Here is a 54,750-nt window from a genome sequence, read left to right on the forward strand (position 1 = left end):
AGTGTCTTTATCGCCTATATATCAATTTTTCTTTCTTTTAACAATTTATATTTTTTAATATCCTTTTGTTGTAACAATATTATTGAAAATACATGTTGTCATGAATCATGAAAAATAAAATTAAAAAATTGAATATCGCTTCTGATTATCAAAACATTAATAATATTCATACTTGTATTTTATCTAATAGTTTTATCACTGTACCATAGTATTTATTTAAATATAACCTAAAAAAAGATAAAAAAAAATAAAAGTAACTATTTAAAAAATAAAAATAAAAAATAATAATATGAAACTAGGTGTTCAATTGAATGTTTTTATTACTTATATTCTAATTTACATATATCTTTTTATAATTATTAAATTTTGAATTATTTTTTATTTTAAATTATCATTTATCATTAACTATTATAAAATTTAATTGATTGTTATATGCTACTATACAAAATTTTAAACTTCTTAATCAATTAAATTTAATTCATATTATTATTCAACTAAAATGGTATATTTTTTTTGTATTTTTTTGAATAATAATATTATTAAATCATATATACACTGTCAAATTAAATAAATATCTTGTAGAATATTTTTTACAAATTAACTTTTTAATTTAATATTAATATACATATTATCTAATATTTTTTTTGGTGACTATACATATTATCTAATATATATCTAAGCAATATATTAGTATTTTAAATTTACACTATATAATATAATTAATTTAACTATCTGCGCATCGCATGAGTCTTAATCTAATATTATTAAATTAAGGTACATAAGTGGTATTTATAAAAGACATGATATGACCCCAGTTCATCAAAAAAATAAAATAAAATAAAATAAACTTCCAATTGATTGAATAAGAAAAACTCATATTTTATAGCGCAATTCAATGGATTGTGTAACACTTTGAATCGATTGCATTATAAAAAAAATCCATATTATTATACTAAATTTAATTGATTGTGTTGTACTTCCAATCGATTGAATTACCAACAAACACCATTTTATTAACTCTTACGGATGTAAGGATCAATAATGAAAAACTTGTTAATTCACATTACCAAAATATTTATAAAAATCACTATTAATAGAAGATTTATTTCGTTGTTATTTTTGTTTCTAATTGTTAATAATCATTATAGATAAATAATAAAATGATAATTTATAAAATAGAAGATAAATTTTATAATTGAATAATATATAAAGGATTAAGTTATAATTAAAATTAAATAAAAAATTATTTAAAAATTATTAAAAAATTTAAAAAAATATATTTTATTATTAAACCATTTAATAGTCCAAACGTATTGAGACTATCCAATCCTATCCCTAATTTCTTTATCATAAAATTGACTGAAAATTAACTTTTTAGTTGAACTGTTAAAATATTGGAACTCTGTCCATTGGAAAGATTTTACATACCGCTTTGATGAACATTAGCTATTGTTTTTAGGAAATTTCCTTATCCATCTTTTATTGTCATAGTGTCACATATAAATAATATATTAGATTAAAGCAATAATTTTTTATAGAATAAAAGTGATTTTATAACACATAAACTTACTAAGCTCTAGAAATGAAAGAGTATTGCCAATTTGAGAAGGAATCCTTCCATATAAATTGTTGTGGCACAAAACTAGAGTGTATAAGAATATCAGATGGGAGAAAACCACTAACTTGATTCCTCTGAAGTCTTATGTCAGTTAATTGTGTTAATGCAGAGATCTCTTCTGGTATATTACCAAAATTCTATAAAAGAAAGATCTAAGAATTTAAGATTAACCAAATGAACTATTTCAAGGGGGATGCTACCTTCTATTTGGTTGGCTTGGATAGTGATCTATGTATACAGAGATGTTACTACCAAATTTTATTATGACTAAATGGGATCTGTTTTAACTGAATTAACTATCTTTGAAATACAAACCGCCCTTTTAAAGTATATTTTCTATGATTATATATCCATCACAAGGATCGAAAAAGGGTGAGCAGGAACTGAATTTTCATGCAAAACTACCTGCACCTAAATTCATCTCAATTTAGAGAATACAATAATAGCTTGTCCTAATTTTTATCTATGACATATACTTCTTGATTCATCAATTGGTACATTGAGACATCAGAGAAAGAGACATGTATTGGTGCCTTAGAAGCCAAAAACTCATTGGCCACAACTTGCATTGATGGTCTGGATTTTGGATCAGAGGAGAGGCATGCTAATGCTAGCTTTACAACATGCACAACATCTTGCATATCTTTCCGAGATTTCGGAAGTGGAATCCGTGGATCCAACACATCTTTCACCAATAATTGTTGAGTAGATGGCTTTGTCAGAGTGGAAATGAATTCTCCTGGATGATGTCCCATCATTGTTTCTAAAGCCACCACTCCAAAACTGTAAACATCACACTTTGTAGTCACACTCATGGTGTATGCCAATTCTACAACAATGCAACCAAACAAGTACATAGGTTAATGCAATAAATTTTGTGACAAAATAGTGTGTATAAAACTAAAAAAAAATACCTGGAGCAACATATCCATAGGTGCCAACTAGAAGAGTTTGATTAGATGAATCAGGATCAAGAAGTCTTGCAGTGCCAAAATCTGATACACAAACTTCTAACTCTGAATTGAGCAAAATATTGTTGCTGCTGACATCTCGATGAACAATAGGAGGAGTACAATGATGATGCATGTGAGCAAGAGCATATGCTGTCCCTTTAATGATGTTCACCCTCTTGCTCCAATTCAACTCTTGAGCTTCTATCTCATCGGCCAAGATACAGAACAAGCTTCCTCTTTCCAAGTATTCATACACCAAAAACATGCATCTGTTATGCAAACAATAGCCATAAAGCCTAATGATGTTCCGGTGGCGAATCTCTGTCAAGACCTCAACTTCATTGCAGAAGCTCTTGTAATAGGATGGATTTTCTGATTCTGTTTTGTGAAGCTTCTTCAATGCAACAGTTTTGCCACTTGGAAGTTTCGCTTTGTAGACACTACCATAAGCACCGGTTCCAATGCAGTATCTGATATCAAAGTCCTGTGTGGCTTCAATGATGTCCTCAAATGCAATTTTACCATTATAGTTCCAAATGGAGAATAAATCTCCATGCTTTGCTGCCTTATTTTTGTGTTTGCGACGATACCTGGCACGGAGAACACAAATTCCAATCCCTGTGGAGCCAAAAGAAATGAGAACGCTGCCCACAATTATCAAAACCAAAAGCATAGATAATGGACTGAAATGGTTATTATGATGGTCAGAATCTCTTTGATCTTGTGAATCGCTGCAGTCATAATATCCATCATCAAGAAAGGGATTGCAATATAGATAGTAGAATCGAATAGACTCAAGCTCCTTGGGTTTCTTGCCACTCAAGTTATTGTGATTAAGGTCTAGATATGAAAGATTATAGCCAATTTGAGAAGGAATGCTTCCATTTAAATGGTTGCGGCTAAGATCCACATGAATACTATGAATAAGGATACCATATGGGATAACACCACAAAGCTGGTTCCCCTGAAGCCTTATATCTGTTAATTGTGTTAATGCAGATATCCATTTTGGTATACTACCAAAAATTGCATTGTTTGAAATATCCAAAACTTTCAGATGGACCAAATGCTCTAATTCTGCAGGAATCAACCCATCTATATGGTTGAATCCAAGTGTCAACTTTTTCAAATGGGTTAAAAGTCCTATACTTGAAGGTATAGAACCATTAATCAAATTTGAATCAAGGTGGAGACTTGTCAAATTTTTTAGACACCCTATTTGCTCAGGAATTGGACCTGCTAGCTGATTCAAACTCAGGTCTAAAACCACCAGATTATCTAACTTCCCTATTTCACATGGGATGAAACCGCCTATTCGATTGTCAGAAAGGTTTAGATTCCTTAACTGGGAATTATTTACAAATGTTGTAGGGAGCTTACCAAGAAAACGATTGCGAGAAAGGTCAACAGTCTTCAACTGAGAAAGACCTAGAATCGTTGTTGGAAGCTCACCATCTAGTTGGTTATTGGATATCCTCAAGTGGTTGAGACTAGTCACATGACTCAAACTCAATGGAATGGATCCACTGAACTTGTTGAAACTCAAGTCCAATGTGACAAGATTCTCCAGCATGCCAATTTCATGTGGAATCTGACCAGTAAAACTGTTATTAGAGACATCAAACACCATAAGTTGAGGGAAATTTGCTAATGAGAAAGGGATTTCATCTTGAAGATTGTTGGAGGATATGTTGAGTAATATTAGCTTCTTGAGACTATTTAGTCCCAAAGGGAGTTCATATAGATCCATTTGACTGAGATCAAGGTGGACAAGATTTGAAAAGACTGAGAAATCAATGTCCCTAATATACAGGCCTCTTTTAAAGGTATAGGTGGAATCTTTTGGAGGTGAAAGCTTTGTAATGCTTCCATTGTCATTGCACTCAACACCAGGCCAATTGTTGCAGCGGTTTGAGATATTGTATTGGATACTCCACCAGTGAAGAGAAAACAAAGCATAGGCTTCTTTATCTAAGGGTGACACTTTGGATGTTGCATTTCTTTGAGTTCCAGGTGGTAAAATGGTATAGGAATTGCTGGAGGCACACAAGAGAAGTTGGATTGATACCATCAAAATTGAAGTGTATATAGCCATGGAAACTAGTTCAGTTCCACAGCAACTAAGTCTCAATATCAAAAAGCATATATATGTTCAAGCTTAGTTATTTTTGGTGAAAGATAAAAATGAATGTTACAAACTAGAAATTGGTTTCACGTTTCAACTAACTCAGACTTTATTTGCTATTTCACTTGGACATTATTAATTTCTTCTTAAATCTTAATGGAGCTAAAGTTCAGGACCACCAACTTATTAATAGCTTGATGTAGTGAGAACTTGAATCAACTCTTGGTTTCATTGACCCGTAACTTGTAAGTCGTCAACGAAGAACATGAAAAACAGGGCATTGTGAGAGTCATAATCTTAAGTAATTCATGAAAGAATTTAGCAAACTGCTCTACTAATATTTTTATTGATTTTAATCCACAAATTAATAATACTAGAACGAGACCCACGTACTCAAATAAATAATAGCAGCGATTAATAAATATTATAAAATAATTTTAAATACATAATTATAAATATGAAAAGAAAATTATTTTGTGAAATAATGAAAGTTTAATCGCATAAAAATATATATTGTAAATTTCTAAAAATTTTAAGACTCGTAGTTATTTATATAATGTCAAAGATTATTATGCAACGGTTTTAAGTATCTCTGTTAAAAAATTTATATAACATTTTTTTCATTCTCTTATTTTTAAGTATTACCATGCAATGTTTTACATTGTTGATTTTATAACTCATCCTTTTTACCATTATTCCCTTGAGAGACTCTAAATATTTTATAACATTTATCAAGTCTTGTTAAAGAATGAGAAGATCAATCACTAGGAAGTTCTGTGATGAATTTATTTTAATTCTTTCTAATTTTATTTTTCATGATAGTAGAATTTTATTCAAGAATAAGAAATGATTTTATTGATAGAGATAACTTCATTCTACCTATGATTTCCGTGGCCTATAAGTCATAGGTCATCTCCAAAAGAAAGACTTTGAACTTGTAGAAAATGACATTAATTACTAGTAAGTCTCTTAATTATTGATCGCTGAAGAAAACTTAAAGCCTTGTTCCACTTTCCCTGAGGCTTTAAGTTGTGGAACAAGTGAAAAATTCGTACTCTGATCATTATTTCATCACACACGATAGCTTCACTTGCATTATTTTGATATTCGTATCATTTGTGTTTTTAGTTGGCATCACCACTACTGCTGGAACTCACAAATTGTCAGCCTTAGATAAAGAAGCCAATGCTATACTTTCAATTAGTAAAGAGTTGTGGAGTAACCAACATAATAATGTCTCAAACCGTTGCAACTGGCCCGGAGTCAACTGCAACAAAGCTGGAAGTATAACATTGCTTTCACCTCCAATTCCAAGTAATTTCACCAACGTGTTCAGGACACAAATCTGCTTATTGAAACTAAACTTTTCAGTGTTTCAAAATCTAGTCCATCTAGATCTCAGTGAAATGAGGTTATGTGAGTTTCCTAAACTAAGTGGTCTCATGAAGCTACAACATCTCAACCTATCATACAACTATTTTGAAGGTGAGGTTCCTTTTACATTGTTGGAAAATCTAACTCAACTTGTTGTGTTGGATTTGAGTGCCAACAGCTTTCGTGGAAGCATTCCATTGATCTTGGGTCAAATGAGCAGTCTCACACACATGAACCTTTCCAACAATCTACTAATTGGTAAGGTTCCTTTCACATTGGCAAATCTAACTCAACTTGTGGTGTTGGACATTTCTAATAACAATTATATTAATGGTACAATTCCACAAGAACTAAGCAAACCGGAGAGACTTGTCACGTTGGACTTGAGTGCCAACACTTGTCACGTTGGACTTGAGTGCCAACGCGTTCAGCAAAGGCATTCCATTGATATTTGGTCAAATGAGCAGTCTCACACACATGAACCTTTCCAACAATCTACTATTTGGCGAGGTTCCTTTCACATTAGCAAATCTAACTCAACTTCTTGTGTTGGACCTTTCCCAAAACGAACTTAGTGGCTTCATTCCTCATTAAATAGGGAAAATAACAAATTTATTGTCACGACCCAATCTGACCGTGACTGGCGCTTAGAAAAATCTTCCCAAGCAAGCCTCAGAAATCGATATTACAGAAAACAGAACAAATAGAATTTCCATTTAGACAAAAAGGCAACACATTCTCAACCTCATGTTTAAAACATACTCAGCATATTTATATAAAATTCGACTTAAATATTTACAGCAAAGCATAGTCTATTAGCTTCATCTACTAGAATATTTACAAAGCAACATACTTAAGTCACTAAAGTCGGATCCTGCCTATGTCACATGGAGCAGTTTAACAAGTCTAAAGAGCTTTAAAACTATTTACACAAAATACCAAGCCTTAAACAGTAAAGGGCTCACCAACACAAACAAAACTAGAGCGGAAATGATGAAGTTGGATTAGGATCAATGCCCATATCTGAAAAAATGAAAGAACAACAGAGTGAGTTTTGTAACTCAGTGAGTAAGCAGAGCATCTATATCCCCACAAGAGACAGTTGTATAATTAGTAAACTCTTAATTAAAATAATTCCACTTTAATAACAGAGAAAATTATTCTCAAACACAATGATAATTAATTATAAATATCAAACATTCAAACTTCTTTATTTATAACAATATACGCGGAAGGTTATCTAATCCAGAAAAGTCAAAATAACAGACAGAAATTACACTTGGGTTGTTTTCCTTCGTGTGAGTTCTGAAACAGACATATTCCACTAATTTTGTGGACATGAAACAGACAGGAACCATTTCATCCCATATGGTCCTGAAAACGCAAATATATACTTGACAAGGTGCACCAAGTCTAGCGCTTACTGCCGTTAGCTGCAGTTTCTGTCATAGAGCCTTCCAAAATATTTAGACATACAATTTATGATCAAGCTAAGGTTGTCAACAAATCAATAAATACATCATCAATTCAATAGTAATAATTCATGTAATAACTTTATTCAAATTCAATACTGAATTTACCTTCAAAGTGTATATGCAAGATAATATTTACATTATAGGTTAATTGCTCAAATAACCACTTCATTCATTTCAACGGAAAATTTCATGTCTCAAGTGGGATTTTCTTTGTAAAAATATTTAACATAAACATCATATTAACAACTAAGTTAGTAAATAATTAAATAATAAATTATAAAATTATTTTCAATAGTTGTAAAAATGATGCGAATGCTAAAATTTAACTATAGATACAAAGTTTACTCACAGACTAAAATCCAAGAGAGGAATTTCTACTCCACAGATTCCAACAAGCAAGGAGAGCGATTCCTTTGAGTATCTAATACCACAAACATAACAATAATAACTCTAATAAGTTAATCTTAACATCAATTGATATAATAGAACCTATATACCAAATAATCTCAAATTCTATCTTATCCTAACCCTAAATTTTCGGATTTATCAATGCCCATAATTATAACAAGACAAAAATTAAAGATATAGGCAATTATCAAGCTAAAAAAATCACCTTAATAGCTTAATAATTGGTAATACTTGAATTAAAGGTTATTTCTCCCTTTTTCAAGCTTAGGCTACTTCAATGAAGTTTTGGAATAATACCAACAAAAAGAGAGCATTCTTGATAGGGTGTAATAGAATTGGAGTAGAAGAAGATAGTGAAATTAATTAAAATACAGGTGTATGAAATTATTGTTAAAGAAGTGATATAGTGATATGAAGGAGGAAGGAATTATTGGTAAAGTGACATGAGAGAGGGACGAAGCATTGGCGGTGAAGATTCTGCTCTGAAGTGATGCCACAAAAAAATAAGTGTGTGTTTTGCTTTCATATATGCCGTTGGAGCAGAAGGGAAAGAGTGAAAAGTGATGGGCTTGGCCCATCTTTTCTACTTCTTTTTTTTTTGTAGGCCCTACATTTATTAACCTTAGACCTGAGTTCAAATTCCCCGTCTGGTCCAATTCCTGAGCAAATTGGGTACTTGAAGCGTTTGACAAGTCTCCACCTTCATTCAAATTGGCTTAGTGGCTCTATACCTTCAAATATAGGACTTTTGACCCGTTTGGAAGTGCTCAGCATCGGATCCAACAGGATAGATGGTTGTATCCCCAAAGAAATAGAGCTTTTGTTGCATCTAGAAGTTTTAAATCTTTCTTATAATGCTATTTCTGGTGTTATCCCATCTTCTATCTTTATTCACTCTAGTTATGTGGATCTCAGCCATAACAATTTAAGTGGAAGCATTCCTTCTCAAATTGGAAACCTTTCATATTTAGACATTCGTTACAATAATCTTTGTATAAAAAATATACCGGAACTTGAGTTTGTTATTCCATTCTGTTATCTGGATTACAATCCCTTTCTTCCTGATGGATAATATGACTGCGAAGATCCACAAGATCAATTAGAAGACCATCATAATAAGCATTCTGGTCGATCATTAGTTTTGGTCATACTCGTGGTCTGCGTTACCATTTCATTGGGTTCTGTTGGGATTGGAATATGTATTTTCCGTGCCAGGCATCATGGCAAGCTTGAAAATAAGGCCACAAAAAATGGAGACTTGTTCTCAATTTGGAACTATGATGGTCAAATTGCATTTGAGGACATCATTGAAGCCACAGAGGACTTTGATATCAGATATTGCATTGGAACCGGCGCTTATGGTAGCGTCTACGAAGCACGACTTCCAAGTGGCAAAACTGTTGCATTGAAGAAGCTTCACAAAACAGAATCAGAAAATCCATCCTATTACAAGAGCTTCTGCAATGAAGTTGAGGTCTTGACAGAGATTCGCCACTGCAACATCATTAGGCTTTATGGCTACTGTTTGCATAACAGATGCATGTTTTTGGTGTATGAATACTTGGAAAGAGGAAGCTTGTTCTGTAACTTGGCTGATGAGATGGAAGCACAAGAGTTGAAGTGGAGCAAGAGGGTGAATATCATCAAAGGGACCGCTTATGCTCTTGCTCACATGCATCATCACTGTCCTTCTCCTATTGTTCATCGAGATGTCAGCAGCAACAATGTTCTGCTGAATTCAGAGTTAGAAGTTTGTGTCTCAGATTTCGGCACAGCAAGACTTCTTGATCCTGATTCATCTAACCAAACTCTTTTAGTTGGCACTTATGGATATGTTGCTCCAGGTAATTTCTAATTCTAATTATCCAAATAAATCACTGTCCTCATCATCATTTATATAACTCTCTATGGTTGTTTTTGATGTAGAATTGGCATACACCATGAGTGTGACAACAAAATGTGATGTTTATAGCTTCTGAGTGGTGGCATTAGAAACAATGATGGATTATCACCCAGGAGAATTCATTTCCACCATGTCAAAGCCATCTACTCAACAATTATTGGTGAAAGATGTGTTGGATCCGCGGATTCCACTTCTGAAATCTCGGAAAGATATGCAAGATGTTGTGCATGTTGTAAAGCTAGCATTAGCATGCCTCTCCTCTGACCCAAAATCCAGACCATCAATGCAGGATGTGGCTAATGAGCTTTCAGCTTCCAAGGCTTCAATGAATTTTTCTTTTTACGATGTCTCAATCTACCAATTGATGCAATAGCATGTACATATGATTGTATTTTAGTAACATATGTTTTAAGATTGAAAATTTTAAGTTTTAGTGGGTGACAAAATAATGCAACATCGAAAATTTTAAGCCTATAACTATGACATCCCTCATTGTTCTTATCACAAAGAAAGTAAAAATATGAATTTAATTTGATATGTTGCAGTTTAAACTTTAAAGTAGTTTTATACGTGTCAATAAACATATAAATTCTTTTAATCTGCAAGTTGAAGGGTATGGTTTCAATGTAAATTTATTTAAATTGATCAAATTGTCTGATTTACGTTATTCTTAAAGGTAACCAAATTTCTTTTTACTTCTTTTACTATCAAATCTTATCTTACTTTTCATTTAACTAACTGATCAATCTCCCTAAATAAGTCATATAATTTAATAACCGAGAGGGTCTTAACATTTCTCCCAACTTTGATTTCCTAAGTTTTACAAAACAAAAGTATTTTTCCATTTTGAAAACAATGGGTGACTATTTCGTTCGCTAAGTTTGATTTGGTGTAGATGTGATTAGACAATGCCCGACTTACACGTTCATTCTATGTTACTATGTTGATTCAACATTTGATTTCCTTGATCTATAAGTCATAAGTCATCTCCAAAAGAGAGACTTGGAATTCACAGAAAATGACATTACTTATTTAGTCATGTCATTCTCGTAAGTGATTGCTGAAGGAACCTAGCAACTTCTCTACCCATAAACCATATAATGAAGTGGCACACACGTCATTGACTTTTGTCTTTTCGCCAAATATATAGAACAGACAATATCAGTACATCAAAATTAAATTCTTATAAATATATGTGCGACAACAATCGAGTGTACAGCATACAGCACAACTCAGTGAAAATTAGATACACACATGGAAGACTCAGGTTGCAATTTACTAACACTAATGAGGCATATCTTTGTTGCCACTTTGTTTCTATTAGTCCTCCTAACTGTTATGAGTGCCAACACCATGGTGGCAGCATAGAATTCGTCGTCCTTGAACGAGGAACAAAAGGCCTTGCTCCATATCGGGTGGACGGAAGGTCGCAACATCTCAAAACATTGTAACTGGACTGGTATTGTGTGCAATGAAGCTGCAAGTGTCATAGAGATTTCAACAAGGCGTTATTTTGTTATCCCTCCATCTGAATTGAGGAACTTCAATTTTACTGCATTCCCCAATTTGATCCGTCTAGAACTGAGTGGCATGAGACTCAAGGGAATTATTCCTGCTGAAATTAGCACTCTTACAAAGCTTATGTACCTTGATCTTTCCTGTAACTATCTTGAAAGTGGGTTACCTACCTCAATCTCAAATCTCACTCAACTTATAACACTTAATGTTTCTAACAACTTTCTCACTGGTGTTATTCCATCTACTTTTGGGCACCTCAAGTATTTGGTTGAACTCTCCCTAGACTCAAACCAACTTCAACATCCCATTCCTAAAGACTTAGGGAACTTGAAGCATTTAGAGCATTTGTCTCTTTCAAATAACTCATTCAATTGTTCAATCCCTCCCCCTATGGGGCAATTGGATAAATTGAAATTTCTCTCCCTTGGTTCGAACCATATCGAAGGTCCCATCCCCATAGAACTAGAGCACTTGGTCAATCTGGAAGTTTTAGACCTTTCTCACAACAGAATTTCTGGTGTTATACCATCTTGGATTGGACAACTCTCTAGACTTTCAATACTAGATCTTTCCAACAATAGACTTGAGGGACCATTTCCATTTGGTATTCTAAACCATTGCAATTATGTGCAACTAAGTAATAATTCTATAAGTGGATCCCTTCCTTCTCAAATTGGCAATCTTTCTTATCTTGACCTTAGTTACAATAACCTCTCCGGAAACATACCTGTGGGAATCTATTCTGTATCCTACGTCAACATCTCTTACAATTCCTTTGATTCGGATCACCAACTTTGTGATTTTCTGAAAGACTCATTGATTGGTAATAATCCCCCTTGCTATTCTGCAACTCATGATCACTCAAGTCCTATTCTTGCAGTAATCATAGTGTCCATCATATATGGCATATGCATTTCAATAGTATTTGTATGCCTAGATTTCTGGTGTCCATTCCAAAAAGAGTCCAAAGATGATAATCAAAGGAACAATGGAGATTTCGTTTCAATTTGGAACTATGATGGTAAAATTGCATTTAAAGACATAATTAAAGCCACAGAAGACTTTGATATAAGGTATTGCATTGGAACAGGTGCTTATGGAAGTGTCTACAAAGCACAGCTTCCTAGTGGCAGAAATGTTGCACTAAAGAAGCTTCGCAATACAGAGTCTGAAAATCCATCATTTTACAAGAGTTTTAGCAATGAGGTCAAGGTCTTGACAGAAATCCGCCACCGCAACATCATTAGGCTTTATGGTTTCTGTTTGCACAACGGCTGTATGTTTTTGGTGTATGAGTATATGGAGAAGGGAAGCTTGTTCTATAACCTAGCCATTGATGAAGAAGCTCAAGAGCTGAACTGGAGTAAGAGAGTAAACATTATCAAAGGGACTGCACTTGCTCTCACTCATATGCACCATCATTGCACTCCACCCATTGTCCATCGAGATGTAACTATTACCAATGTTTTGTTGACTTCAAATTTAGAGGCTTGTCTATCAGATTTTGGGACAGCTAAACTACTTTCTTCTGATTCATCTAATCAAACTCTATTAGCTGGCACTCCTAAACTACTTTCTTCTGATTCATCTAATCAAACTCTATTAGCTGGCACTCCTGGATACATTGCTCCAGGTAAAACTGTAGTTTTATTCCCTTATTTATTATTGAAATATCATTAGTAACCTATTTAATGTTTGGACATATTGTAGAGATGGCTTATAACATCAATGTGACAACAAAATGTGATGTTTATGGTTTTGGTGTGGTGACTTTGGAAACAATAATGGGGGAACACCCTAAGGAACTAATTTCCAATGTGTCAAAACCATCTGCTCCAAAGATGATGCTCAAAGATATACTGGATTCACGTATTCGATTGCCTTTTCTTCAAAAAGACATGCAGGATATTGTACTTGTTGTAACATTAGCACGACCTTCAATGCAGGACATAGCTAATGAGCTTTTGTTTTCAAACTCGCCATTGCTTTGGCATTTTGATGGCATTTCAATCCACCAACTTGTGAATCAAGAAATATATGCAATAGGTAAAACTTAGGAGAGCTTTTTCTTCCCTTTTTTTTTTCCCTAATCATATTTTCTTTGTAATTTTCCTAATTTCATTTATGAAAGTCATCTTCTGTTTTGTATTCAACTCAGTATGTCTTCCAGTTCAAATATTTTTATGTATTTTTGGCCTTGTATTATATTTTTATCACTTGTAGCATTGCCTTTCAAATTATGCAGTTTGCTCACTCAAATGACTAAATCTTAATGGTAACCAATATCATGTAGGGCTTTCAAATAGAAAGTTTATGGATCATCCACCTACCTGACTTCAACATTAGACATTTTTCTTGGTCTAATATATAGAGCATGCAAAAACTTCAAACTTCGGAAAACCTTCATTAACAATTCATAGGATGAGTTAGACTTAACCATTTTGTTTTAAATTTAACAAGTGTATAAAACACCTATGCAGAAGAAACAATGACAGTTTCATACCTTCTGCAATAAGATTGTAAAAAGAGTATATCTTAGTTACTAATAATCAACAAACAACTGAGAAGTTCAACATTTCAAGAATTGTGTTTGGAATATCATCATACCCTCCAATGCTTTTCTAACATCTAAAAAGATCAGAACATTTACATCTCGCCTCATACCTGGGAATCAGTATAGAAAACTATGTAAGAAATCAAGGACAAAAAAACCAAGTAAATCAAACTTAACTAGAAATAGTTGCATACAAGGGAATAACTAAAACTAAAGAGGATGGTAGATGTAGTTATTCAATAGAAAAGATATCCTCAAGAAATGAGTAAAATGGTCCAAGCAAGTGCTTCAAAATTAAAGCAATTTACACGTTTCAACATTCAACTAAAACAGAATAGTTTACCATTATTGTATGGCCTTGGTTAGCTCGAATAAGTAGCTCCCCATTTTCTTCTATAAGGCTGAAGCGCTGCTTATTATCCTTTCGAACAGCCTGACAATAAACATGAGATCAATTAGAATAAAAGGTCTTCAGTTAATACTTAATACATATGAAAATGGAAGACATCAAAATCTTTACTTCAGTGACTAAACAAAAGCAAATAAATAGCACATAAATAGAGTTTACGGATAAAAGAGGTTATGGATACAATAACAATTCATGAAAAAAGATAAGCCACAGATATTATGTGGCAGTAAGTAAAGAAAGAGTGGGCTAGACATGACCAGCTACAATCAGCATGTCAATCCTATCCAATTCATTCAACTATTGATTTATAATAGTGTTAGTTGCAAAGAGATGGATCAAGAAATTCTGAAAACCATATTGTGACTGCTTTTACAGGATCAAACTAGTATCACTCTGCAACAAAAGATATAGAAAGGGAAACTCTATAAAGCTGATACAGGATAACAGGAATAGAGGTCTAAATTGAATTACAAGTTGAAAATGTCAATAGACCCAATACAATACCATCTATAATGTGTCTATTTTCTGTTTTGCTATTTTCCCCAAGCTAAATGCTTCTCAGAAATGCAACACAATAATCTAACTTACAATAGAAATGGCAATGATAACACATAACAAACAAGGAAACAAAAAATATAGGAATAAACTGACCTCCCTAACATCATCAATATTGTGGGATCTTAATGGAATATTAGCAAATGTCTTCATATTCAACTTTAGCAGATCATTAACCTTGACATAACCATCAATTTGCATATCTAAGTTCAATTCAGATGCCATATGACGCAAAATCCTCGTCCTGCAGGTATTATCAGAGAAACATAAAAAAATCACTGACTTTGTCCTTGAAAGAAAAAGGGTGATATATAATATTAGTACATTACAAAAACCATGCCATACTATTTTCCTATAAGCAGTTGTTTACACAAGATACTTTACACTTTATAAAATAGTTCATTCTATTAGAAAGATAAAGTACATTAAATTTTCTAAGAAACCTGTTTTGATTGACTAAAATTACAAGAAATCAAGAACTGTCCCACAAAAACAAAAATTGAGAGAAAATAATGAGAACAGAGCGAAGTAGTGCTTACAGGAGCCTACTAAGAGCGTCAATTTTATCCTTCCCAAAGCTGCCACCACCGTCACAGCCTCTTGTTCTATCCCTGTCGTTCCTCATATCAAAAGAAGCAATAGGCTTAAGTCCCTTCTTCTTGTCCTTCCGTGACTTATCTTCTTTCTTCAGCCTTGGACAGTCATATTTGTAGTGTTCAACTTCTATGCAGTTGCGACAAATGACCTTGTCCTTTTTTGATTCCTTTGAGTTGCCTCCTTTGTTTTTTTCTTTGAGTCTCACCATCTTTTTGAGTTCCCTAACAAAAACCACAAAGTCGTCATCTGATAACAAGTCACTGGATTCATCATCCAATGATTCATTATAAGATTTAAGATTCACTCCTTTCTTTTTTGTATCATTTTTTATGTGAATGATTTCATATGCTAGTAACTTTTCTCTCAACTCATCATAGGTCATTTGACTTAAGTTACTGCTTTTAGAAATAACAGTAACTTTAGTTTTCCACTCTTTTGTTAAGCTTCTTAGGACCTTCCTCACCAGCATTTCTTCGGAATGAGTAATCTCCATAGCATCCAAGCTATTAATGATGATAGAAAATCTCTCAAACATGTCATTAATTGATTCTCTTTCCTTCATAGAGAACATCTCATATTCTTTCCTCAACATGTCAATCCTCATTTCCATTACTTGTGTAGTGCCCTCATGTATAATTTGGAGCTTATCCCAGATTTCTTTTGCTGTTTTGCATCTTAAAATCTTCCGATATTCTTCCAAGCTGATTGCACAGTATAGCATATTGACCGCCTTAGCATTGAGCTCCACTTTCTTTGTGTCATCTTCATTCCATTCTCCTTCAGTTTTGAGAGTGACAACACCATCAACGCCAGTTTTAGTAGGAATTTGAGGACCATTCATGATTATCTTCCAGAGGTTGTAATCCACTGACTGAACAAAAAATTTCATTCTTTCTTTCCAGTAGTTGTAATATTTTCCATTAAAAAATGGAGGTCTGTTGGATTGTCTCAGTGTGTAAGCTTCTGTGTTGGAACCAACAGTATTCGCCATCAGAATCTTTCCTCCAAGCTTGTTCACCATCACAGCAGAGTATCTTTATATTTACTTTTTTTATTTTTCAAATCGGTGCTTGTAACCTAGATGATTTCTTCAACACTTCTTTGATGAATCACAAATGTGGAAATGCTTTTTGTGATTTGCCCTTCTGATTTGATTTTGCCTTTTGTCCTAGCTTCTTTAACCTTCTCTTCGTTGCTTGAAAATGGAGACCTCCTTTTTGTTCTTCAATTTGCCCTAACTTCAGGATTTCCTTTTCCTTTCTTCTTATTTCAAAGAGTTTACTTGATGTGATGTGAAAGAAAAGAAAAGAGAAAGAAGAGAGAGTTTTGGTTCGATGGTGTGTGACTTGATGTGGTTCAAATGAAATGAAATTGAGTTATCTAGTTAGCAACTAAGTGAAAGAATGAATTTGGAAATGAACCACTATTTTGGGCTTGTGTTTGGATGTGGACCAATTTCTTTCTTTCCCTACATTTCGCTAAAGGCTTGTTTTTGTATTTGATAAGACACTTTTGTGATGGAGCAAATAACTCCTTGGGCCATGATTGTGTGTGTGGCCTGTTTTACATGTTTCTTAGACCAGTATTTTTTTTTGGTGACTTTTCTTAGACCAGTATGATTTAATTAATTTCTTTTATACTAAACAAAACTAATCACACAAACAATTGGATAATTTTCCAATCTAATAATATTTAGTCATCATCTTAACAATATTTTAGTTCTTCAAACTCAACAAAGATAAATGATAACTTCTTGAGAGTCAGGACAGTCATAATCTCTATCAAGAAAGTGATTGCAATCTAAACTGTAGTGTGTTTCGCCCTTTGGGTATTTTGCCATTGAGATATTGTACCTAAGGTCTAGAAACAAACGAGTGTTGCCAATTTGGGACCACTAATTTGATTCCTTTGAAGTCTTATATCAGTTAAAGCAGAGATCCCTTCTTGTATATTACCAAAAATCTTCTTACGAGAAAGATCTAATTATTTCAGATGAATCATTTCAAATATTATTACAAGAAAGATCCCTTCAAAACTGTTGTAAGATAGGTTTGAGACATTATTATGTTGGTTACTCCACAGTTCACTAATTGAAAGCATAGCATGGGCTTCTTGGTCTAAGGCTTCTTGTAAATTATAACTGAATGTTAAATTTCTTTAAACTATGGCTAATTACCTTAGTTGAAAAGTACCTCTCCCAGGTAATAGAAACAGTAAAGGTTCTTGGTTTTTGGTTTCCTGATTCTGATGTTGTGATAATAGAGTGTGAATTAGAAGTTGTATGAGGAATAGGAGGTAAGCAAATCTCAATACACTAATAGTTATCTGAGTTTGAGCCTAGTCAAGTGCTGTTAAAGAATGAGAAGGACAATCACTAGGAAGTTCTGTGATTGGTGAGTGTGATGAAGCTGGTTCAGAGATTAGTAGTCAATTGTTCAGGAACAATTGGCAAGGTCATAACAGAATGAGTATTAGAGAGAAATAAATCTGAATAAGGGAAGATATTCTCATCAAAGATCACATATCTTGACAAATATATATATTTTTCAGATTTATAGTCCAATTTTGTTTATTGTATGGTCTTAGAAAAGGAAAGCAAGCACAAATCAAATATTTTTAGCATTGAATAATCTGGCTTCTTCTGAAATAGTTTTTCAAATGGTGATAAAAACTCAAGAGTAGCAGTGGGCAACCTATTAATTCATAGAAAGATTTGAAGCATTACAAATTTACAAGTAACTGGCTTTGCAATATGAGAATCAGAACACCTAATAGGTGAGGTATCTGCATGAGTAAGAGTACAATTATTACAAGGAGCAGAATTCAATGCACAAGACAAACACTTAGAGTATTTTCTTAGCAAGAGAACACTCTTAGGGACAACTAGGTGATCAAAAGCATAAATTCCTCCCCCAGTGGTGCCCTGGAGAAGGAGTTTTCGAGAAACCTGATCACGAACAAGACATTGTTTAGGCCAAAATTCAAAAAAGACATTATTGTCCCTGCTATTTGATGAACATGCAGCAAATTAAGCAGTTTAAAGCTATCATTATTCTTTTATCAATCAAAATAGAAAAGCCATGGTTTTTAATAGGGATACCTGTACCATTACCTACATATACATGATCAATAGATGATCAGTGGTAACATGGTGGCTAGCACCCGAATCAGGATACCAAGAAATTTGAGGTGATGCTGAGGAAGATCCCAAACCAGGTTGATATTGTTGGTCAAAGCCACATGACCATTTCCACCACAAATTTGGCAAAGAGTCCTCGAATTATTCCAAGAAGATCGTCCTCCTCTTTGAAACCGGCCTCTGTGTCCTCTCCTAGCACCACCATCCTTAGCTTGATTCTTAAACCGCTCTAGCATGCCTTCATATTGAAGGAGAAAGGCCTCTGCCTCACTTACTGAGAAGGTTTCCATCCTTAACATCACAACAGTGATGTAGTTACTATATTCCACAGTTAATCCATCTAAGATAACTTGGATGTGATCCTCATCTTGTACTTGATATCCAACTGCAAGAAGGGAATCAGCTAAGTTGCGAATTTGAGCAAGATAATCCGCAATGGAACCAGTTTTCTTGATGGATTTGGGCTGTGATTTGAGTCTCCAAATCCTAATCTTTGACGTGACGGAGAAGTAATTGATAATGGTGAACCAAGCATCAGAAAAATTAGTGCAGTGAACTACCTTGTTCTTGAAGGTAGTGGACATGGAAGCCCGAAGCCATGTGGTTAGTGCAAGATCATTCTGCCGCCACTCTTCATAGGCTGCAGATTCTTGTGGAGCTTTTGGAGTTTTGGATGCATCTAGATGATGTTCCATGCCCAAAATCTGAATAGTAAGCCATGCAAGATGCTTCCAAGTGATGAAGTTATCATCATTGAGTTTTTCGGTAAGGGGAACAAGCTCAGGTTTGGTTGTGGCTGATGACCCAGAGAGTATCAACGCCATGATGCAGGGAAGAAAGAAAGAAAGAAAGAAAGAAAGAAAGAAAGAAAGAAGAGTATTGAGGAATCAGAATGAATGAGTATTGAATTATGAGATTCTTGTTTATTCTTAGTTACACAACTGCCATATATACATGGATAGCCTAACTGTAATAACTAACATAACTGATTTTTATAACTCTTAGCTGTCAATAAAAATTGAAATGCAATTCAGGACAAAATTATCAACTAAATTGGACTGTGAGTTTGAGAGTGAGAGGGAAAGCCCTATATGCACAATTTTGACTTTTAGGACCAAGAGGGCTAATAAATGCATTACTACTTTACAGAAATATGATGACATGCATAAGAGAGTACAATCACAGTTGTCCTAATTTTTACCTATGACATATATTTCTTGATTCATCAATTGGTAGATTGAAACATCAGAGAAAGAGAAATGTATTGGTGAATTAGAAGCCAAAAAATCATTAGCCACATCCTCCATTGATGGTCTAGATTTTGGATCAGAAGAGAGGCATGCCAATGCTAGTGTCATAACAAGCACAACATCTTGCATATCTTTCTTAAGAATTGGGAGAGGAATCCTTGAATCCAATACATCTTTCACCATTAAGTTCTGAGTAGATGGCTTTGACAGACGGGAAATGAATTCTCCTGGATGATGCCCCATCATTGTTTCTAAAGCCACCACTCCAAAACTATATACATCACATTTTGTAGTCACATTTATGGTGTAAGCCAATTCTACATAATGTAACCAAATATTACATAGGTTAGTATGCAAATAACATCAAATTTTACCATTTTTAGAAGCTATATGAAGAGAATTAGAATTTAAATTTACCTGGAGCAATATATCCATAAGTACCAACTAGAATAGTTTGGTTAGATGAATCAGTATCAAGAAGTCTAGCTGTGCCAAAATCTGATACACAAGCATCCAACTCTGAATTCAGCAGTATATTACTGGTGGTAATGTCACGATGAACAATAGGAGGAGTACAATGATGATGCATGTAAGCAAGAGCATATGATGTCCCTTTAATGATGTTCACCCTCTTGCTCCAATTCAACTCTTGAGCTTCTATCTCATTGGCCAAGTTACAGAACAAGCTTCCTCTTTCCAAGTATTCATACACCAAAAACATGCATCTGTTATGCAAGCAATAGCCATAAAGCCTAATGATGTTCCGGTGGCGAATCTCTGTCAAGACCTCAACCTCCTTGCAGAAGCTCTTGTAAAAAGATGGATTTTCTGATTCTGTTTTGTGAAGCTTCTTCAATGCAATGGTTTTGCCACTCGGAAGTTCTGCTTTGTAGACACTACCATAAGCACCAGTTCCAATGCAATATCTGATATCAAAGTCCTCTGTAGCTTCAACAATGTCCTCAAATGCAATTTTGCCATCATATTCCCAAATTGAGAACAAGTCTCCATGCTTTGCTGCCTTGCTTTTTAGTCTGCGACGGCGATGCCTGGCAAATAGAACACAAATTCCAATCCCTATGGAGCCAAAAGAAACAAGAATACTGGCCACAATTATCAAAACCAAACCCAAAGTACTTAAACTTTTATCATGATCATTATTAAGGTTTTCTGATTGACAATTGTGGTAATCTCCATTGAGAAAAGGATTGCACTCTAAATTGTAGAATTGCACAGAATCTAGCCCCTCAGGTATGTTGCCACTGAGATTGTTGTAACTAAGGTCTAAATGATTAACACTTTTGCCAATTAGAGAAGGAATGCTTCCACTCAAATTGTTAATGCTGAGATCTACAAATGTAAGGTGAACAAAGAGACCAGATGGGATAACACCAGAAAGTCTATTAGTAGAAAGATCCAAAGCTTCTAACTGCAACAAATTCTCTATTTCTATGGGGATACTACCATTTATCTTGTTGTGTCCCATAGTGAGCATTATCATTTCTGTTAGAAGTCCTATACTTGAAGGTATAGAACCAGTGAAACAATTTGAATCAAGGTGGAGATACGTCAACCGGTTCGAGTACCCTATTTGCTCAGGAATTGGACCAGCAAGGTTGTTGTAGCTAACATCTAGATATGAAAGATTACCAATCTGAAAGGGAATGCTTCCAATTAACTTGTTTGTGCTGAGATCCACATGACTGATATGAACAAGTATAGTAGATGGGATATAACCACAAATTTGATTCCCTGAAAGTCTTATATCATCTAATTGTGTCAGGTTAGATATCCATTTTGGTATAACACCCAAGATTTCATTATATGAAAGATCTAAAACTTTAAGATGAACCAAGTTCTCTAATTCACTGGGGATAGATCCACCTACTTCATTGTTTTTGATAGTCAACACTTCCAACTGGGTTAAAAGTCCTAAACTTGAAGGTATAGAACCATTAATGGAATTTGAATTAAGGTGGAGACTTGTCAAACGGTTCAAGTACCCTATTTGGTGAGGTATTGGACCAACCAAGTTGTTTAAACTAAGGTCTAAGGTTAACAAATTTGTTAAATTCCCTATTTCTTGAGGGATGAGACCACTAAAGCCGTTTTGGGAAAGGTCAAGATTCTCTAACTTGGTGAGATTTGCATATGTTGTAGCAGGAAGGTCACCAGTTAGTTGATTGCTAGAAAGGTTCATGTAGATGAGATTGGACATATGACTGAAGATTAAAGGAATGGTTCCACTGAACAAGTTTGAACTCAAATCCAATGTGACAAGCCTCTCTAGCCTGCTGAATTCATTAGGAATTTGACCACCAATGAAATTGTAAGAAATATCAAGCACAAGAAGTTGAGTTAGATTTGCCAATGAAGAAGGAGAACCTGGTTCATCTTTAAGCTTGTTATGAGATAGGTTCAGAAACTTCAGCTTGTTGAGACTACTTAGCCCCTTTGGGAATCCATACAACCCCATTTCACTGAGATCAAGGTGGACAAGATTCAAAAAGACAGAAAAATCGATGCCTGTCGACCGGCCCTGTGTCGCGAGAGAGCTGTCATAATTCTTCCTTGGAGGAGAAGTAATTTCTGTGATGCTTCCAGCATTGTTGCAGTGAATACCAGGCCAGCTGCAACGGTTTGAAATATTGTGTTGGTTACTCCACCAACCACTCAAAATCAAAGCATTTGCTTCTTCATCTAAGTGTGACAATTTGGATACTACTACTTTTCTGTGAGTTCCAGCTTCAGTTATGGGATTTATGGCAAAGAGAAGAAGAACTGATATAAAAAAGGAAGTGGGTATAACCATGGTTTCTGCAACTATAGTGATCAGGGTGTGTGAATCATCATCTTATGTGTAATATGTAATATAATAATATATGAGTCCAAATCTATGTAATTATATGTTATAATTTTAAGTGTTACATTGTTGAATGAACATGTTTCAAACCTTAAAAGTCAGAATATAGCTAGGTAGAGTATAGCTTCTACGTGGAAATTCGGACAATGATATATGTGACCAGTGCCTGTTCTTGATTTCTTGAATTGTATTTGTATGCACCTTCTGTTATACATCCGTGTTCTAAAATTCTTCCTAGCTCCAATGGAATTTGAACAAACATATATTGTATTGTTTTTTCAAACGACTAAATTACTATTTTAGCCTTCAAATCATTAAGTTTTTGATAAAGTCAAAGTGGTATTAGAAAGAAAGAAATGAAATTTTCGTCCTCTGAAAACGATCTTAATTTGACAAAATGTATTAAATATATAGAGAGATATACTTTAAAAAATTCTAGTGATCAAATTTTGATATAATTTTTTTTCAAGTATATTTATAAAAAAAAAGGAAATCTTTTTATTCTTTATTTAGTAATTTTATTCTAATTGAATATTTTTTAAGTTTTAAGTATTTTTTTATGTGAATACAAAGTATTAAAAAAAAGTAGAAACATGACCTAGAGATCAATTTTTTTTCTGTATTTTTTATGATGTACTTTTAAATATTTTTTTCAAATATTTCAGCAACAAAATTAAATTAAATATATAAATTATTTGTCATTTATAAAAATAGAAAAAAAAATGATCATTGACAATTGTCTCGAAAGACAACGAGATCCTCAATAAAAAAATACTTTTTCTGGTCTTTGATTTTTATTCTTGTGAGACAGATTAGCTCCGCTATCAATATTTTTTCTATGTATTAAAGAATTAACTTATATTACATGTTGAACTGTTGATTTATCCATTAAGAGTCATTTAGGATTGATAGATTTTTTTTGTCGGAGTTTCGTGTTTTGGGCAATTATTAGGGTTGTTTAGGGTTTTTTTAATATTTTTTGTCATCTTTTTTAAATATATTGGCTAAATTTATGGTGTAAAAATGAGAAATATTAGTGATTTTTAAATTATTTTTACTTAAAAAAATTAAATAAAAGATATATTAGTAATTAACATATCACATAAACATGTTCGGGAGAAAAATCATTAGCATAAAAACTAATTAGTCTCATAATGTTAAAAAACACGAGTTAAAATGGATATTTTTTTTGTTGGAAATCTTGCCGTCCTTCAAACAAAATATTAGAGCATATTTTGTTAAATTGATATCTTTTTTAAAGTGAAAATATCATTCATTTCTTAGAAAAGTATTTTTTTAAAAGTCAAATTATTTGACTATCACATACTTATTTAAATAGACTAATAAACTAACTACTAAATCAACTCAACTTAGTTAACTAAAAGTCATGTTAGAATTACCGATGTAATTTTATCCCACTATTTTAAAATCTAATAGAATTACTAATATGTTGAATACTCTTTCAATAAAATCAATTTAATATAAGGGGAAAAAAAAGAAAATACACAAAGTAAAACATTACATACACACAAGCATGTTAATAACTCCGAGGTCCACAAATATTGCCAGTGGTGATGACGTATCGATGAAGACTAGTTGGAGACGTGGAGTGGAAGGATTACACATGTGGAAAAGAGCACATGCTATATTGCTATGTCCCTTTGAATTCAATCAGATTATATATGTTGAGTCATCAATTCATGGATTGAGATTTCATCAAATTAGATGACACAAGCCGATGTATCTGTTTTGATTTTTGAAGTAGATAATTTGTTACGCTAAAATGTTGCCACAACAATTATTATCATGTAGTAGTATTTCTTGTATCTATCATACAAGTACGACTTCCCTTGATGAAATAGTTGACTATGAAATTTCCTTGGCTTCAACAATCGTACAATAAGAACATGTAGGGAGACGATATACTCTTCAACCAGCAAGGTAACCTAATGTGGTGCAATTTGCCAAATTTGTTCGTATATTAATTTCTTTTTTCAAAGTCACCCATAATAATGTTGTCATTTGAAAAAGGAGATATAAGTGGCGTACTAATTGAAAAACTTTTTTTACAAGACAGTTTAATATATTGTCATAATTTTCTATTAATACAAGTGCAGTCTACGTATCTTTTGGATTAGGACAATCCTGCTTAATTTAATAACATCACTCTCTTGTTAACCTAAAAAAAATACTAGATATAACATCACTTTCGTATTTATACATTTATGACATTGTCCAATGTCATGCCATGACCAAGACATCCAATTAGGAAGGCTGAAATTGAGTCTGAATTTTTCTTTCAAATTTCTTTTCAACAACTAGGTCAATATTTTAGGGTGAGATAAACATGTGAAGGGAATATGAGTAATGGATACAATATTGAAAAAGATATATATTAAAAAAAAAATTTGCCAGTCTAAATCTTCTTTAGTAGCAAGATAAAGTTTCGTGGTGTAACTTTTACGTTTTAACGCATTGGTTTGGATCGATGTTTTGTTTTTACTTTGCTCTAAATATATGCAGATTTAGGTAAAAACAAATCATGCAATTTAAAAGATATGACCTTTTAGTTCCAAATAATAATAACATGAATGTTAGCTTTTCACATTAATTACGTGTTTACCAAACAAAATGATTATGTAACTGCAGATGGACTTTTCTTTAAAGAAAAAATCTATAGAATTTCAATGTAGTTGTGGCTTTCATCAATACTAACTATATCTTAAAAATTATAGTTCAATCTAATAAATCTCATTATTTTGAACTAAAATCCCTTCAAAAACGACCATAAAGGCTTTAACTGCTATTCATTAAGTTTATAGCAATCAATTTTTCCGAGAAATGAAGGAATTCACATAAATTCGATGCTTGTTTAGTTCAAAATCCTTCACAGCAGAAGGAAACATTGTTCAAAACACATTGTTCTTCCTCCAATGACAAATTAACATGACTCCATAGCCATTGAAACATAGAAGGGAACGAGTCGGGTCAGTGAAGGGAAAGAATTCTATATTCATTTCCGGGGGAATCACCAACAATCATTTTCTTGGTGATGATTATAATCATATTTTCAAAATAAAAATACTCAGAACACAATTTAAAAAGGAACTGAATAAAGCAGGCGAAGTGCATATTAATCAGAACAAAATCCATCATCAAAACTATTACCACGAGAACAAAGTTGTATCACAAATTTTCATGTGTTCCAAAAATTCCAAGACATAATATGGTACCAAAGAACTAGGTCTGCTTATCAAAAAGTACATTGAAGGTAGAACCTGATACTATCACTGAACAACTCACTCTAAGCCACAAGGGTGCTGGCGGTTGTTGATTCACTGCAAAAGCAGATAACATAACCAGTGTTAGAACGTCGGAACATTGCGATGTACACAAACAAGAAACAAAAATGAGCCAAAGGCCCTAAAGTAATAGCATCTTTAAGGTGCCAGCACTTCAGAAATAAGCACAATCTCATTATTAAAACACCGATCCAAATTCTGTGGAATTGAGAACAAGTCGCTATAAACGACTTCTGTTCAACCTCTGCATACGAATAATAGTGATTCACATGAAGCAAAATGACAGCAAGAAGCAGTATAGTGCATTTTAACTAATCCAAAATAATTCAAAAACCCATGGACTTTCATAAACAAAATATTTATCCAGAAGAAGATCACAAAGAATGGTTCCATTATGTTGTCAACCTAATCCTATCAACATGTATACACCGAATTCAATTGTTTTATGAACATCAATTTAACAATGAATAAAAAAATAAATAAGAGCAAGAAGTTGAACAAACAGCACACTTAAAATACGAACCACACAAAACCCAATTCAGGGAACCACAAGGATTTTAAAAAATGGAAGTATTCATGAAATGCATCATCCCGGTGTATAATCATCAAAATAAAAGTTCAGGCACATTAAGAAACCGTTGTGATTTAAAGAAAATGCATATTTGATACTTACTATTTCCATACGGGTGGAAGCTTCTTGGTCTTCTTGTAGTAACGTGCAAGGCGGTGGATCCTGCTCTCTACCAAAATCAACCTGAATTTAGAGTCCTTGTCCTTCCTATTCCTCTCCAAGTGCTTCCTGATTGAGACAGCCTTCTTGATCAAGTGGTATAGATCTTCAGGTATTTCAGGAGCAAGACCTATTGAAAAAAAAAACAACACAAGAAACATTGTAAATACATTTCACATATCAACTTAAAAAGCAAATTTATACGAACAAGTAACAATGCGTAAAGCGTACCATGGGCCTTCAATATACGCAAAATCTTGCTTCCGGAGACACTCTTCACCTGAGCAATTCCGTGAGAATCACGAAGAATAACACCAATTTGTGATGGAGTAAGACCTTTCTTGGCAAACTTGCAGATATTCTCCTCAACCTGAAAATTCCAAAACAAAGAATTAGAAAAAAATGGCCACATATCTTAAAACCTGCATTTTTAAATATTAACATAACAAAAAAACTAAGCCGTGTACAACTGTAGGTTCAAATACATGGATCAAATAATGCCATAAAGCCCTAACATGGATCATATCTAAATTTAAAACATTCATATATTAAAAGAAAAATTAGAATTTGAATCATTAGTTCAAAATTCATGATCCACAAAACTAAGCCTGAGGGGTATACCACCAAAGTTGACACTAAATGCATTTGACACATGCTGGAGCCAATTCTATTTTGCATAACAAAATATTCAATCCAAGCCTAATTTAACAACAATGGCTGGATACATATATAACTACGAATAATGTGTAGACAAGTATACACAGTTACCAAATTAAAATACTAACAAACGAACCTCACATTACCAAAAACATACGCCTAAAAATAAAAACTCAAACAATTATAAATCTCTAAGCTAAAAAAAAATCACAATTTTCCATCATACAAAGAGAACCCTAAAAAATAAAAAAAGAAAGGCAGAAAATGCAAGAAGGTAGGGTTAAGATTTCTGACATCCTGAGATGAGATCTTGAGCCAGCTGGGTGGAGTCCTCTTGTAAGGAAGAGCTGAACTGGAAATACCCTTACTGATATACACAATCAACGAACAAACACGTCAAAAAAAATTCAGTTTGTCCAAAAAACAATAACATTAAGAAATAAAAAATTAAAATGGTTGAAGAGAATCTGTGGCGCGAGAATGAAGAAGAGAAAGAAGCATACCCGCGACTGTGCATACGCCCCATGGTGGCTGGTGGAAGGAAGAGAACTCTTTACTCTCTGTGTGTGCTCTCAGCGACTGCGCCAAACTGAAGAAGAAGATGGAGAAGACAGAACCCTGAATTATATTGAGGATCATGCTAGGGCATACCCGCTGGGTTATTTATTGGGCCTTCATGGGCTTTTAAATATGGGCTTCGTTTCTCTCTATTATCCTAAAATTATAATTCCTAAGCCCATGCTTTAATCGGCTTCACTCTCGTTTTAGTTTTAGGCTAAAAGCGTAAGAAACAAATTTACTATCTTGTATCTTAAAAGTATAGGCTAAATATACCATAAAAAAATAATTTATAAAATTTATTGTAAAAAGAAGGCTGATTAATTTATAAAAATATTTTTATTTTTGTTTTCTGGTTTTATTTCCTGACTTCTTTTTTTTCAATTTTTTTCACATTTTAAAACATGTGATTGGTTTGTGAAAAAAAAAATTATTTATAAATATTGAAAATAATAAAAATATGTTTAGTTAGTCAATTTTAATTGTTATTTATTGATACTTTATTAATTGATTGTTGATTAAATAAATTATTTCAATAACAAATTATTTTTTTCTTTCTTTTATTAAAGAAGAGACATCATGGTGTTTGAAAAAATAATATGAAAATGATATTTTAAAATTAAAATATTAAAAATAATATTTTTAAATATAAAAATAAATTATATCAATATTAAAGGATAAATATGAGGTATAAATATAAAACACACAAAATAGGAGTGTAGTTGAATTTAGTTTTAAAAATAGAATTACGGTTGAAAATGACGTTAAAAATGGGAGAACGCTTAAAAAAAGAGGACTATATTAAATTAGAATATAAATACAAATTCGCGGTTATATTGAGAATCATGTTAGGGCATAGGGACGGCAAAATTGCCTTGAATGGCACTGCAAATTTACTTAAATATCTTTAATAATTTACTTTTAATATAAATTTTTTAGTCATTTCATATATAATATATATTGAAAAATCTAATCCTAATTTCAAAAGTCTCTTCCGTTCTCTCTATAATATTAACACTGCGCCCGTCCCACTTTTCAATCTATATTATTGTTTTTTTTAGATTAAAAATTATATTTTAAGACTTTGTCTTATGCAATATAATTATGGTGTGTTATTTTATATTTTTGGATTTGTAATTTTAGATAATACTCTATTTGTATACAATGTTTTTTATTTTTAATTAGAACTTTCATATAAATTATCAATATAGAAAGATAGAGAATGAGGAGAATGAAAGCTCACAAGAAATAGAGATAGGGGACAATATTTTGATTATTTTCCCACGATAGAAACTAAAAGGCCAATGAATTACTGCATACATAAGGCAAAATTTGAATCTCCGACACTTGTTTAAACGAACTAATGAACAAACCACTAGATCAACCCATCTTAACTGGTAGCTGCATCCCTATCTTACCTGTTGTCATCCTTACTAGGGGATACCTGGCTGGGTTATTATTGGGCCTTTAACGGGCTTCTAAACATGGGCTTCGTTTCTATCTATTAGCCTTAAATTATATTTTGTAAGCCCATGTTTTAATTGGCTTCGCTCTCGTTTTAGTTTTAGACTAAAAGTCAAAAAATATTATTACAAAAATTTTATGTGAAATTAATAGTTAAAAATCGTTATTTTATAATTTAGTCAAATTTATCAAATTATTCTGTCAACTTCATTCGAATGACAAACTATATGTAAATCTCCGCTAAGATTTATAGCTTTCCATGTAAACTGCGTAGTTTATACTTTATACTGGTTGTAGTTGTAGCCTTGTAGAATTACTGAATTAGCTTTGGTGTTCAGTTCGTGTGTAATTTCTTGCATATTGGCTAGTGCATTTGAATATAATTTTTTAGTAATAGAATAAAATTATTGAAAGAAAATCCATTTTAAAATATACTATGTAGCTGAATCCACTCAAGCACATATTAGATAGCCATTGACTCGCTAAGCTCTTAAAAGGGAATATTAAGACCACGGAAGTACAGTCCAACATGTGAATGAAAACACAATAAGCATGATTCTTTAAATTGTTTCCCAACTATTGTACTTGGACTAATACCAGATTTGTCCTTTTATTATGTATATGAGTATTTTACCCCTTAATCTTGTGCTATCAACAAGTCAATCTCTAAGGCATACATTCAATATCCAAATTGAACTAGCTCCAAACTAGAAACTTACATACTACGTAACAATGAATAAATCTCACTAACCTGATGGTGTGTCCTATCATGTACAGAAAACTGGTGAACACATCCCTCTAGTTCAATCCAACTACAACCAGGAACCTTTATCAAATTCTTTTCTTTCATCTCTGTCCTAACCCTTTTAACATTTTCCCACATGCCCAAACTTGCATAAATATTAGATAAAAGCACATAACTTGGAGTACATGAACTTAGCTGAACCAATTGCTTAGCTACAGGCTCACCTATTGAGAAATTCTGATGATTTTGACAAGCACTGATCAAAGTCTTCCAAATTACATCATTTGGTTCAATTGGCATCATCTCAATGAATTGCTTCGCTTGTTCAATTTTCCCTGCACGGCTAAACATGTCAACTATACATCCATAGTGTTGCACTCTAGGTTCAAGATTATACACTTTCTGCATAAGCTCAAAACATATTACTCCTTCCTTCAACATGCCAGCATGTCCACAAGCACTCAACAATCCGATGAATGTGATACTGTCGGGTGTAATAGAAAGCCTTTCCATCTCCATGAAAAACTCGAATGCCATTTCGCCCATTCCATGTATCGCTAACCCACCAATCAAAGCATTCCAGTGATCTACGCATTTTCTTTCAATGTTCTCAAATACTGAGATAGCTTCCTCTATGCTGCCACACTTTGAGTACATGTCAATTAGCGCAACGCCGAGTTTACCAATTAGAGAGTGCCCGTTGTCTATTACATACCGGTGTATTGCAATACCAAATTCAACTTGCCCTAACTGTGCAATTGCTGTAAGAACAATTAACAAAGTGGTATCATCAGGTAACATGTTTGTTGCCCTTCTCATATCATGAAACAGCTTCAAAGCCTCAATGCAATAACCGTTCTGAACATAGCCAGCCATCATGGAGTTGCAAGAAATAACACCTTTACTTGGCATCTCATCAAACAAGCTCCTTGCAGCAGCAACATTACCCGATTTCGCATAACCATCAATCATAGTAACCCAACTGACCGAATCTCTCTCAGGCATCTCATCAAACAATGCTTGAGCATCCTCCATTTTCGCATGCTTCACGCACCCACCAATCATAGTGTTCCATGAAACCAAGTCTTTCTCAGGCATTTCATCAAACATACTCCAAGCAATATCCAACCCATCCTCACACCTTACATAGCCTCCAATCATTGAATTCCAAGTAATCAGGTTCCTCTCATCTAATAGCATTCCATCAAACAACTCACGTGCCTTTTCAACCGCCCCACACTTCACATACCCATCAATCATGGAGTTATAAGAAACAGCGTCTCGTTCAGACATTCTTTCAAACACTTGGCGCGCAAGCTCAACACAGCCACACTTCACAAACAATCCAACCAAGCAATTTTGCAAGAACACATCAGAACAAAGATACGTTTTTGACAACAACCCATAAATTTGCATTGCTTCCTTCAACAAACCTACTTGGGAACAAGCCTTGAGAGCAAGTGAAAACGAGTACTTGTCCAAATTGACCCCATTGTCATGCATGAAACAGAGCACAACCAAAGCACCCCTTGGGTCACACCCACCATGGGAATAAGACCTTATAACAGCGTTCCAGAGAAAAGGGTCATCGCCATGTTGGTCCTGTGTTGCGTGGTGCTTGAAGAACACATAACGTGCAAACTCCACGAGTGGCGCGTGAGGTGAAGAGATGAATGTGAGAACGAGCTTTGTGGTGAAAGAAGTGTTTTTTATGAGACCCGTTGTTGTGATTCGTGCATGAAGTTGTTTCACGTGTTGTGAGGTTGTGCATTTTGGGAGCAAGTTGAGTGTGGGAATGGAAGAGGACCATGGTTGATGTGAAGGACTACAAGAAGAAGAAGAAGCACACACAAGCATCAATGAACTCAGAATTTGAAGATACTTTACTTTTGTTCTGTTCTGTTTTTGGTGGGTTTGAGTTGGAAAACTTTGTATATGGAAAATGAAAACTTTGAAGTTGGTTTCAGTTGTTGGTTCATGAATGGAGGTTTAGCAATGGCAGTGTTGTTTCAAGCATATGTGTGTCTCTTTGGGGTTCCAATTTGGATAATGCCATAATGGCTTTGATAAGGTTATCTCTGTTTTGAGGGAAGAGACTGATGTTGTTATTGTTGTCACCATCAATGGCTGCTTAGATATTTTTACTTCTAATTATATGAAAATTAATGAACTAAAGTGTACAAGATATTTCTGACCCAAAAATAGAAGTATAAGTTTAATTTCTACATATAACAAAAAAGAAATTACAAAATTTTATAAGGTGATTGGGAATTTGGGATATATTTTTTACAAGTTAAAAAATTTCCCGCTGAATACACTAGGATAGTTTTTTGTAATAATGTGTTTGCCTATAAGATATTACTATCAGTATTCATGAATGAAAATTGTAAGAAGTGCACAAATATTCCCAAGTTTAATTTATTTATTGAAAAGGTAATTAAATCTACAATTTCACAATTCCTTTTCTTCTTTAAACCTGGAGCTTTTGTATTCAAATTTCGTCTTCTTCTCATTATCATAGTTAATTTAATTATATATATATATAAGAAACAATAAATTACTTTCTTCATTTTTTTCCCCTTTCCATCTTGAAGAATTATTCTTTTTGCTCTGGCTGGTTTTTTCTTTCGGCCTTTACTCTTGTTTTTTTATGGTTTTGGTCTTTACTCCCGATCATGCCATGCTTTTTTTTTTCAATCTAATTTTATTTTATTAAATTTTTGAATCCCAAAGGATATTGGATTTCTCTAACTTTGATTACGGCTACTGGTGAAAAATGGTCAGGCCTGTCAAAAACCTATGGACGGATTTATGTTTGGCCTCCTTTAACTTGACAAAAAATAAGTTCAAGTTCAAACTATTTTAAAAATTTAAATTTTTTAATAGGCTAAACGCAAACTTATTTATTAGGCTTGTCAAGTTAGTCTAGATTTGTTAAAAATTTAAGATATAGAAATTCGATATTTTAATCTAGGGTAGGGTTTTCTCTCATTAGGAGAGGGTTTTTTCTCGTTAGGAAAGTATCTCAGAACACTGGATTCTGCTTTCTGAATCTTTGCTCTCTGTTATTTACCTAAACCAAATTGTCTCAACAATCACCAACTATATAACCAATTCAAATCACCTTCTCAGATTTTCACCTCCACCAAAAATTCACCTCAAACCCAAAACTTGTCTTTGTCAATAACCATCTTACTTATCATGGCTACCTGACCTTCAAACACCACAAGACCTCTCTCATATTGGCTTACCTGTCGAATATAAACAATGGTCAAGCATTAAATTATTGTCTGAAACAGAGGTCAATCTAATAGCATTAAACACATAACATCTCAACTCCAAACACTAGGAATAACCGTCACTCATAGCATTCTCTCTTCTAATCTACATAACCTTTCATTATGCCCAGACCAAACATGGGCACTGAACCCATAGAAGGCACCACCATCACCCTGAACACACAACCAAGTCCCGGGTTTAAGCCGAATTGTTTCAATCTGGTTGGCAGAATCATCATAGACAGAGATCTCAAGTTTAGAGCCATCAAAAACTCCATTTTGGGCATGTGGGGTAACCCCAGCGATGTCTCAATCTCAGAGGTGGAGAGAAACAAAGTTCTCATTAGCTTTAAAGACAGCAGACTAGGAAAAAGATTTCTCAACAACGGTCCGTGGAACGTAAGAGGTAATCTAATAAATCTTCAACAATGGTTGTACGGAGAATCTATTCTTGATGTGAGCCACGACCACATGGAGTTCTGGATTCAAGCCCATGGCTTTCCAATTTGAGCATCTAAATAAAAAAATGGCAAAGACAATCAGAAATCTCATAGGAATAGTGGGAGAAGTGGAGGATCCCATAAAGAATGGAACCCTGAAAAGAGATTTTCTACGCTTTAGAGCTGCCATCAACATAACACAGCCACTCCAGACAGGATTTTGGTTCAACAGGGACAACAAAGCTAAGATATAGATTAGGAGTTAAATCTCAATTTGACCCCTGAAATTTAGTTTGATATTCAAAATGATCCTCACAATTTCGTTGGCCCCAATTAGAATCCCCAAATTTGTAATTGTGGCTCCAACTTGCCCCTGTCATCATCTCCGTCACCAAAATGCTAATTTGATGCAATTGTATGACACGGTGGACACTACTTAAACGACGGCGCATTGGTTTTGCGCCGAAACCCTTTGAAAACCACACCGTTTCAGTTTTTTGTGGGTTAAAACTCTCTTTCTTTCCACTATGACGATCATAAGTTGCCAAACATCAAGAAAACCCTTACACTACGTGGTTTCCAAAGGTTTTGCGTGCGAAACTAATACGCCGTCGTTTAAGTAGTGTCCAACATGTCATGCAATTGCGCTAGATCAGCATTCTGGTGACGGAGATGATCACAGGGACAAACTGGAGCCACAATTATAAATTTGGGGGTTTTAACTGGGGCCAACAAAATTGTGGGGGGTCATTCTGAGCATCAGGTCAAATTTCAGGGGCCAAATTGAGATTTAACTCTATAGATTAGCTTTAAATACGAGAGGCTCCAGGATTGCTTTTGCCTCAAATGCAGAATCATCGGGCATGAAAAGAAAAGTTGCAGCAAGCCAACAGCCATGGCATGCTGGGATCCAACAAAACTCAGATACAACAACGAGTTAGCAACTAAAAGGGCGAGATCGCTAAAAGCAGAAGAAGATGAACAAGAAGAGGTGCGTGAACACCACACGAGAGATGAGGAAGGTGGAGATAGTCAAAACTTAGAAGATGAACCTAAGGACCACCAGATATTAGACATCCCAGATATAGAGGTCTCATCGGGAAAAGAAAGAATACGAGAAGGGGAGAAGATTGGCGGCAAAAAGATGGAAGAAGACAAGGAGGTAAGTCCACTGGTACAAGAAAGTGGCTCAGAATTTCAAGAAATGTGCCTTCTCAACGTTTTCCGAGGAACTCTGAAAAACCTAAAGGAGGCAAAAGGAAGGAATGTAAAAAGGACAAAAGAAGTCACACAAAAAGAAAGAATGGGTAGTGTTGAAGAAGAAAAGATAAAAGGAACTAATTCTAATATTGGGCCATCTAATTGGGTTAAGCCCAAAGATGTTCTAACTAGAGAAGAGAATACAATAAAGAAGTAAGCCCAACAAGAATTTATCAACCTCCAGGAGGCAAATGAAATGGATTCAACCAAAAATCTCCCAAGTGGACTACAAGCAAAACCAACCAACTCAGTGGGCTACAACACACGATTTTCTCCTCAAGGAAACGTTAACCAAGCTGATCTGCTAAAAAATCAACAAGAATCATGGAGGCAACATTTAGAAGATGTAGAAAAAAAACTGAACTTGGACTAAAATGGGCCATGAGAGAAGAAGTGGAGAAATGGATCGATGCTGAAAAATGCAAGGAGAAACAACCTTACAAGAATGAAAAAGGGTAGATTTATTATGTTGAATTAGCTTCAGATGAAGAAGAAGAAGAATCAAAGGCAAGTAATCAACTCAACAACAACTTGAAGATATAGGAAGAAGTCTTGAGCATAGGGATACAGTATAACCTGAAGATCAAAAGGAAGAGAGATGAAATTGGAGGAAGGAACATCACAAAGTTCAGCTGGGAAGGAGATCAGGAATTAAGAAACAGCAAAAGGAATAAGAACCATATTGTTCAGGAAGGAAGCAGCAGACCTAGGACAGAGCAATAAATAGCAACTACGGCTGAGGAGACGGGCCTAATCATGCCCCCACCTCAGCCATGATTATTCTAAGTTGGAACTGTCGCGGTGTGGCGGCGGCTGAAAGAGCTTCCGAATTGAAAAACCTGTGCAGTAAGCACAGGCCCACCATAGTATACCTTATGAAAACTAGAGCTAAGGAGGAAAAATTAAGAAAATTAGCTAGAAAGCTTCAGTTTAAAAATGTCTTTTGTGTAGAATTTCGGGGCTTGTCCGGAAGTTTATGTTTGTTATGAAATGAAAAAGTTAATATTTTTGTCTACTTATGGTGTCAAAGTTTCATTCTTGCAGATATAAAGAGTAATAATGATCCTAATTGGAAGTGTTGTTTCGTTTATGGAAATCCAATTTTCAAGCATAGAAGAAGAATTTGGCAAGTATTAAGTAAGTCAAAGGACATGGTAGATGAGCCGAGTTGTTTCATTGGGGACTTCAACAACATTCTCAATCAAGATGAAAAAGTTGGAAAATACCCGAAGCCGCCAATCCAAATAGAGGAATTCAGAGACTTGGTGAACAAAAAGAACCTCATGGATTTGGAGCTAAAAGGGAGCAAATTCACTTGGTTCAGCAACCCAAGAGATGGTGTCGTAACAAGAGAAATGATAGATAGGGCTATGGTTAATTGGAAGTAGAGACAAATGTTTAATCATGCCAGACTCACAGCTCTACCGGCCATTTCATCGGATCACTGCCCCCTTATTCTTGACATGAGGCCGAACCAAAAAATTTCAAGACTCTTCAAATATGAATCCTATTGGGATGATAGAGAAGATTGCAAGGAAGTAATCAAGAAAGGATGGAATGAAGGAAACAGCAATGGAGATGATTGGAAAAATTTGTTAAAAAAAATAAAGAACTACATCAAGGTCCTTAAGGAGTGAAATAGGACTAACTTCAGAAAGGTTGATAAGGATATCGCATGGTGGCAATCCAAGATTCAGTCACATCAAAATTTTTCTCACAACCCACATCAGCAAAGTCTTATCAAGAAGGCAAAGAAAAAAATAAAAAAGCTATGGAGTCAAGAAGAAAAATATTGGGCTCAAAGGGCTAGAATCAAATGGCTCAATTGGGGTGATTGAAATACGACATTCTTTCATGCTTCTACCTTACAAAGGAGGGACAGGAATCAAATTGATAGGCTGCGAAACAATGAAGGAAATTGGGTTCATAAACAAGAAGATATTTTGAGATTAATAGAAGAGTATTACATGAGCCTATTCGCATCAAAAGGAAGCTCCAACCTGCAGGATTGTATCAAGAATATCCCTAAGAGAGTGACAGAATTTATGAACAATGATCTCTTGAAGGAAGTAACAGAAGAGGAAATAAAACAAGCAGTCTTTGGTATGGATGGTACAAGAGCACCGGGACCTGATAGATTTAGTGGCCAGTTCTACCAGAAGCACTGGAGTACTATTCAAAAAGATGTTTGTGCAGTGGTTAAAGTTTTCTTTGAAAAGGGCCACATTCCCAAGGAGTTAAATGAAACACAAGTTGTTCTTATCCCAAAAATTAAGCAAGCGGAAATGCTTAATCATTTGAGACCCATAAGTTGTTCCAACTATATCTACAAAATCATCTCTAAAATTACGGTGGCGAGATTTAGAAGCATCATTGACAAGGTCGTTTCTCCCATTCAGAGCGCGTTTGTAAATGAAAGAATGATTCAAGATAACATCATCATCGTTCAAAAAGATTTCCACAGGATCACTAGTACAAGAAAAGACTCCTCACAAGATTTAGCCATCAAGTTGGATATGAACAAAGCTTATGATAGGATGAAATGGACTTTTATTAAAGAAATGCTCAAGACAATAGGATTCCACCAAAAATGGGTTAAGCTTACCATGGAGTGCATCAAAAGTGTGACATACAGGTTCAAATATAATGGAATTCTATCTAGACAGATAATTCCGCAGAGAGGTCTTAGACAGAGAGATTCTCTTTCACCTTATCTATTTATCATTGCTGCAGAAGTTTTTACTATCCTAATGGATAAAGCGCTTAATAGTAATATGATATCTGGGGTCAAATTAGCCCCGACTGCTCCTATCATTACACATTTACTATTTACTGATGATTGCATCATTTTTTCAGGAGCTAAAGAGGAGGAATTGTATCAGCTAGTCCAAATACTCAATGTGTACACCTCAGCTTCTGGTCAGGTGATCAACTTAGAGAAATCTGAAATTACCTTTGGTAATCAAATCCCAATCCAAATCAGAGTCAACATAGAGGAGATCCTCAATATTCCAACTTGGGATAAACCAAAAAAGTACTTAGGGTTACTAGCATAGTGGGGAAGATAAAAAAGCAAGTCCTTAGATTGGATAATGGAAAAGGTGGACGGAAAAATTAAAGGATGGAAAGAGAATCTATTAAATCAAGCCGGGAAGGAAGTGCTCATCAAAGCTGTTATTCAAGCGATATCAACGTACGCCATGAGTATATTAAAGTTTCCTAAATCATTCTGCAATAAATTAAGTGCAAAAGTGGCTAAATTATGGTGGAGAGGTCAAGGGAAGGAAAAAGGAATACACTGGAAGTCTTGGACTAAGCTTTGCACGAGTAAAAAAGAGGGAGGATTAGGATTCAAGGACTTTCGTCACCAAAACACAGCACAACTGGCAAAGCAAGCATGGAGAATTATTAAAAATCTAGAAGCTGTCTGGGTGAGAATTATGAAAGCCTTATACTTCCCTAACTGTGAGTTTTGGGAAGCTAAAAGTCATCGAAGAGGGTCTTAGATATGGAATAGCATTCTACAGGGTAGAGATTTGTTAAAGAGCAAAGCTAAATGGAACATAGGCCAAGACAAAAGAGTCAAAGTGTGGAAGGATAACTGGATATATGGCTTGAATCAACAACTTGACAAAGAAAACAATGAAGACTTAAGAGTGGAGAATTTGATCTCAAATTCAAAAGAGTGGGACCAAGCAAAAATTAAAAATTTCTTTCCCGCAGTCATAACCAAAAAAATCATCAGAACTCCAATCAGCAGAATAGCAAGACATGACAATTTGATTTGGCCGTACGGACAAGATGGCAATTACACTGTTAAAACTGGATATCATATAGCAAAAAAATAAGAAGAGAAAAAATACTCCAAAGACAAGCCCTCAACAAGTACACCTTTAAAGAATCTTTAGCTAGGAATTCGGAATATGAAAACTCCCCAAAAGATAAAGATGTTCCTATGACGGACAATCTACAATATCCTTCCGGAAAAAAGATAACTAACAGTAATCTATGTCCTATTTGTATGCAGGCGGAAAAAACCACCGAACATGCTCTACTTCTATGTGATTGGACAAGAGCGGTATGGTTTGACTCGCAAGCTCAATGCACACCAACAAAGGAAAGTGTAAACTTAGTCGGGATATGGCTGCAAGAAATGTTTAGAAAGTGCAACCAAGGAGGCAGAATAGGAGCAAATCAAATGTGGAGTCGAATTGGTATCACAATGTGGACAATTTGGAAAACAAGAAATGAAAAAGTTTTTCATGACACATAACCTGATCCAAAGTCTACTATCAACCATGCAAAAAATCTTGAATTAGAATATTTCAAGACAACAGAAAAGAAAAATAATAGCACCAAAGAATCAAATAGAAGAAGGACGGTACCTATAATTTGGAGAGCCACTCTTCAAAATTGGCTCAAATTGAATACGGATGCAGCCTTTTCCAATGACACAAAATCAGGAAGTGTAGCAGTAGCGATCAGAGATTGCAATGGAACCCTCATGGGAGGGACAACTTCAAAAATCCAAACAAACTCCAGCATCCTTGTAGAAGCAACTGCCATAAGAGAAGCAATCATTTTAATAGAAAATCTCAAAATTGAGAATGCAACTATTGAATCCGAATGGTTTCAACTAATTCAAGCAATCAAAGAAGAAAACACATTTTGGGAAGTAGAACCAATAATTCAAGACATTAAATTTATCCAGAAGAGACTTCCAAACTGTGATTTTTCTTGGATTCCTCGAGAAGAGAACATGCTAGCTCACACCTTGACATCTCTGAAATTGCAAAATCAACTAACCAATCATTGGCCATCTAACCCGCCCAAACAAATTACAGAGATAATTAAGAATGAGAAGTTGGGTTTACCTTCCCATCATCAGTGGCGCCATGTCTGAGACGTATTAACGATAGGTTTTACAGCGGTCTCTATTGTTGCATCATGTTCTCTACTCAAGCTCAGAATCAAGTTGTAGCACCCCCGACTTCCTGCGCTAGTTTGTCCACGCACTGGAGTGTGGTGCAACTCGTCCCGTCCTTTTACTCCTCGAAGTGGACCTACAGTTTTATTTGGTCTCTTATTTTAGCGTCAATTGTGTTTTTTTATAGTAATGTGGTTAATTGTGTTTCCTTATAGGAATATGGTTACATGGGAGGGAAAGCAATTCATCCGAATAGGTAGGGAGCTAGTATTAAGAATTTTGTGTCTTATTCTGGACTTGGAAATTTGTTGGGTTTAGTTACCCAACCCGTCAAAAAAAAAAAAAATTTAAGATATATAAATGTATAATTTATTATATTAAAAAATATAATAGTGAGAACTTAAATATATATTATTTATTTTATTTAAAAAATTTTATTTACTAGGTTATTTATTTTTTAAATTTTATATATATTAAATATATTTAATATCTTTGATTTTATTTAATTATTTATTTATTTTACTATTTGTTATTTTTTTTTTAATTTTCAGATTTTTTAACAAATTTTAATTCAAACTAGACTTAATATTTAATAAATAGTCTCCAACGGGATAAAGATTAGACTCAGACCAATAAATTTTATTGTAGATCTAATTTATTAAGAGTGAAGCCTGGCTTGTTTTTATTTTATGGTTTTTATATGTATTTGTAGATCAATATTAAAAAAAATTGTCAAAATCAAATTAATGACTTTATTAAATAAATACCAATAATTTGAATTCTGTTTTATGTATGTAGTAATTTATTGGCTAATAACAAATATTTAAATAAAATTTTGATATATGATAAATTAATTATTGACCTACCAAATTAAAGGATATATACAAAAAATTAGTCACTATTTTGTCCAAAATAACGATATATGTGGGTTGGTGTTATTATTATTATTATTATTATTATTATTATTATTATTATTATTATTATTATTATTATTATTATTATTATTATTATTATTATTTAACTGTATGAGTCAGGGGATTAGCCCATGACAAAAAAAATCTGAACATTGATAAAGCGTATAATTAAAAAAAGAAAATGTAACACAGATTTATAAAGTGAACAATTATTTGATAAAAAAGTGTTATTAGAGGTAGCTAGTAAGATAGCTAATTAAAACTTAGAAATTAAAGTAAGTTAGCTTTATTTTTATAATACTATTTCCGTCACCAGGATCCTCATCATCATCGTCAACAATTTATATAACTCAAATAAATTTATACTAAAATTTCTATAAATAAAATTTCGGTTCTACTAAAGAATTAATTAGGAGTGACAAAACTAACTAAAAAACAAGTCTGTTATAAAAAAAAAATTATATTCCCTACTATTCTAATTTTTTAAATTCTAAAATAAAAAATAAAAAAAAGTTGTCTTAATTATTGACTTATATTGTAATTAATTTTCTAGATTTTTTCATAAAATTTAATTATCATATCTTAATCGACAACTATTTTAATTATAACATTGAATTTAATCAATATATCTTTTCAACGTTAACTTCTCTATCAAATTATCTTCAAATCTTCTAAAATAAAAATCTATCAGTAACAAATTTTAATTTAAAATTTAGGTCAAACCAACAAAAACTTGATTGATCATCAAATAATGGTGATAATACATTAGCTGACCATCATGACTTGGTGAGCCAACCTTTATTGGCTTAATAATAATATCAAAATTTCAATCAAAGTGAACCCAATATAAGGTTTATTAGTGCAATTTGTTACTAAAACAAGGATTTATCAACAAGATTTATTTTAATTTGTACCATTATCAAACTTTCTGATCTCTATACCAACTCATTGAAATTGTGGGTTTTGTTTTTTCTTTACCAAACAGAAAATTGACCATCATTGTAAAACTTTGGCGTTTCAATTTAGACAAACACTAAGTTCAACGAACTCAACTCATGCTTTGAATTAAGAGAGAATGGAAGACATGAACTTGTTCCCTCAATAGTATATAGAAAGGGATTGTTATATATAGTACCTAAAATGTGGTGTTTAAATTGTCAAAAAGAGGTTAAAAAATAATATTTAATTTAAAAATATAAAATAAATCATTTTTAAAAATTTAAAATTTATTATAAAAAATAAGTTAGACAAAAATTAATAATCAATCCATAAACATCCCATAGAATTATTCACCAATATAGAAAGCATCGTCCTAAATTATTTGCACGTTAAGACAAAACACTGGTTACAATATTGTGCTAAAAATAAAAACTAGTTGGTGACATTAAAATTAAAATAATCATTAGTTAAAACATATATATATATATATATATATATATATATATATATATATATATATATATATATTGTATAATTAAGATACTCAACACTGATCACTATATATGTAAGGATGATAAGCACACATGTGTATTAATTCCATTGGTATTAAAAAAATTAAATTTAAGATAAATGACTTAATTAATTAATTAATTTTAGTATAATCAAAACAAATTAGTACAGTTGTGCTTACATTAATAATATATTTTTTTAGAAGATAAATTGTAATATTGGATAAATGAATAAAGATTAAAAAATAACAAAATACATGAATAAAGATTAAATGTTTCAAATAATTAATTGAATAAATTAGACCTTATTCAAAGATTAAGAATTAGTTTAATTAATGATTGATTAAGAATTATAAAACGCCATGTGATAAGAACAAAATAAAAATCAAATAAAAATCAAATACAATCAAATGGACTAAAAAAGTATAGTTATTTTGTACAACTATTTTTTCTCATAAAAATTATTTATGTAAATTTATAGTAATATATTAATGTATATTGTCACCCAAATGCCAAAAGGATTTGACTTTCTAATATCTAAGACAATCATGGCACGCAGCACATTATTTTCTGCCGTCAAAAACAAAACATCGCTTTTAATTACCATGTTTTTATTTTACTTTTGTGTTTATGAAATGTTATTGGTTTGTCCAAGATTAAGTCATTATTAGCAGCAAGTAGCTTGTGGTGACGACAATCCTATAGAGAAAATAATATAATAGTAAATTAATAAATAAATAAGTGAGAGACAATCACTTTTGACTTAATGGAACATGTTGTGATGTTGGAATCACTGTACCAAAGGAAAAACAACATATGATGGAATCATTAATGGTATATATGATTATTTTAAGAAAAGATAAATTAAATTAGGAACCTATTACTCTATTAGTCATGTTATCGTTAATCACATTTTAGTTTATTTGTTCGTACCTTATAATGTTTGCTTCTTGTTGACTTCGATAATGATAAGTACATATATAAACTAACGAGGACTGCGCATATATCACGTTGCTAGCAATTCTTCGTCAAATTTTCTTACATACACAACAAATTGCTAATCTTAATTAATATGAACATATCATTAGAAACTTTTATGGACTTTTAAACTTTTTGTATTCATATTTCAAATTCATTGAATTGTAACTAATATAGAACTCTCTTTCAATATTAGTTATGATTATTTCATGATAAATTTTATCAAATTCTCTCTAAAATAAAAAATAAATTACTCTTTTATATTATATTTTATTATTATTGAATTATTGAAATAGATTAGTTTATCACGGTTAATCTAACCTAAATTTTTTGTTAACCTAATCAATTAACTATGGTATAATTTTTTTTTTATAAATGATAAAAATCACTAGAAAAGTTATATTTTAAATTTTTCATTTTTTTCAAATCATACATCTATTAATAATTTCAATCACAAAATAAAAAATCTCAAAAAAAAAAATACAAAAAATTGAAGAGACACAAAATTTAAAATTCTCAAAACACTTTTTTAATAATTTTCTCTTACTTATTTCATTCTTTCAAAAATCATCTTCATTCCTCTTATAATTAACAATGAAATTAGATCCGTTGAAAATATTTTAAAGAAATATAATTTTTTAAATACTTAGCTTTCAATGCAATGAAAACTGAAAGGATTTTAAATTTTGGTGCTTCTTGAATTTTTATTTATTTATTCTTTTTGTTATTTGAGATTTTTTTATTTTGTGATTGAAATTTATTAATAATTATATTATTTGAGAAAAAATAAAAATTATAAATTAAAATTTTTAATAATTTTATAATTTATAAAAAAATTACATCATAATTAATTGATTAGATTAACAAAATTTAGGTTAAATTAAAAATTAAAGTTAACTATAATAAGCTAATTTATTTTATTTTTGTTTAATAATATATAACAAGACATGTCATAAGAAATAATTTATATATCTTTATAATTTAGAAAGTGTTAAATAGAATCATCTTAATTATCTCGTATATAAAACTTTGTAGTGAATTTCAAGTTAGGGTTGCCACCATCTTGAAGCTCTAAATCTCTCACAGACCCACACCAGCAATAATAGTTAGATTTTATATAGGGTGCTGGTTCTTCCAAAATAATATTATGTTCGTTACAAGTAGTAGTACAAAGTCAAAGAATTTTATTTCAGGAAAATATATTGAACCAATTAATTAACTAGCAGTCTAGCATTACGTTGGTTCTTAATTATATATGGACTTTAAAATAAATAATTGTATGCCAAATGATGATGAGATAAATTTGTGTATATAGATTTTGCTTATGTCATATGAAGATAACAATCACTCTCTTAAAATCTCATAGTTATCTACTGAGAATAATGTAGTTTATTATTGAAAGCAAACTGGAATGCATGGCAACAATATTATACTAATTAATAAGAAATTAAAAGGGCAGTGTCTTATTAAAATTGTACGTATGTCGAGCTGTTTGTTTTGTGTTAAAAAATACCAACAAGTAACAAATACGTCAAGTACGGTACGTCTCATACTCTCAAAGTCATTTTAATGTGAGTTTGTAAGTAATTAAGTAATGTTAAACATGGAAAATAGGGGCTTAAAAGGGTTGATTCGATCAACATATATAATAGTTAAGTAATGAAGCGTACGTATAACAATATTAGAATAAAACTTGGCTAATTTTTTAGGATAAAACATGATTTTCAGTTGGATGCTGCTTTTTTTTTTTCTGTTTACATTTTTTAGGATATGTTGATCTAAAATGTTTATGTATTTATTAAAAATAATGTAAAGAAGTCTGAAATTGAGATAACTAATTGCCAAAGTATACGTGATATGATTATTAATTTTTATGAATAAGTTATTCATATTATTTCATTTCACTCAATAACCATATCATCATAACATCATTAATACAAATGATAGAATGTGAAGTTTTTATTTTACAATTCGTTTATTAGATATAATTATATGAGTTTAATTTTGATGCATTGATAGTGTAAAATATTTTATACAGTCATGCAATTGTATTTATTTTTTTAAATGATTATTTATGTGATTAATGTAAAAATAATTATTTTTATTAATGTAATATTATGTAATTAGATATACATGTGTAAAACTACTTTACATGTATATTAATAGTATATTAAAATTAAATTCATAATTATATTAATTTATGGATGGCTATTTTTTATTATTTTTTCTTTTGATGAAACAAGAAAATAGATCGAGCAGGCACTAGTATTATTAGATTCCACAATATAATATTTAAACATATGAATAATGTTATAGGCATAAGTATGCATGTGTATCCACTTATCAACTTAAATTCTTAATTAAGAGAGAAATAATTTAGTGACATGATATCAATAAAAAAAAATTAAACAAAAAATTATTATTTAAAGATAAAAATTCAAATTCAGTTAATTTCAGGTGAAGTTGTTTGTACTTAAATTTTTATTCTTAAATAAATATATTAGATATATAATTATTTATATATCTTTTTATATCAGTTTAAATTTTTAGAAAAATAATTTCATGATATATAAATTGTATTATTTTAAAAGACAATTTATAATATATTAATTTTATATATTTTTATGTTTAAATTTCCATTGAAACAGCACTCATATATGTAATTTTTTTTGGAAAAATAAATCTTTGAGAAAATTAATAACAATGCACCACACCATAAAAGAAACATGTAAACATATTTGTTATTTTATTTAATTTTGTATATTATCTTTATGTATTAGTACAAATTTTATACAGAAGAAGATACTTATAGGGTATACCAACCAGCAAGACGTGATGATTTTGATTTATAGAAATAATTTACTTCCTTTTAATATACGGAGAGAAATTTTCCTTAGGCCAAAATGCCAAATCAACACATTAATTAATGGAACACACTTATATCTAAACCTACATGATTAGAAAACAATTTTAAAATCCGATCCAAAGAACTTTCTTTCTATGGGACAAACCAAAATTTGATGGGACTTGTTTTAAAAGAACGTTTGTTTTTGGATTTATACGCACAGGCTAATAATAATATGGGTGTATCGGATTAGTAAATATATTACATATTACTACAACAAGGTAAATAATTTTGGCATCAAATTATAGAATATTGTTATACGAACCTTCTTCTTAATTAATATTGGTCATGATATTTCTTATTTCAAAATTTTAAATTGATAAAAAAAAATATAATTAAATATTTATATTTTTAATATATATCTCTTTAAATAAAAGATTCTATTAAATTTGATTGATTTATGCATAATTTTTTTCTTTTATTTACTTATGTTATTTTTTTAATATAAAATTTTGATATTATATCATAATACTATTTTTTTTAAAAAAAATTAAATTAATAAAAAGAGATACTATAAATAATTATATTTTTAATAGTACTGAGATGTAGATTATAATGCCTATATACAGTGTATATGTGTTAAAAAATTATCAAATTTATATCAGAAGATCTATAATTTATGATTATCTTGTGAATTCATATATACAAATGTTGGCACGGCAGAAAAAGTAACGTGATGGATTTGTTAATTATCAAGAGAATTATATAAGAATATAAAAATTTGTTTATAATTATGTTAAGTGTATATTAAAATTAATTATTAAAATATAAAATATATATTTAAAACGAATTAAATTATATATATATATTTATATATAAATATATGATAATTAATTTTAGTAGTTAATTTTAATATGTAACAAATAACATATTTATATTTATAATAATCATATCTTAACTTCTGTAACTCATATTATGTATATACTAATTATCATGCTTCTGAACATAATACAAGCTAAGGTGCTATTCAAAATCTAAAGTGACTCATTTAATCACTTTAATTTATAAACTTACAATACTATTAGACTGAAATCATTATTCTTTTCTTTTCATAAAAAAAAAATTCAACAATCAATAAAATCCTACAAAAAAATTTCTATCAATATATACACACGCACGAAGCATCAAATTCAAGAGCACAAATCACTAACAGTAAACAAAAAATTAAAGGTTGAAACTCTTATGTAATATATAAACTTCGTTTGGTATTTGTCTATCAGAAATATATTTGGAAAATAATAAAAGCCAACCCAAACTAATTTAAAATTATTTTACTTTTTATTTATTAATTTCTTCTAAAATTAAATAAATACATAATATTACATTACATGAAATAAATATATAATTTTAAATATTATGTATAAAATTATAAATATTAAATTAAATAAGATAATTTTAAATTATTATTTTTTTGATATGATTGTTTCATCTGTTTGTTTGTCTATAGGTGAATGCTATGGTATTAAAAAGTGGTGTATATTTATTAAAAAAATGTTAAAAATTAATATTTAATTTAAAAAATATAAAAATAAATAATTTTTAAAAAATCAAAATTTATTATAAAATAAATTAGACAAAATTTAGACCATATAGACACTCTAGAATTGACCCTATTTATATAAGAATCACCGTAAATTAAAAAATAAAAATATAAGAAAATTTGATATAGATGTAAACGAATAAGTAAAATTTAGTAGCTAGATAGCTGATTGGATAATGATAATGATGATGTCCATCTAAATTAAATATCTTGTTTTCTTTGTGGTGAATGCAAATTGTCAACTCTTACTCAGTTAACAATTTAACAAACCTCTCTCTCATGATGATATATATAAATTCATTCATCAACACATAAACCCAACTCTTTCCTTCCCGTACTTCAAATGTGTACCTCCCACCAATTATTCAAACTTGACACACTCAAAAACGAAGAAAAAGAGAAAAAGATTCAGAGAAGAAACGAACACCATCATGAAGCTTGTTTGGTCTCCAGAAACTGCTTCTAAAGCTTACATAGACACTGTTAAATCGGTAACTCCATAAATCTCAATCAAAAACCATCCTTCTCTGTATAAAGAACCTTCTTTCTTTCTTTCTTTCTTTTTTTCTTTTCTTTCTTTGATACTGTTTTCATTTCCCCCCCTTTGATATCTGCTTATTCTTATCCCCTTTTAAACCAAAATTCGTACAAGACATAATAATAGGCTAAGCATGCATAGTTTATTTTAAATTGAAATTCGAATCAGTTGATTTAATTAGCTCAAACAGTAGTTATATAAATCATTTAAAACCATATAATATATAATGGTGAGTAACGAACGATTGGTGCTTTTCTTTTTCTAATTTCTTTATATTCCTTTTCTTTATATCGAATCTTTTATGAAATAATGTTAATTTATTTGTTGCTGTAATAATTTAATTTGCAGTGTGAGAAATTGAAGGAATCTGGGGTAGCTGAGCTCCTATCAGCCATGGCGGCCGGTTGGAACGCGAAGTTCATCGTGGAATCGTGGTGCCACGGCGGCCCCATAGCGACAAGCGTAGGCCTAGCAGTTGCGGCTCGCAACACCGGTGCAAGGCACGTGTGCATAGTCCTGGACGAAATCTCACGGCTAAAGTACACACAATCAATGGCGGAGATGGGGGTGGCGCCGCCTCCGGAGGTGGTAATCGCGGGGTCGGCGGAGGCGGCGATAGGTGGACTGGTGGGATTGGACTTTCTTGTGGTGGATTGCAAGCAAAGGGACTTTGCTAGGGTTCTTAGGGTTGCTAGGGTTAGCAATAGAGGTGCAGTTTTGGCATGCAAGAATGCATGGCAAATGAGTAATAATTGGAACAATCTTTCACGGTTTAGATGGAACGTTGTTCTTGAAAAGGGGACACGTGTCGTTAGATCCGTGTTCTTGCCTGTTGGCAAGGGTTTGGATATTGCTTACATAGGCAGCAAAAGTGGTGGTGCTGGTGCTGGCGGCGGCAGCAGCAGTGGCAGTGGCAGCAGCCGCGACGGCGGTGCATCAAGTGGTAGAAAGGGTCCTAGCCGTTGGATCAGGCACATAGATCAACAATCAGGGGAGGAACACCTTTTCAGAGAGTGATTATTATTATTATTAAACTATTGATCATCAATATAAGTATGTTAACAAGGCTGGAAACAAATAAATAAATTTGTAAATTAAACATATATCATCATATATTATATGAACTGTGGAGTAGTATTTTTGATGAATTACAATTAGAGGATCAAGTTTCTGACTGGGTTTGGTGGTGCCAATTCAGATGGTGGCTAGTTTTGTAGAAAGGGATGTAAATTATACAAGTATTTCTTTTTTTTGAGAGTTTTGGTTAATTAGTTTTGCACTTTTGTTTAGTTTAATGCATGTAATCATCATCCTGCAGTGATGTATATATATATATATATGTACAGTTGTTTTTTCTTTCGGATTATTGTAATATTTCAGAAGCTTGACTTTGTTGAAATAGTATGTTTTTACTTTAGTGTTTGTATTGACAAATTGATATATTCAGCATATTTGCGGTCTATTATTTCTTAATTGAAGGGTTATGGTGGCGATGGCTAACAATAACTAATGAAATGATCCAGTGTCACACTCGTGGATTATGTGCTCTAATAACACCCAAAAAAATAAGGCTATTTCATTTTATGACCAAGTCTAGCTTGGGTTTTTTTTTTTTATTATTAATAAACAAGGGTGTTTTTAAAAATTATTTCACCACTACCCTATTTATTTATACATATTTTGAATATAATTTATTTCCTACTACTGAGTTTGTGAATGAGAAAAAAAATACCATGTTTTTATATGGTTCCGTATAAGAATAATGAAGACCCTGATGAACTTTTACCGTATAAGTTGTTAGCTGGTTTTGTTTAACTTGTGATTGGAGAGGGTATATATAATGTGTGCTGAGATTTTAAACTCTTAAATTTTTGTACCCAATACTAAATTTATTATCATGTTCAAATTTTAATATATTTTTTATTAAATTTATATATTTACTCTGTTTATTCTGTTGCATTAGATTTTAAGTAGAAATCTCAATTCAAATCACCTTGAGGAGGAACATTTGGACGAAAAATTTATATGCATGAAGATTTGTGTATATCTTATGTATGTGTATACTTTTTATTTTTGGTATTAAAATGATGAATAAAAAGTAAAAAAAAAAAATCTTATATATAATAGAAAAAGCTTACACGAGTGATACACTAACGAATAATACAAATATAATTTCTCTGACATTATAACATAAAACAAAAATAATAAAACTATGCAACCCTTATTTTGTCCTACATTAATATAGAACATTGTCATTTTTTTTTAATTGATTCCCCTCCCCCTCCCCCGGGCCCAAAAAAAAAAAAAATCATTTGTTCTTGAAATCTGTTAGAGGACAAAGCAATCACTAATATAATAATTGCAAAAGGAGTGGATTTATTAGTTCAGAAGAAGTACATTAAAATTATTCAACAATAAGATTCTATTGATCAGAGTTCTGCAGAGTATACCTTATAGTTTTGACTTGATGGATTAAGGGTCGCCATCTTCAATTAATAAACTTAGGTGTAGCATGATTCTTTATACAAGTTGAAAACATTGGGTTTCTTAATATACTTCCAAATAGGGATTAATTAATAATATTTAAGCAGCTTCCAGGAAGCAACATTAGCAATAACATTATGATCAGATTCTGAAGTTAAAACATAAAAATAAAGCTTCTCCTGAAAATCCGCAAACCAGATGTTAATGAAAATTGAATTAAAGGGTATAATAGTAAATTGATAAAAGTAAGGAGAAAAAATTGGATAGAGCTAAGGAAGCTTCATTTTTCTTATAAAAGACAGAAAATATATCACAATTTCTAATGGATAATTTATTTATATAATAAACACTTGAATTTTTTTTTCTTTTGTAACATTATTCATGACTTCTTTGGCCTGTGACACAAAAATTAACAAGCCAAATAACTACATATCTACTTACACTCAATCTAATACAAATAAGATGCAATTTAAGAGCAAGAAGCTCTTTTTCTACTTTACAATTCTAAATCAACTAATCATAAATATTAAAAGACACAAACTTATTTAAGAAAAAAAAATACAAATACAAAGATGAGAAAATATGTGGACAGATTTTCACTCTATCTCTACTCATTTAGCATCTTTGCATTATGTGTTAAGATTAAATCCTCAAACTTCAATCTGTAATTTTCTGTTAGGAGAGGTAACCCTAAAAATATGTTCCTCCCCAGTGCACTTATCAACTTGAACAATCCAATGACTCTTCCTTCTTTGTTCAACCTTCTCATCATGACTCTTAACTATACTATTTGAATCTACTTTTGTAACAAGCAACCCTTCTCCAATAGGCAAAAAAGAACCCTTCATTTGTCTCCATTTTGAAGCTCTATGCCTCACATTGAATCCAACAACAATTGCACCATCTTTCTTTGCCCCTTTGAATGCAGCCATAAAAGCCTCTCTTGCATTTGTGATGTCACAATCTATAAGCACAAAATCAGAGCCTTTGTATTCACCTAACAAAAGGGTTCTTGCATCTCCCACAACAAACTCAACAGAGTCTCCATAAACTCCTAGAGCTTTTCTTGATCCCTGTTGCTCATTCGAGCCGGGACAAATGCACACCACTCGGCCGCCTGTTTGATGGGCGGCCGCAGCCAGTGCTAGCGTGGTGGAGCCGGCTGTGCCGGCACAAACTGCCACCATGAATGTTGCATTCTTCCCTGCTGCCAATGCAGATATGAACTCAGATACATCAGGTTCTTTGCCCCTTTTCGCCTACACAATAAAACATGTTAGAGAATTTAAATAGCATATCTGTATATTAATTGTAAGATTTTATGTTTTTATTACTTTGATTCTTTTAGTATATATATATATCCCTTATATATTGTACTTTTTATCAGACTGAATAATAATACACAAAACACTTTTTTCGATTTAGTCTCTTGTTTCTAACAAAAACAAAATAAATATATATAAGACTTAATCCAATGATTAACTTAAGGCTAATAGCCCAGGTAATGAAATTTTGAAATATGATTGGCATAATATAAATGCTTTTTTGCTTACCATTTTGAGTGCTTGAAGATAAGCTCTCTTGGCATTTTCAGCTGACCAGCCAGACATTATGCTTGTTGATATGTTCTCAGTGAAATCACAGATTTGGTTTGAGATTTGAAACGGTATACCTTTGATGAGAAAATTAAACAACTGGTTCAAGTTGTTGAGCCATTAGCATTATATATATATATACACACACACAAATAAATGTGTTAAAAAAAAACCATAGCTTATGTTTGGCTCCACGTTATCTTAAATTAAAATTAGATTATTGAGATTGGAAGCAACTGAGGGAGGCTGCAAGTGTTAGATTCTCTGAATCTTACCGTCCAAAATGGCACAAATTATGTTGAAAGTCCCGCTAGGAACTAAATAATTATATAGTACATATGAATATTTAATTATTTGGTATATTTTGTCCCCCATGTACTAACACATAGGTACACTGAAAGGGCTTGCAAATGTTATGGGCATGGAATTTAATTTCCATTTTTTGGCTAACTACTCTGTATGGTTGTAGTGTCTTTGTTCTTATCTACTCTTCTATATGGCTCTATCCGTAACTTATAATTTGACACATCAACAATTTAAAAATGTCGAGAAAATTGAAAATTGTGGTAGGTGTCATTGTTTTTCCAGGTGTCACGTATTGAATAGATGGCATGTATGTGAAGGAACGAGAAAATAACGAATATAGAGGGATTTTTCATTTTTATTCCAAATAAATAGTATAGGTTGAGTATGTATGTATGATGCTTGTTCTGAATTTTTTCTATACTAGATTGCAATTTTGTGACCGTTGCATTATTGGATTAAATTTTTAATTGATCAACTACTTTGAGTAATGGCATAGTCATAACAGATGCAAGTTTATGAATTGATAGCTTAACATTTTTTTTTTTTTGGTGACTGATAGCTTAACATCTGTATCTTTTACCAAGGTTCTAAAAACTGAAATAATTAAAATTTAAAAATTCAATCAAAACATCAACTGAAATTAAATTGAATATAATAAAATATATTTTTTAATATATTTTTAAAAAAAATTATATTTAATTATTTTAAATCAAATAACCATTAAAAATATACTAATGCAACTAATTAATTAATTTTTTTGACTTTTAACTAATTCTTGTCAACCTTTATTTGAACTAAATCAGTTTGATAACCAATTTTCAATTAACCATAATTGAACCGTATGATTCAATCCGGATCTCATAACCATAATCTTTATTCTCATATAAGAGAGAGTCTATAAACTAGTAATTTTATTAAAATTTGGTAAGTATTTAAACAATAAAAAAAAAAAAAATAATTCTATATCATTAGATATAATCTTAAATTATTAAAAATATTAATAATAATTAATTGATAACAAGAAACTATAAAATTTACTGTTCTTAGCACTCCTCATCATTAAAGTGTTTAATTTGAACAACTTTAAAGTCGTTAGTTTCTTTAATATGAGTAAAAGATAGTATGATTCATATTTAATATAAGATTATAGGGGGGGAAATAGATATCATTATTAATATTATTTAAAGAAGTGGTAAGAGTATGATGAGATTCTTATGAGAGTATGTAATTTCTTCCCAAAAGCATAGGAATACTTCATCTTCATCCATTCCATTTTTTCTAATGGTATAAACTAAAACATACACAGCACCGTTACAAAAATTTGCAAGTATAAGCTTCTTGATTAAGATGTTTAACATGAATGGGGGTTTGATAAATTAAAAATATAGTCTCTCCCTTCGATAAGTAGCTTAGCTCAAAATTTTCCTAATAATTAAATTTTTGATTGAGCATCTATATATTGGTAGGGAAAGTATGAGGAGCCAATGAAATATTTATACAATGTGTACAATGGAGGTTTATGGAGTATTAGAGATATAATTATTAGTGTTATATTTTCTCATTAGCTGAAGCTTTTGGGATGAGTGGTATCACGACATGGTATTAAAGCGCTAGATCCGAAAGGTCAAGAGTTCGATTCTTGGTGAACCCAAAAATTAAACTAATTTTTCGAGAAGATGTTTATTATCCCTTGTACTCGGATGTCCATTGTCTCCCTAGCGGGATCCATATTGATAATGTTAACCACCTCTGAGACTGAGCATTATTTTACACTACTTTTAAAGCTGAGCACCCATTTTAAGAGACAATACATTATTCACTAATTAATGTTATCGTCCAAACCTTACTTTTCGCTTTTCAGAGGGCGTGTATGTGATTCGTAAGAACTTGTATAATGCAAGAACTTTTAGAAAAATAAAATCGTAACATGCCAACCACGC

At 32.1% G+C, this 54,750-nt stretch overlaps 9 protein-coding genes and 1 long non-coding RNA gene across 11 annotated transcripts; 3 read left to right on the top strand and 7 right to left on the bottom strand.

Annotated features, from left to right (window-relative positions):
* Window positions 1-2,000: 2,000 nt before the first annotated feature.
* Window positions 2,001-4,666, bottom strand: LOC130963466 (probable leucine-rich repeat receptor-like protein kinase At1g35710). The gene is made up of 3 exons (XM_057889577.1): window positions 3,952-4,666; window positions 2,533-3,189; window positions 2,001-2,447 (listed from the first exon to the last, which is right to left on the bottom strand). Exons 1-3 carry the CDS (start codon window positions 4,664-4,666, stop codon window positions 2,071-2,073), a joined length of 1,749 nt encoding a protein of 582 aa, XP_057745560.1. The 3' UTR covers window positions 2,001-2,070.
* Window positions 4,667-6,818: 2,152 nt separating this feature from the next.
* On the bottom strand, window positions 6,819-8,485 carry LOC130961882 (uncharacterized). Of its 2 annotated transcripts, none has more exons than XR_009079649.1 (4): window positions 8,159-8,485; window positions 7,895-7,966; window positions 7,348-7,524; window positions 6,819-7,093 (listed from the first exon to the last, which is right to left on the bottom strand). It is a non-coding gene; the product is annotated as an uncharacterized LOC130961882 (long non-coding RNA). The 2 variants fall into 2 exon arrangements; XR_009079648.1 differs by having other exon boundaries at window positions 7,348-7,512; window positions 8,159-8,483.
* A 540-nt stretch (window positions 8,486-9,025) lies between these two features.
* On the top strand, window positions 9,026-10,339 carry LOC130963467 (MDIS1-interacting receptor like kinase 2-like; the record flags this gene model as incomplete). Its single annotated transcript, XM_057889578.1, has 2 exons — window positions 9,026-9,797; window positions 9,880-10,339. Coding segments are annotated over 2 exons (825 nt in total), but the record flags the coding sequence as incomplete, so codon positions are not given.
* Window positions 9,954-13,431, top strand: LOC130963468 (MDIS1-interacting receptor like kinase 2-like). Its single transcript, XM_057889579.1, has 3 exons — window positions 9,954-10,202; window positions 11,225-13,007; window positions 13,085-13,431. Exons 1-3 carry the CDS (start codon window positions 9,954-9,956, stop codon window positions 13,429-13,431), a joined length of 2,379 nt encoding a protein of 792 aa, XP_057745562.1.
* A 365-nt stretch (window positions 13,432-13,796) lies between these two features.
* LOC130960821 (uncharacterized) lies at window positions 13,797-17,064 on the bottom strand. Its single transcript, XM_057886299.1, has 4 exons — window positions 15,432-17,064; window positions 14,989-15,136; window positions 14,272-14,361; window positions 13,797-14,038 (listed from the first exon to the last, which is right to left on the bottom strand). Exons 1-4 carry the CDS (start codon window positions 16,508-16,510, stop codon window positions 14,033-14,035), a joined length of 1,323 nt encoding a protein of 440 aa, XP_057742282.1. The 5' UTR covers window positions 16,511-17,064; the 3' UTR covers window positions 13,797-14,032.
* Window positions 17,065-19,577: 2,513 nt separating this feature from the next.
* LOC130957649 (probable leucine-rich repeat receptor-like protein kinase At1g35710) lies at window positions 19,578-22,724 on the bottom strand. Its single transcript, XM_057884502.1, has 2 exons — window positions 20,296-22,724; window positions 19,578-20,195 (listed from the first exon to the last, which is right to left on the bottom strand). Exons 1-2 carry the CDS (start codon window positions 22,688-22,690, stop codon window positions 19,819-19,821), a joined length of 2,772 nt encoding a protein of 923 aa, XP_057740485.1. The 5' UTR covers window positions 22,691-22,724; the 3' UTR covers window positions 19,578-19,818.
* A 3,113-nt stretch (window positions 22,725-25,837) lies between these two features.
* Window positions 25,838-28,059, bottom strand: LOC130960507 (40S ribosomal protein S13-like). Its single transcript, XM_057885919.1, has 5 exons — window positions 27,934-28,059; window positions 27,725-27,797; window positions 27,005-27,143; window positions 26,717-26,903; window positions 25,838-26,079 (listed from the first exon to the last, which is right to left on the bottom strand). Exons 1-5 carry the CDS (start codon window positions 27,954-27,956, stop codon window positions 26,046-26,048), a joined length of 456 nt encoding a protein of 151 aa, XP_057741902.1. The 5' UTR covers window positions 27,957-28,059; the 3' UTR covers window positions 25,838-26,045.
* A 1,934-nt stretch (window positions 28,060-29,993) lies between these two features.
* On the bottom strand, window positions 29,994-32,288 carry LOC130960785 (pentatricopeptide repeat-containing protein At2g45350, chloroplastic). The gene has a single exon (XM_057886244.1). The coding sequence runs from the start codon at window positions 32,052-32,054 to the stop codon at window positions 30,168-30,170; it is 1,887 nt and encodes a 628-aa protein (XP_057742227.1). The 5' UTR covers window positions 32,055-32,288; the 3' UTR covers window positions 29,994-30,167.
* Window positions 32,289-48,203: 15,915 nt separating this feature from the next.
* Window positions 48,204-49,821, top strand: LOC130961681 (uncharacterized). The gene is made up of 2 exons (XM_057887665.1): window positions 48,204-48,378; window positions 48,774-49,821. The coding sequence occupies exons 1-2, from the start codon at window positions 48,319-48,321 to the stop codon at window positions 49,440-49,442; spliced, it is 729 nt and encodes a 242-aa protein (XP_057743648.1). The 5' UTR covers window positions 48,204-48,318; the 3' UTR covers window positions 49,443-49,821.
* A 1,552-nt stretch (window positions 49,822-51,373) lies between these two features.
* On the bottom strand, window positions 51,374-52,587 carry LOC130963688 (uncharacterized). The gene is made up of 2 exons (XM_057889789.1): window positions 52,463-52,587; window positions 51,374-52,168 (listed from the first exon to the last, which is right to left on the bottom strand). Exons 1-2 carry the CDS (start codon window positions 52,517-52,519, stop codon window positions 51,560-51,562), a joined length of 666 nt encoding a protein of 221 aa, XP_057745772.1. The 5' UTR covers window positions 52,520-52,587; the 3' UTR covers window positions 51,374-51,559.
* Between the last annotated feature and the right edge of the window lie 2,163 nt (window positions 52,588-54,750).

The sequence above is a fragment of the Arachis stenosperma genome, chromosome 2 (assembly GCF_014773155.1).
Source record: "Arachis stenosperma cultivar V10309 chromosome 2, arast.V10309.gnm1.PFL2, whole genome shotgun sequence".
Classification (NCBI taxonomy): domain Eukaryota; kingdom Viridiplantae; phylum Streptophyta; class Magnoliopsida; order Fabales; family Fabaceae; genus Arachis; species Arachis stenosperma.

Excerpts from the sequence above, each read along its gene's own strand:
- LOC130960507 (XM_057885919.1), bottom strand. The coding sequence starts at position 27,956 with ATGGGGCGTATGCACAGTCGCGG. Across the intron at positions 27,144-27,724 it reads TCAAGATCTCATCTCAGGAT|GTTGAGGAGAATATCTGCAA; the intron begins GTCAGAAATCTT and ends TGGAATTTTCAG. Across the intron at positions 26,904-27,004 it reads GCGTATATTGAAGGCCCATG|GTCTTGCTCCTGAAATACCT; the intron begins GTACGCTTTACG and ends TTTTTTCAATAG.
- LOC130963466 (XM_057889577.1), bottom strand. The coding sequence starts at position 4,666 with ATGGCTATATACACTTCAATTTTGATGGTATCAATCCAACTTCTCTTG. Across the intron at positions 3,190-3,951 it reads TTCTCGCAATCGTTTTCTTG|GGATTGGAATTTGTGTTCTC; the intron begins GTAAGCTCCCTA and ends TTGGCTCCACAG. Across the intron at positions 2,448-2,532 it reads CTATGGATATGTTGCTCCAG|AATTGGCATACACCATGAGT; the intron begins GTATTTTTTTTT and ends GCATTGTTGTAG.
- LOC130961681 (XM_057887665.1), top strand. The coding sequence starts at position 48,319 with ATGAAGCTTGTTTGGTCTCCAGAAACTGCTTCTAAAGCTTACATAGAC. Across the intron at positions 48,379-48,773 it reads ACATAGACACTGTTAAATCG|TGTGAGAAATTGAAGGAATC; the intron begins GTAACTCCATAA and ends TTTAATTTGCAG.
- LOC130963468 (XM_057889579.1), top strand. The coding sequence starts at position 9,954 with ATGGATTATCACCCAGGAGAATTCATTTCCACCATGTCAAAGCCATCT. Across the intron at positions 10,203-11,224 it reads TGAATTTTTCTTTTTACGAT|AATTCGTCGTCCTTGAACGA; the intron begins GTCTCAATCTAC and ends GTGGCAGCATAG. Across the intron at positions 13,008-13,084 it reads TCCTGGATACATTGCTCCAG|AGATGGCTTATAACATCAAT; the intron begins GTAAAACTGTAG and ends GACATATTGTAG.
- LOC130960821 (XM_057886299.1), bottom strand. The coding sequence starts at position 16,510 with ATGGTGAACAAGCTTGGAGGAAAGATTCTGATGGCGAATACTGTTGGT. Across the intron at positions 15,137-15,431 it reads GACGCTCTTAGTAGGCTCCT|GACGAGGATTTTGCGTCATA; the intron begins GTAAGCACTACT and ends TAATACCTGCAG. Across the intron at positions 14,362-14,988 it reads ATATTGATGATGTTAGGGAG|GCTGTTCGAAAGGATAATAA; the intron begins GTCAGTTTATTC and ends GTTTATTGTCAG.
- LOC130960785 (XM_057886244.1), bottom strand. The coding sequence starts at position 32,054 with ATGCTTGTGTGTGCTTCTTCTTCTTCTTGTAGTCCTTCACATCAACCA.
- LOC130957649 (XM_057884502.1), bottom strand. The coding sequence starts at position 22,690 with ATGGTTATACCCACTTCCTTTTTTATATCAGTTCTTCTTCTCTTTGCC. Across the intron at positions 20,196-20,295 it reads TTATGGATATATTGCTCCAG|AATTGGCTTACACCATAAAT; the intron begins GTAAATTTAAAT and ends TACATTATGTAG.
- LOC130963688 (XM_057889789.1), bottom strand. The coding sequence starts at position 52,519 with ATGTCTGGCTGGTCAGCTGAAAATGCCAAGAGAGCTTATCTTCAAGCA. Across the intron at positions 52,169-52,462 it reads ATCTTCAAGCACTCAAAATG|GCGAAAAGGGGCAAAGAACC; the intron begins GTAAGCAAAAAA and ends TTTATTGTGTAG.